The sequence below is a fragment of the Gavia stellata genome, chromosome 2, assembly GCF_030936135.1.
Source record: "Gavia stellata isolate bGavSte3 chromosome 2, bGavSte3.hap2, whole genome shotgun sequence".
Lineage (NCBI taxonomy): Eukaryota > Metazoa > Chordata > Aves > Gaviiformes > Gaviidae > Gavia > Gavia stellata.
The window spans coordinates 33755695-33816642 of record NC_082595.1 but is presented as its reverse complement, the minus strand read 5'-3'; the positions used below and the strand labels follow the sequence as shown (position 1 = coordinate 33816642).

Sequence of the window (60948 nt, the reverse complement as noted above, 5' to 3'; positions counted from 1 at the left end):
ACAAGAGAAAGGCAGGAAGATAACCTGACACAGACTTTAAATTTCATTCTAATAAATCCGTTCAGACACAACATTTGCTTTACTAGCTCAGCATCAGTTTTGGTCCACTGTTTTTGATGTTGGTTGTGTCACTGCTAATGGCCCAGGCCACTTCTGTTTTCTGCTCAGACAGACACTTCAAATGCCAACGTTAAGTGCTACACTCCAGTTGATTTGCCCTGTAGTCAGGTCTGCAGAGGTGATGTCACTTACTGATTATGGAGCTGAATAACAAAGCTGCTCACAATCTCCTGCAAGAACTAGCGTGACATCACATGTGTTAATGAGGTATATATTTCCATGATGAGCTGTTTCCTGGTATGGAAGAGCTCCAATCTCATTACACCACAAATTCCTCTGGGAGCTGGTCCTCTCCCAGAAGATCCAAGGAGAGGCAGTTCATGGATCGCTTCCCATAAAGGGCAGACTTGGTTTTGCAGTCCGCTGTGGAATAAACGCAGCCATAGATAGACAGCTTATCCTCCAGGCTGCAGCCAAACGTGTAGCTGTGGGATGTGTCCGAAGACAGCGTGGCACTTAATGGTGGGTGCCGGTGCTTGTAAAGGCGGATGTCATCCAAACTCTGGCTGTGCTGGTCCGTGCAGCTCCTGTTTTTGGACGATCTGACCTGCCAGTTCAGTAAGACACACACAAGTAAAAATTATGAGCTCAGACACAGCCTAAGGATTCTGGCTATGCATGCTACAAGTTCTCCAAAATTGTTCTTCCACTCCTTCAAAATAGCCCCACCAGCCTTCTGAAGGACATTGGCTTAATGAAGCAGCTGTGAACCATTAACAAATTACAGGCGCATTAAGCTACCCTGCCGTGTTCAGCCAGATCCTGATCTCTCTGCACTGTGTCCTCAGTGTCCAGTACAATGGATGAAACACTTGACAAGTATTGACACCTGAATGACCTGACACTTCTTGGCAGATCCATGCAGTCATCCTTAAACAGACAAAGTGCATGTAACAAAAAAATCACCCTGACTGCTTGAACACACTGAGTTAGTGAAAATCTGATGAGCTGAAATGAAGGTTCAGAAGGCAACCATGCAAACTAATAGGTTACGGTGTCCAAAATTCACTAAGTGCAACATACAGTTTCAACTACATAACATTGTTTAGCAATGAAGAAAACAGAGGCAACAAACCAGCAGTAGTTCCCAGAGGCAATGTCTTGCTACACAAGCTGTAGTGACTTGGCCTCTGTGGAGGAATTACTGACCATCCAAGATTTTCCCACCTTTTCTTACTCTGTCTCTTCATAATCAGCTTTTAAATGCTGATATTAAGGTTGATTTCAGGAATATCACTTTTAAACCAAGACACTTCTGTTGGCAACACAGAGAACCTCCTCCCAGTATCACTTCTCTCACCTCCATGGGATGGGAATTAAACAAGTACCCTGAAGAAACCTTGTGCTGGCTCAGCTGCACTCCCAGAAACAGGCACACACTGTACAGTCTGGTCAACATTAAGGAAACCCAGTCCTGCAGCATTTAGTTACATGGCCTTGGAAGGAAGGTTTTGGGTTTTTTTTATAGATGCACCAAATATTTGATGCATAGAAGTGGCAGCCAGGTCTTTACAACTGCTTAAACAGTCCTGTGTTGATCAGAAACATTCTTATATAACAGATGCTTCCGATTATAGTGTAAGCATGTGTTGGTAAAAGCATTAATGTAAAAACATTACTTTAAACAAGATGCCTACTCCCTGCTTCGCACTCTTAAGTCATTCCACTCAAATATAGGAGTAAGTTCATTATGATTTGTACTGCACAGTCTCCAGCATTGGAAAAAATAACCAAGATTTTATTTAAATCTCCTATAGCACTTTACGGACTATTTTGCTGGTAAGTGAAAATTTATCAACTTTTGACTGGGTCCAGGAAGAAGCATGAAAAGAGAAAAGGAAGTCCTAAGAAGTGATTGAAGTCCTTGTTCAGAAAAGTTTGGGGAGTAAAGAAGAAAACAATGAACAGACTTTAAAAATTCTTTTAGTGGATAAGGCTAATTTGGATTCAGAGAGAGAAGAAATGGTGGAAGACTTGTTTTTTGTCTTTTTTTTAAAACACCCAACATTTCTACCCCAGTGGGTACAGCTATACTTTGACAAAATATTGTTTGGCCTTAAAAAGACATTTTAATAATCTTTTTCCAAGCACAACTTATGATATGACATATTTTACCATATATAGTTGCCTATCAAGGGTTTGATGAAAAGAAAACATTGACAACAGACTTCAGCACACACATAATATAATCACACAAATGATAGTAATTAGAGCTTAAGCATCTGGTTTTGCTCTGATATAAGCTCCTTCTGGCTTCAGCAGCAGGAAGACGATCAAGTTTGCAACCCACATCCAAACTGCATGGATGGTCTTGGCTCTATATCGCACTGAAAATTTGCAAGTGGTTTATTTTCCATTTCCTGTTTGGAAGCCTAAGGCAGACAATAGCTGGCCTGCAAGATTTCCATGCAGATTGCTCCAAACCTCTCTATACTATTCCGGACCCAAACACTGCTCTCATCCGACTCCTGATAGCAGTAGCTGGCCAACAGCCGGTTTTGGTTACACCACTTAAAAATCAGTCAAATCCAGACCAATCAAGTTCACTTGATTTACAGCTGTCTCCATTACACTAGACCTTGGTTCAGTGCCCACACACAGACCCTCCTGATGAGCGCCCCACCTTACCTCGTGAAGGGATTCCACACTTTGACCTCTCATTTTTATTAGCGTGACTTGCACCACAGACAGCGATTCCTGATTTATAGCTGCAAAGGAGAAGGAGGAAGTGAAAAGTGTTGCAGGTTTGAGGTTTTGTGGGCTGGAGAAAAGGGAAGTTGTTCTCATAGGCCACATTCATGCAATGCTATTCTATAAATACAAGTATACGTCAGTAAGCACCCTTAATGCTCTGGGAGTTTTGCTCACAAGTACTCCTTTTTGTCCCTAAGGATCAATGTTTAAAAACTCTCAAGAAAATAGCTTCTCACCAACTTGTCCCATATTCACCCATCTTGCTTTACTATATAGGCTGTATGTCTTAAGGCCAGACAGCTCCTGCGTGACCCCATTGTCCAGCATTCCTTGTATCACAAGCCACAAAACTTTACCTATTAATTGCTGCGACTAGCCCATTAACCTGTGGTTGAACCCCTTGGCTGTTCTGTGGTATACAAGATTTTAAAGCAAATTCCTTCACTACAAAAGGTTTACCTCAGTTATCTTTTTGTCATTAACTGAGTATAAACTTGGCAAATTGGGAGAAGGGAGACCTTGAGGAGCACCGAGGAGAGCAGCACTGTACAATATAGTGTGCTGGCCTTTAACCTCTAGATGAACTGACTTCAAATCCCATTGCAGTAGGGCAGTAAGTAGCACTGGCAGTTGTTCGGAAGATAACAGCTTTCTTAGATCCCTCAGATTATGTCTGGCTTGCCAAACATATCTTCCTGTTGCTAAAGCCTAAAGACAAGCACTGAGCAGTAGCAGAAAGCCATCTCACCTTGGCAGCTAGCAGCATCTAGAGGAAGAGATTCAACAGATTCTCCCACAGTGGCCTCCTCTAACTGGTCTCCCTCTAAAGGCTCATCTACAGGCACGTCCTCTGGCTCATCTACTGCCAGCTCAAGCTCTAGGAGGAAGAAAGCGGCAGGAGAAGGGTTAGCATTACACTTCTGTTCCAAGCTGCTTCACATTCTCTTACTCCCCATTCTCCTGCAGGAGAAGACAAGAGAGGGCTTAGAAGTTGCTCTGCATCTCCAAATTCTTTACCATCGTTCTGAGAGTTGTCTTCAGCCCGCCCTTTGCTGCCACTGTCAATGCCAGAGCTACCATAGCTGATGGTTGAGCTGCAGGATTTCTCTTTCCTATGCACCCGGTCAATGCTGAAGGGCTCATCCACCGACATTTCCACCGACACCCGGTGCCTGGAGTCAGCCTCGATGCCTGACGTGTGGGAGCTGCTGTGACTCCCCGTGGACTGGCGCGAGAGACGGTTATCTCTCCGGCTGCCCCCGCTGCTCCCACTGCCGCGCGAGTTCTTATCGCATGGGTCCAGGTCCATGTCTAGTGTGTCACTGATGTAGGACTCCCGGTAGCGCTTCTTCTCTGAGGAAGACAGACAACAGAAACCAGTGGGAACTTTTAAGCAAGACCAAAGGAAGGGCAGCAAAAATAATCAGCAAGTTCTGGGACTAGCACAACCCGACAATTAAGAAATAACTGCTGCAGCTACTGAAAAAATACAATTTTGTGTTTTGTTTGCCCAACAGATATGGGATGCCCAGCTGGTTGTAAAAGACTTAGTCAGTCATACTTGCAGTAAACCCAGCATCTCCTGAATTAGAACAGGCAGGTAGAGACAGTTATGATACAGAAAATAGTAGCTTCCAAAATGAAGGAAAGATCAAAAAAGGGAATTACTTAGCTAACCTAAGTGCTCAGTCTTTAAAAAAACAGTGCATTGATTGTTTTTCAAAACAGTCACGAACATGTGGAGACAGCTATGAACAGGATCCCCACGGCTAGCATTTATTAATGATTTATTAATTATTAATTATTTCTCCCTAAAGGGAAGTATGCTGACGGTGGTCAAGAAATCCACGAGACACTAGGAGACACGAAACAACCCAGGGCCTTCTGCCCGCACACGCTTCATTAGTGACCCTTTCTACAGGTGACTGGCATGTGCCACTGGTTGTACCCACACAGCTCAAGGCCATTTCTATAACCCCACTGAAGGGAAAGACAGAAATAACCAAGCTAGATGAGACCAGGGAGAGGTAGGCTGGGAAGTTGCAGGAGACCCAGCTTGCAGAGCTGGAAGATGGAAGGAGACAAGCCAAGAGGTGATGAAATGACTGAATTCTGCCTGGAAGGATACCAGGGACTGACAACCACCGTTCCTACAGAGGGGGGACCCCATCAGAGAAGACAAATTCTGGGAATCATTATCTGCTCTTAGGCTGTTGCTGGCACCTGCAACTCTTAGCTCTTAACTGTCAGACACTATAGACTAAAATATGTGCAGTGTTTAGTAAAGGGCACTAAAAAAATTAAGACATAGGCTCATAACTTGTATTGCTCCGTGAACACAAGATCTTATCCCAGTGGAAAGCTTTTCACTCAAAATTACTTCCACTCAGAAGCATATGTCAAACATGCACAAATTGAGAGAACACCTCCTCTTACTTAAAGGGAGATATACCCCCTCTGCTATTCTCATACATGCACTTTCTGATCACAGTCTAGCAGTGTGGGAGCCATAAACACTTCCCAGTAATGGACTTGAAACACATCTAACACCTCTAATTCTCTCACCGTCTTCCTGGTAAGGTGGAAACACCATTAATTAGACAAAGAGCAGCCACCATGAAGCAACAGTAGAGCCTAACATTCTGTACTCTTCCCCTTACCAAAATCACCTGCTCAACCATCACATACCTTCAGCCTCCTCCAGTTTTCGGATTTGCTTCAACACTGGCTGGATATTCAGAAAGAGCCGGTGGCTGTTGCTAAGGAGCTGCAGCAAGTGCCGCGACCTGAAGGGGCAACCCGTGTAGTAAACCAGTTTCCGTGCAGAGGGCAAACCATCTGGCTGGATCTCAAATTTTTTCCCCTGCATAAAGAGGAGAGATGCCAGTGAAATGAGCAAGAGCATGTTTTCAGTCACGCAGCTACCAGAGACAGCTGTGGTCTTGTGCGTACGAGTGACAGGACTTGACACGGCAGTGCGGGCAGGCTGACAGCTTTGCCAGCTCCCAGGTTGGCAGCCTGCTGCCAGATGGCCTCCGCTCCATCATACTCACCAGAAACGCCAGCTTCCCGATGTGCGACCAGGGAAAGTCATAGAGGAGCTGGCGAACGTGATTCACCTCCTGCAACACATCAAACTCAGAATGACACAGGGACTGGCAGGTACAGGGTGGAGTCATCAATGTGCAAAGAATTTGCAAACAACCAAGAATTTGAGATATGCGGAGCCTGGTGCTTGCAGGGGAGGCAGAGGGACTGCGGTGGTGGGGGGAGGACAGGGGAGCTGAGCAGAGTTAATGCTACACCAGAAGGCTTTCACGGCAGTTTGTTACCTGATAGATGTGCATTCCCCTCAGGGTCAGGCCCAGGATAACCGTTGGGCGATCCTCCTTCTTATCCTAAAAGAACAGAAGAGCCCGGAGTCAAAGGTTAATCTACAAAGACCACGGTCTTGTTCTGGCACCTACTGCAGGAGAGGTAGCAGGACTGTTTATCAGGCAGATGCCATCAGCTCATTTGGTTTTTATTGTGTTTGTAAAGTGCACCTTGCCTTGTTAACCCCTGAAATATCTACACCTAAAATCCTCTCACGCTGGGCGTCTCAAGCATTTCACCAGCAAACACCTTAGCTGCCCTGGACAGGGAATCCTGTAGCTTTAGTGATTTGAGGGCATGTACAATTACTGCTCTCAGAAGTACCTTGTAACCTCTCACAGTGCCACGCGCTGTCTCTGCTGTTCCCATGAACAGGCACCACTCTTACTCTCCAGGTGACAGCGAGCCTGAAACAGAAGGGATGCCTGTCCCATTCTCCTTGCCATGACACTGCTGTTCCCATCCAGGGACTTGCTGGACCTTAGGTGTCCCTTGGCCAGGAGGGAGCTAATCGATGCCCAGAGTTACAGGGACTTTCCTTCTAACCTTTTGATCTCAGTGTTGGGAGCAGGTAGTTATAAATGTTTGTGGCTGGGCTGGAATACTGCCTTGTTTTTCCTCATGCTGTATCTTGGTATGACATACTTGGTCTCTAATAGAGATTCCTTTGCTTGAAGACCAAAAAATATCATAAACTAGTTCTTTCAGTCTCTCCTGGCATGGCAGAGTTAGGGAGGGGAACACGTACTTTTCTTGCTAGGAGGAGTAGGAGGAAGAACATGTTTGGGTAAAAATTTATGGGCTCACAGAGCTCAAACTTTACATCAAAACTTTCCCTCCTCATCTGGCTTGTCAAGATGCAAGTCTCATGCCGTCACATTACCTCAACCCTTTGCCCTCGGTACCATCCATGCCTGCAGTGTAAAGTCACTAGGAAATGCTTTCTGCCTCCTAAGGGCAAAGACCTTTGTAAATCAGTATTGGTCTGGAGGAGAGATATGGGGCTCAGTGCTATGTTTTCTTTTGGAGTTCCCAACCTCAGTAGCAGTCCTGAGGAGGGTGTAAGACAAAAGCTTTTGAAATCTCAGGGCAGCCAGCACGCCGACACCTTCAGCTGGCACCCCCGTGTGCTCGATCGGGAGCTTTGTGACCCAGGTGTCACCTAGGAGGAGGATATCTCATGACAAGATGAGATAACTGTCACATGGCAGGAAGAAGAACACATTGTGGATCAAACAACACAAGAAGCAGTTAGCAATGCATAAAATGCAAGTTCAAGTCAGACAGGAATTTAGGTATTAAAAGCAACCAATTTCACAGCCCCAGTGCTTTCGGATATAAATTGTATCATGTCCTGCCAGCTGGATTTCTTATGGCATTCAAGTGTAACAAACCCTCTTATGACTGCATCATTAACAGCATTAGAATCAAAACAGAGGACAGAGGAGAGGTAGGGCGAGCATCTATGGTTTGCAAGGAACTTAAACTATGCCTGGACTACAGACCAAACTGGAACTTATTATTTCCTCCAGAAAATGCATGTTTCTCCAGTAACTAGAGCTGCTAGATCTGGTCAAAGGACACAGATACCTCCCGGAGATAATTCCCACTGAGCACAAACCACCAAGAAGTTGTAATTATGAGTCTGACGAAGTGGAGTATCTCCATTTGGAAAAAAGGTCCAAGCCATTCCTAATTGCATGAGCAGGTTTCACTCACTTAAGTGGAAGAGAAAACTTCCCTTTAGTCCTACTTCTAGATCTAAACTCTCTTAGCATGTGAAAATGGAAGTGCATTCTGCTTAAGCAGGCTTGTGTAAGGAGTCTAAGACTCAGGAACAAGCAACAACCCAGGAATCCAAAAACTGACATACAGCTGAAAACACACCAACCACTTTGACAGGGTTGGCGTTGGATGGGGGTAAGAAAGTTCGGATGACTCAGTGTCACCTTCAGTTATTACATGGCATTTGTGTGAAAGCTGGGTGACCTCTTATCACCATTTCAAAGGACTGCAACAAAAAAAGGCTTCTCAGTTACTTACCTGGTGAGAGTCTACTGACAGGCAGGGACAAAAATTAAGTTTTGCCATTCCTGTGGCCAGTTTCTTGGATGAGGAACAAATCTAGATTCCAGCTATACCCATATGTTGGCAACAGATTTGTCTGTGGGGACAGGCCTCATCGGCTGAACATTCTAGACTTATCTGGCCTCTCTGAATCAGAGGCAACCATTCCTCAAATAAACAGAAAGTGAAAAATGCAACGGTGCACCCAGTTAACAATGGGAGAGAAGTTCAGAATAAGAAGCTCTTTGTCTAACCTTCTGCAGCCTGTAGAAGTGGACAGGCACATCTTCCAGCAGGCAGGACTCCTTAATGAACTTCAGCACCGCTTCCTTAGCACTCAGGCCTTGCTGTTCTCTGTGCATCTCTGGGGCATGTTTCAAGATGTAGTCGCTCCCCCTCTTCGCAATTATCTAAACCACAAGGAAAACAAACAGGTCAGCAACTCTTCAGCGATCCCCATGGGAAGCAGCTGTGATCAACAGCAAAGCAGAGGCTGGAGGTGGAGAAGGTTCATACGGTCCCTCAAGATGTTAGTCCACATTCACCTCTACCTCCCTGGAGGATAAGCATTTAAAGCAGCCCAGATGGTACTCATGTCTCCAAACAGAATCTCCAAAATTGTAACAGACCAAGACTACAGAAGTCACGTCAGCTCTTTTAATTTAAGTACTGGAATTAGTTTTCCTAACTCTTGGTATCTATAAATGCTTATGGGCAGATAACAAATTCTGCTCTGCATGCCAACACAATCAACAGCAACATCTCCAAACACTGCAGAAAAGCTAGGTGGTCCTTTTAAGACCAGAAACTGCACATTAGGCTTATTTAGCATTTCCATCCTCAAAGGGGTGGATAACACTATCTCAAGGTATTCTGTATCTGTCAGGGGCGGTTGGCAGGCACGTGGCTTTGCTAAGCAGTAGAAAAACCTGCACTGGGCCTTTTGCTTTTGCCCTGTGAGTGCCCAGTTCCCATGCTTGCCCACGTGCCCTCTTCATACAAGGCCACAGGGCAGCCCAGCCCCCTCCCATGCCAGACTGGCCCCTTCCAGGCTGCGAGCAGCAGTGACAGATAAGAGGGGTGTTGGCCGAATTCACTTCACAAAATCCCCCCACCATTTGGGGCACTTAAAACTAGATCCCACCAGGTACCCGAGAACATCCTGCCAGGAACAACCTGCCCTGGCTCAAAACAGCCAGACCCCATCACCACCCAGCTCCCACTTCATTTTTAATTTAAGCCCCTCATTTACTCTGTTCAGTAGCACCTCTGCCCTCCTCTGCAAGCCTCGCCAGATTAGTTGCCCTCCCACGGGGGAGGCTGGGCTCCGCAGAGGACAACATCGATGCCATCAACTGCGCAGTATCAGCAGAAAGAGACATGCGAGCTCCACAGTTCAAAGCCTGGTTGATCACCCTGGGGCAGCACCGCCTCTCCTCACTAGGAGGAGGCCTGGGGCAGCCTTCGGCCAAATGATCTCAAGCACGTGTTGGAGGAAGAGATTGTGTTGGAGGAGATCGCTCAGTATCTCCCCATGAGAGCCGGGGGGCAGGGAGAGAAGCGTCCCCGTGCCTGCCAGATTTTGCTCTTTGTAATGATGTAATAAATCACCCACATACTTGCTTGGGGTTGTGGCTCAGCGCAGGTGAGCCAGGCTTTGCCTTGGCCTTTGCAATGTTTGCCAGATGAGCAATAGTCTGTGATAAGACTTCTAACTACCCCAGAAATGGCACGCATGGCATCCACCTTTTCCAGCCCTTTGATAGCCACCTCCTGCCAGGTGCCCCGTAGCAAGGAACGGCATGGGATGAAGGCCTGCTGTCTGGGAGAAAGGTGCATTTCTGCACAGCAAGGCAGGCAGGCTGGGATCCGTGTGTAAAGGAGACATTACCAGCCTTGCCTCCCTACCGCAATCCCTGCCACTGCTCTGAGCCTTCTCCCCAAAGCAGGGGACAGCACCACCTTTCAGGGGAGACGCAACTCACTTGGGGACAAGCAGCCAACTACCAGAGGCATCTGGGCTTTTTGACAGCTATCCCAAGGTGCGAGCTGGGCTAAAATCTGCTGTCACAGCAGAGAAGGAGGCTCCAGAACTAAATCAGGTTGCAGAGGAGGGTCTATCCAGGTCCCAGGGACCATCCTGCTCCTGCTGCCATCAGACATTACAGTGATGTGTCTGTAGCAAAGCTAGCTTCCCTTTCTATTTTTATGAGCACTGAAGTGTTTATCAACAGTTTTCTTAACATTTCACCACAAGAGGAGAACTCTCTGCAGGTAACCAGCTCTGACAGAGTCTTAGCTAATTTGCCTTCATTTGACAACTAAACCAACTCTTTGCTTTAAGCCGTTTCATGTAAACTCATTTCCAGGCCCTTCCCTTTTCTCTTACTGCAGTTGAGCCAGAGATTAATGACAAAGCAAGCACCAGAGGCACTGCACAGCAGTACTAACCCTTAGGGTTTGGGTCTATCCATCCCAGAGGTAAGCATTACAGAGGTAGGAACAAAGGGCAATGGACTTGGCTTCGTGGCCCTGAGGTTTTCTGTAGAGCTTAGGTTGTACAGATCTTGCTCATGTACCAGTGCAAACACACAACCCTTTGAGCCATAGAAGAATTAAACAAAGACAGCTGCACTGTGGGAGTTATTTGTTTGACACCAACACATTCCTTCACCAAGGAAGGGTACACACCACCCACCTCACTGATGAGTGAGCCCAGGAGGAACAGGCACCTACATCCAGCAGAAAGAGAGGAGATATCTCCTGAGGAAAATTCAGGGCGACGCTCTACCACTCTGCCAGATCATTGCAGTGGGATTTGGGGAAGTTGCGTGGCTACAATTAGGTACCACCTTGACATAGCTCCTGCTAAGCGCACAATCTGTTGACAGAAAGATCCCCCCCCAAACTTACCCATTGTGGGAAATAAGCCTGAGGTTCAAAATATTTGCCAGCATGGACCTTCTCCCTGTAGTTGCCCAAGTCTGCCTGTAAGCTGTAGGCAGCCAGCAAGAAGTAGATTTCTTCTTTGTGGTTGCACCGAGACATGAGTACTTGCTCTTTGAGATGGCAGTAGTAGAGCTGCCGTGCCACCTTATCACTGCAAGACACAAAGGCAAATTTACTTGAAGAAGAAAAGAAAGTTCAGGCTCAGATAAGGCCCCTCAAACACATCTTCCTTCTGAGAAGAGGGATTAAACTTTGACATCCCTGGTGTGTGCCAATGCCACCCTGATACAGTTATGTTTGTGTAGGGAGCACCAAGCCAAGATCAACTCTTCTCCCACTAAGTGTTGTACAAACATGGGAAATGATAGCTTCTATCTTGAGGAGCGTGAGATCTAAGTTAGGGCAGAAGGTAGATGAAAGAAAAATCATGTCACACCTGTTTTGGAGACTGACTACACCAAGCACTTCTGTTTCTCTGGAAAGCCTGTAGCAGTCAGGGAAGTCAACTCCCTCGAATCCCAGTCCTGTTTCTTGCACACCTGTCCTCCTTTCCCCTCTAAACCTGGCACTGCTTTTTCATTTCACCTTGCCTTAGGCTCAAGGTACTTTTCAACAGCTAATTCCCTGCAAGGTAGATCAAAAGACACAGGAGCCTTGGGCTTGTTTTTGTCTTCTTCCTCAAGCTGCTAAACAGGGATAGTCTGATAAGGCATAACTATTGCATAGCGTTGATAACCCACACACCCCCCATTGCAAGAGCTTATGGGAAGCAGGCCGCTGACATGTACATATAGATGAGGTGCTGGACACTACAGTCTGCTCATAAAAGTGTGTGTGTATAGTTTGAAGGGGTCATGTAACTACCTCTGCATGGCTCCACAAACCTTTCCAATTAAATTACTAGTGCAAGAGAAAGTTGCTTGTGATGCTAAAGGATATGTACCTCAGGGGTGGGAGGATGATATGCAATCTCCCTTTGTACCTAAAAGCAAAACTAAGTAAAAAACACTCAACAGCTAAACAGACTCCAGAAGAAAGACTCCCCTGTATCCAAAATGAGAGACTATGGAGAGAGAAAAAACAGAAAACCACCAAGCTTTGTTCAAGACAAGAACAAATGCCAAAAATTTGGTAAAGATTTTAATCCACCTGAATGATCCCAGCTCTTGGCTTGCCCCAGGGTCACAGCCATGCCAGAAGTGCTGATGCAAATTAACTCTGTCAGTTGTTCATTTTTAACTACCTCATCCTTTGTTCTGTACCATGGGTGAGGGTGGTGTTTTGAGTGCAGCCCATATTCCATGTCAATGGACTACACTCAAATGCAAAACTCTCTAACTAATGAAGTAATTTCTTTTGTCCATTTACAAAAGTCCATTTCCAGGAGTAGACTGCACAGAGCACTGCTCAGATACAAAAAACAGAACCAAAATTATTAGCAAGTGCTCCGGAGTATAAATAGCTGTTTTTGGTATATTCCTCTGATGCTTTTCATACAACCAAAAGACGCAAGCAAAAGAGTGTTACTCGTATTTTGATACTGTCATCATTCAACCCGCTCTCTAAACACAGACAGAAAAGCAGTCACAATTTTCCTAGGGATAAGGAGTATGATTCAGGGGGAAAACATTCATGGCTGGGTGAGGAAGTCTGAAGGTCTTAAAAAGAAAAAAAAAAAAAAATCAAGCAGATTTTTTAAGCTTAATTCTGTGAGCTCACAGAGATGAGCTTAACAAAGAAACATTATTCTTCCTGCCTTTTAAGAACACAGTATCTACCACAGAAAGGAACTTACCTTATTACTCTTCCATTTTCTACGTAGTATTGTACTCTAAAGAACGCAACAAAAGGAGGGCTGAATTTCTCTGTTCCCTAGAGCAGAGACAGAAGACAAGTTAAATAAAGTTCAGCATCCAAAATTCCTCTTACCCCATCTGGTAACATCCTCTTCTGCCAAGCTTGCTCCCCGTACTGCTTTTCATTCTCTACTCTTAGCAAGTTTTAGGGGGGGATCTGACTGTCTTGGAGGCTCACAACAACAAGGCATCATAAAACATTTAAACAGGCTGAATGGCAAAACATCCTAGGGAGGGCAAAAGATTTTGGATGGGGGGGATGAGCAGGTATAAAAGAGTCCCAGCGTAGCCTGGGGATGCCCAGCCTGGCCCAGAGTTACCTAGCTCAGCACCTGGCAGCGCTGCAGACACATTAGCGCTGAACACAGCAAGTTTAACACAGCCTCCCTCAAAGCACCAGGCAAGGCGTCAGGGCCAAGGCGTCAGGGCAGTGTGCCATGCTGGCACGGCTGCGGCGTTTCCAGGGCACACCTAGGAGTAACCAGCTATCTCTGCGCCGCACCACATCACTCAGCAGGGACACACAAGCTGCTGCGTTCAGCATTTACTGCCCGAGGCTGAGGCGCACCAGCCTGATATTAACTCCTTGCCTATTGTTTGGCAGGGCTAATGTTTAGTTATTCACACCTTCCTGCAGCCACAGACCAAAAGGAGAGACATTGATGTCTGCTTCACACTGAAGATGTCTGTTAGAAGAAAGCCAGCAAGTGTTCTGTTGTTTTAACCACAACCTACCTTTCAGACTTACAGGCTTGTTTAAACAGGAGAAAAAAAAAAAGGGGGGGGGGGGGGAAGGAACATCTTATCTTACTAGCTCATTCTCTCATCTTTCCTACTTTGCCACTCACTTTTTTAGTGTTCATAGAGGTAACTTTGCTCACACAGGCAGTTCCAAGGCTTTGCTGGTCAGACCCATCTGACCACCATACGACAAGGTCCGTGGCATGCCGTGCACATCTGATGCAGACAGCAATTTCTTGATCATCATGCAAATATTTACATTATTTCTGAAACTTGCTCATAGTCACCCTATTTTATCAGCTGGACTGGGCTTTCCACCTGAAACCTCTTCATAGGAATTAAATCCCTGTCTGCTAACCCAGTCCGATAGCCTAACTCCTCTCAGTCTTCAGTACTGCCAATGGCAACTCATTCAGCCTTTTATGATTCACCTCACACCAGAGGTTCCACACTTATCCTGACTTAAGCAGTGTTGCAAGAATCCAGCCCCAAAGCAACCACAAAGCATACCCCATCCCGAGGTGACCAGAAACACCTGCCTTGGGAAACCCTCACTCGCTGGACAGACAGCCCTCTGCACAACTGACAGCTGTCTTTGAAGTAACCCTCACTTGTTTGGGAGAAGCAGTATGAGATAGAGAGATCCCCAAACCTCACTGGTCATCTGCAAACTTCTCTAAGCAGCAAAAATGGCAAGTGTGCCTACTCTGCAAAAGAAAACCCTTAAGGAAAGTAGAAAAAGCCATAACGAGCTAAGTAAGATATCTGAATGTAATCGCATACTACGCTTTGTTCTAGACTGTGGCTCCTCTAATAATGACACACACAAACAGGCATTATCATGTCTGAATGACCAGCACTAAACAATTATATAGGCTTGTCCTTATTTTACGTAGCTTTTCCCTCTCTTGACAGGGCTGGCTAGCCTTAAAGAACTAAGACTCTTCTAGAACGAAGTATCCTTCCTCTCGCTCCACTGTCCTTCTGCATGTACTCTGGAAGAGTCACAGCTCCAATGCTCTCCCTCATATCAGGTTCAAGTAAAAAAAAAGGTAATTTCAGGCTGTTCTGCTTAAGCATAACAATGAGGTCTCCAGCCTTTTCACAGGCTTGGCTAAGTTCAAAAGGAAGACTGACCAACTAACCTCCACTCCCGTAGCAGCTAAGCAGCAACCATGCGGCTACTATTGCTCAGGTAAAGTTGTGTAAGAGGCTGGTTTAGCTCTTTTAATTAATTGTACAGCCATATACAAGTCACTGCACCTTGCCACTGAACAGCATTCTGCAGACCATCTTCAAGAAATGCTTTATGGACCTTAGTTTAAGAGCTTTCATTTCACTGTGTAGTCCAATACCAAAGCAGTAGCCTTCAAAATTAAACATGTGTCTTACTTTGTTGGTCTCTTTCTTCCATTCCTTTGAAAAGTATTTGCTAAGCTTCTGCTCCAGGTCTATAAAAACATATTCATTATCTGAAAGACAGGAGGAAAAAGAATCTAATATTAAAGAATTAGAAATTCTTATTCATGAAATACTTAGATGACTATACAAGCTGTTTCCAAGCAATACACTTTAAAACAAAGCTGACCAGGGGATAGACAGGGCAGGGAAAAGAGAGGGTACCGAGTCTCTTAAATACATGTGCTACTCCAGACAGTATGGAAGGAAGGTCAGCTACGCCTTGATTCAGGAAATGCTGAGCTAAAGTTTCCCAAACGCGTTAGCCAGAAATGCAGAATTCTTGCTTTATAAGCAAGAAACTACTTACAGAAGGGAAACATCATCTTACCAAGCTAATTGTACTGTCAGTTTAGCAGATTCAGTTTTTTATTATTATTAAACAAGCAAGCCCTACCCAAACTTCCACCCTGCCATCATGTAGCACCATGGTCCAACGTGGCATAAGCACGTGGACAGAGTCAGGTATTTGACAGGTTTCATCCTCTAGATATCAATGAGATCCTCTGAAATGGTGGGAAGGAGGAGGACCAAACCCAAATGCCCTCCTCAGAAGGTCTGGCATCTCCTGCTCACACCCAAGTCCTTTCATAGAGCAAAAAGGTGAATGAAAGGAAGGGAAACCTGGCCTGCCGCAAAGGACCAGGACTTGCTCCCCACCCAGGTGAGGGTGAACAAGAGACAGCCTGAACAGCACATTGTCTTGAAAGAGCTTTGTGCTGCTTTCAAAGCCAATGTTTTGTAACACAGCTCACCAATTATCAAATCCAAACCACTCAGCCAGTGAAAGATTCTTCCCCCGAGTCTTCCCAAGTCTCTCAAAAAAGACCTGACGTGTTTCAGGCTTCAGCGGCAATGCCAGCTGAGCACATTCACCTGACCAGTCCCTCTACTCTTTGGTCTTGCCCAGGAAAGTGTTTTGACAGGTGACATAAGTGGCAAGTTGAAGAACTTGTTCCTTAGACATGAAAGGAGCAGGGAAAAAAAGGGAAAAAAGAAAAATTAGAGAAAAAGAACCTTTCACAAAACAACCTTCTGCCCCTGAAGACCAGCCCGAACTTCCAAGCTTTGGCTTTTGCTTTCTGATGTCAAACAAAAAAAAGGAAGGGGAGAATAGAGATGAAATTTTTCTAATGGAGATTTACAACCAAATGAGAGCCTGCACTCATGTCTGTACAGCAGATGAAGGACTGGCAGAGGCCAGCGTTACAGCAGGTATTCAAGGGGGCTCTAAGCTACCGCACCGCCATCCTCCCAGAGCATTCCAGTTCCTTACAGGGGCAGATACAGCAAATACTTCCTTTGCAAGCTTTTAAAAATCAAGGAAAACAACCTCCTATTGCCACCTCCTTTAGCTCCCACCTCAAGTGAGAGAAACCACACCTGGTGCTAGCCAGAATTGGTCCACACACCACACTAACAGGAAGCCTTGTGTAAAATACCAGTAACACTGGACACAAATAAAGAGGACAATTCCAGAAAAGTCCTGTTTCCATTGTCTTTCCTGCATTGTACTGACTGAAGCTGGAATTTTAATATAATTACACTTTGTTTACCACGTTGTTTCACATCACATACATATACAACACAGTATCTAACAGCGCTGTTGAAACTGCTGTACAGAAATCCTGAAAATTTTAGTGGTGAGAATTTAAGTGCTGTACCACACAAGGTGATATAGAAGTTGCTTTGCTATTTTGACAAGGAGAGGAAGAGGTTTTAGCATCACAGAGACTGCATCTTGTACCTGCCTCTTCACTTATGCCTGTAAGATAGGGCAGCTGGGGGGCTATGCTGGCCCCAACCCTTGCTTCTCTAAGTCCATTAAGATCAGATAATTCTGCCTTGAAAAGGTTGATAGAAGTCCTAATCAGTGAGAGAGATAGGTTTGGTCCATCTCTTGGACTCGTCTCTGTCACTTGTCAGCTGCTAATCTGACAAGCATCTCTCTGTAAAGCTTTTCTTAAAAAGTAAATAAAAGCTCATTTAGGAAGCAATTGCACAGCAAGTGACCAGAGTGGGATAACAGGAGCACGGCACCCAGTCCCTCCCTGGGCTTCGGCAGTCCCAGGACAGGACACTCGCTCCGCTACAGGCTCCCGCAGTGGGACTGGGGCTGCTCCTGATGGCACAGCAGTGTTGGAGAAAGCTTGTATTGGTTCTGCCAGCACCACAGTGTTTAGCTGCCATCTTGTAAAGAGGTTAGGGAACCTGCACAGCTGTAACAAGCGGTGGGGTCAGTTTTCCCTTCTCGCTCAGGAACGATCCTGTGCCCAGAGGCATTTAGGGAAATACATGAGTTATTCCTCAGCCGTGAGCAAGCAAGCATGGTGATATACCCTGAGCCATCCCATCACACACTGATACTGGGACAGAAAGGGGAAAAGGATGACAGAGCAGTTCCACGGTAGTAAAGCCATTTGTTACCCACACCCCACAGCCCCTGTGTATCTCTGTCATGTTAATTAGGTTAGAGAGATGACTCTGGGAGGCCCCAGATGCCAAGCCAGAGGACTCCAGGTCATTATCATGCCCACTGAGAGGTGCACATAAACAACAAGAATAAGCCAGGCTGAGGAGGACACCCTGATGTATCAGCTCTCCCTGGGGGTCCTGCTCCTCCCCAGCCCAGCATCCTCCCTGTCCTCCCTCCTGTGCAAGAATGCAGCGCTGCATTCCTGCCTTAATGAAGTTAATATTGCTGGAATGTCAACCTGCAGTGTAAGCCTCCATCTACAAAAACAGAGAGGTATTGCCCTCCTCAGCCCTATGTAGGTTGTGGGTTTTTTTTTTTTTCCTTAAACTGGGTTAGTGGTAAAACTTAAAGACCTTTTGCCAGATGCTAAAACTGTCTCCAGTTTGAAAACAAGCATCTCTAACAGAGATGAGGGCACCAGATTGCAGCACCTCAGAGCAGTGCTGTAAAGGACAGTACAGAAATGCACAGATGACTGCCTTTCCATGGAAGAACAAGTCCAATCTGCGGATCCAAACAGAGCTGGACAGGTACAAACCGTCAGGTACAAACCGTCATTGCTTCACTGGCCTCAGCTGATGGACAACAACTGAAAGGTACTAAGAAGCTAGCTTAGAAGCACCATGCATGCAAATACAGACCCGTCAACCTGCAGCTACTGACACTGCGTTCATGACTCTCACCTCAGCGCTGTTAGTGAGCTTAAAAGTATATCGTAGCACCTTCTCTTAAAAGGTTCCCTCATGTATGTGTGTACAGATACCAGACCTGGCATACCACACTAGTGCACTGCAATCCCAAGAAACACATATGGACAGCCAGCTAGTTTGCAGTAACACAATTTACACATTTCTCCCAATTTCAGCTTTTAAGAACCCTCAAATGAAACAGAAAGTTTATACTGTAAAAATCACAGAATCATTAAGGTTGGAAAAGGCCTGTAAGATCATCAAGTCTAACCATCAACCCAACACCACCATGCCCACTAAACTATGTCCCACAATGCCTCGTCCACACGTTCCTTGAACACCTCCAGTGAGGGTGACTCCACCACCTCCCTGGGCAGCCTGTTCCAATGCTTCACCACTCTCTCCGTAAAGAAATTTTTCCTAATATCCAGCCTAAACCTCCCCTGCTGCAACTTGAGGCCATCTCCTCTTGTGCTGTCACTAGTCACCTGGGAGAAGAGACGAACACCCACCTCTCTGCAACCCCCTTTCAGGTAATTGTAGAGAGGAAAACCTCACTTCAAATTAAGCAGTCACCAGAAATGCAAACGTTCAAGCATTTCTACTCTGCAAAATTAACTTAGTGCACTTACATATTTAAGAATATATAGGATACGCATTGTTGCAAAAAAATAATGGGCCAGGTCTCCAGTCAGAAAAAACTGACACAGTTTCAGTGAGTGATGTAGATTTACAAAAGGGATTATTTACACTGCAGAGAAGACGGGAATAGAAAATTATGGCTGTAATACATGGTCAAATCAGTTCTGAGTCATTGTTACTCTAAAAGCCATTATTTTGCATTAACCAGTCCCTCCCCATCTCATTTTTTATGAAAGGTAAGTTCCCTGCAGAAAAGGTAAGTAAAGGTGAATGCCAATAATCTGTTCTCCTCCTGTGCCTATTTTGGGCTAGGAGCAACAAGAAATTCCACAGAGGTAAGTCCTGTCCTACCAAGAGGCAGACCTCAGGCCCTGTTGGCAGCCAGGAACGTCCCACTACCTCCTTTGGTTGCGTCAAGTACATTTTAATATTAATAACTTTTTAGACAGTCCAGAAGATTAGGATTCAAATAAAATATGAACTAGTGCAAAGCTAAACTTCCACATAACAAGCATTTTCTGCATTAAAGAGAAGGGGGGAAAAATATCCTCGGCTATAGTGCTTAACTTCTCCCAGATGCTGCAAGAAGCCTCGTAGCAACACCACTGTTTCCCTTGAGAAGCAACAGGAAAGAGACTGGGAGCAGAACAGAAGGATGCTGGGGTGAGGGGAGAGCTAAAGCTTAAAAAAACCCAAACAAGAAAACACCCCAGTGCTCAAAAATACCCCACAACACATGCTGTAGACCTCACATGACCTGTTTAGCTTCCCTCAATACCAGCATGGATTTTTTTTGTTTATTGAAGAAGAGCCAGCTACACACTCCTTTTGCATGTGGGGCTCCCCAAGCTTCCAAGTGCTGGTGGCCTGGGAACATCACTATCCACATGGCATCTGCTCCCACCACCTCTACATAACCTCTCAATGCTCCTGGTGTTACCTTTCGAGCCAACAGAAAGAAACCTCGTCCACTCTTCAGTACCTGGTTGATTAGTTTACTAAGGGGTCTAGAAGAACTTGCTTCAGGATAACCCTGTGTTTTTAGCTTTAGCTGGAAAGTACACGTATCCCAAGTGAAGTGAAAAACCACAACAGAGCCTGCGAGTAAAGCCAGGGAGGTCCTGGCTGAGATTGCTTTACCTAGGATGGACAGAAGGTATATGGAGAGAAGAATGGAAGAATATCAAGGCGGCCAAGGTCGTGTGGCTGTTAGGAACTGCTGAGGTCTGAAGAACGAGATAAAGGCCCAGTCATTCCTAACAATGGATAGGGTATTGCAGGAATTTTATGTTGGCATCTTACAGTTAGCAACAAGGCATGCCCACACAAAGATCTTCAGACTGTTGACAGTGTCACAGGATTTTTCTGCACAAGAGCTGCAGAACCATTTCCAGCACTGCTCATCCAGCAGCAAACAAACCCCTTGCAATTCTCAGGCAGGAGAGCACTTGGCAGGATGTTGTACTGATGCTGAAGGAGAAACAACTGACAGCAGGTACGGGCAAAAAATGCCTTCCTAGGAAGACACTATGCAAATACTTCCAAAGAGTATTATATACTTTTTGAACACCTGAACCCCTGCAATTCCCTCTAGGTGGCACATTTCTGCATATGTTTTTCTTACATTGCATTTAACTCATCTGAGGTATCAAAGTCATTGTAATAGAGCTGTATCTTAGGTTAGAATGCAGAAAAAATTCATAAGGAAGATGCAGCTATCCAAGCAGATTTAAGGGAGGAGAGGCAGAAGCAGGGACAGTGGGGAAGGACTGGGGTGTAGAAATCAGAGGGTATTTTGGAGAACTTCTGTTGTCATTTGTCTTCTTAAGAGACACGTTGTTATAATAGATACCCACATAATATAAAGATAACCTGGTAGCATATTCCATTCATGAACTTCAGTACTGGAGGATACAGATGTAGAAGAGTTAACTGGAGACAAAGTGATCTTGGCAGAGTTAACCACCAAGCTCCTTGCTAAGCATGTGCTGGGAGGCATGGGTCTGGCAAGGTGAACAGCCACAACTGTAATAACTGCAAGATGATCCTTGAGGCAGGGGAGCTGAAGCAAAGGGATGCGGTTTTGTTAGAAAGCCAGACTGACAAACTAATAAAAGGACACTGAGAGACAGCGGCAGGGTGTAGGAGCTGCAGGCTTGCTCCTTCCCAGTTGAAGGCTTCCATCTGCTTGGGTCAAGCATGGTTTGCTCCTAGAAAGGAGAAGCCCAAGATTCAGGATGGAAGGGATCTGAGTTATAACAACAAAGGAGGCCTAGCTGTTCTTTGTCTGCTGACAATCAGTTTTGTTTTAGAAGACTGAATTGTGTTGCTGCATACACTTTCTGATAATGAGAGGGAAACCTCCCGCAGGGCAATAGATAAGGTTGACCCTGCAGGAGGAGCTGCAATATAAGACCCAGCTGCTGAAGCCTATGGAGCCAGCTTGAACCTGGCAGGGTTGCAGAGTCTTTCACTGGGCAAACCACAAGAAAAAAAAAATGCACTTCAGCAGCATACAAAGTATAGCCTGCTTGATGAACTGTGACAAAACTAGAAGAGCAACATGTCCCAAGCTTTGTGCCAGTGTGGCCTCCCATTAATATACACTCCTGAACTCAATTTTTGAAGGGATCAACTTCTTATAGACGCAAGCGTTTTTCCCCCCCAAATACAGTTGGTTGAAGTGGTCTTCATTCTGAGAATAAAAAAAAGCTCAAGAGCAGAGGGGTGAAGAATTCTGTCCTGCCACCATTACTGTTACCTTAAATCCTGAAGCTTGCCCTCAGCATCTGTAACAGTCAGAAGCAAAGGCAACAAATTTAGGCAATAAATGCTGAAAGACACGATCCAAGACCTACAGCCTAGATTTCACAGCATTCATGATTTGCAGTTTGCATGGTGCTTTGTGGTGCTGTTTTCATTTTTGCCACACTTAGGGGTTAAACTTCTGTTTATGATTAAGGACCCCAACCTCTCCCCCTCACACACATACTTACTATGAGACAAACTGAGCATTAGTGTATCTGTACAACATCTGCAGGTCAAATGGGCTCCTAATCCAGATAATCCACCCAGTGTGATTGGTTGCAGTTCTGTAGAAATCCTTTAATTTTCTTTTGCCACTGTTGACAGTCAGGGTTTTGTTGACAAATTAGCAGCAAGGTAATGGATGCAGGTGGATTAGAATACCTTGTTTTGCATGTGGCAGCATCAGACCGCCAAAAATACACATTAAGAAATCGTGAAACATACCCTTGTTAAAACAGGGCAGTTGTTTCTTAAAAAGTGACATCTTAGAGCTGCAGCACAGAAAGGTGAAATCATGATGCAGAAGAGGAATACTTTGGTCTGAAATGCAGAGGCTTCCTCTCCAGTTTTCAGAGATCTAACCTGCCCTTGCTTTGCAGACCAGCCCCACACCTTCCCTTTGCAACCTCTGCAGGACATACGCTGTTCTCCCAAGTGACAAGTGATAGGACAAGAGGAAATGGCCTCAAGTTGCGGCAGGGGAGGTTCAGACTGGATATTAGGAAAAAATTCTTTACTGAGAGAGTGGTGAGACACTGGAACAGGCTGCCCAGGGAAGTGGTGGAGTCACCATCACTGGAGGTGTTCAAGGAACATGTGGACGAGGCATTGTGGAACACGGTTTAATGGGCATGGTGGTGCTAGTTGATGGTTGGACTTGATGATCTTACAGGTCTTTTCCAACCTCAGTGATTCTGTCTTGCTGCCCAGCCAAAGCAATTGACTTAAGTACCCAGAAGACAACCCTGAGCAATGCAAAAGTTACCCAGGCCCCCCCACAACCCGACTGGACTGCTTCCCTTTCTTGAGATGAGAGCTTGCCATGAAACCAAAAATCCCTGAAAAGCAGGCAATGCCTTAAAGGCTACTTCCAAATGCCAGAACTGGAGAGTGCTACATTTGCAATATAAGCAAGACCTCACCACTGGCAGCAAGGGTGATCAGTCTGTTGGCCAAAACAAGCTGGGGGAAAAATCAAGTTGGGGAACAGAAAACAAAAGCCTTCCTTTGCTACAGCTCTACAGCCACAAACATGGAGCTACTTTAAAAACAAAATAAAGAAAACCCTAAAGCCCACCCGCAAGACTCCAGTCAGCAGCTTACTGGACTTTCACAGACTAAAGGTAGGGACCAGAGGAAGCAATAACAAACAGACCAGGTTTGCTCCCTCTCTGGAGAGTGAGTTGCAGCCTTACTCGTAGCTACGGCCATTCAGGCTGAGAAACTCACTGCTGACACTTTTCTGTTGTTCGGCCCCAACAGTTTCTTAAAAACAGAGGCAAAAAGAAAAATAAATCTCCTCCTCATCCAAAATCCTGGCAGGATTTTGCCTGGGTAGCAGAGGAAGATGGCTGTCAGGAAAAGCCAGGGTGAGCACGAGGAGTCTTCAGTTAAGCAGCTTTACAAACTGAGCTAGAGCACAGAAGAGTAAGGAATAGTCAGGAAAACAAAATCAAAAAGGAGAGGTTAGTTCAGGCTACTGGGCTCCTGCAACGTTTTTCCTTGAAATTTTTCTAAGAGCTTGGCAAAGAATTAGCTGCTCTAAAAAGGAAGAACACTTTTGTGAAGCGAGAAGATTGTTTATGTTTAAAGGTATGGGCAATATACTTTGAGGTCTACTCAGGTCTACTCAGCACAGCTTTATTATGCTGTTTGGATTGGGGTAGTTATATTGCATTTCAAACAGGCTGAAAGGCATCTGCCACAATAGGATATTTTGGGGCCAGAGCCCCTGTGCTTGACAGGGTGAAGGAAACTGCTCCACACAAAAGGTGGGAAGGAAAAAGCAGAGTGCAGAAAATATGAAACAAGATAGATATGAAGGGAAAAAAAGTGAAAGAAGCACGAGGAAAACAGAAGAAGAGCACCTAATTCAAAGAAAATGGGAATAAAATTGCCCTGTCTTACAGGGGAGGACAGGAGCCCCAATTTCACCCAAGATGTCCTGCAAGTGTAAGAGGCAAAAACTGGTGTTATAAAAAGGTGGCAGAGGGGGGGACTCACAGGAACACAGTTGATTTGTGAAAAAAAGTTAAGAGCATTCAGGACTTCCTCACATAAAAAACACCTGTGTCGGTTTAAACGCACAGATATATTTGTTAGCTACCATTTTAGTTACATTGATGGAATCTCTTGGAGACTCTACAAACCTTCCAGCAATAAACAGCTTACACCGGTCTTAGTTTGAGTGCTGTGCTCAAAAAAAGCAAAAGTTCTTAGAGAACGAGAGCAGAAAGGAAATGAGACAAGCAAACTTAAAAGAAACTATTTTATCCTACATACTCATAAGGAGACAAACCTTATTTAGAAGGACTCATAAAAGACTATTCTCGTTTCAATGAAACATTATCTAGAGTTGCAGTAGTAAATAACAACACACGAGAAAAATTTCGGAGGGAAGAAAAGTTCTTTCCACGCTTTTGGAAATGTGGGGAGGCAGGACAAGGAGGACAACAGATGCATTTCTAATTACTAAGAGTTGTGAGGGGGGTGCCAATGCACACACCACCCTAGAAATGTAATATATCAGCTCGCTCCTTTAAGGCACCATCTTACAATGTTCCCCAGTCAATACTAAGCTGTAGGACCAAGCAGACTGGACTTCAACCAACAGACTAAGAAGTTTTGTATTTCCCATGCGATATTTCAAAATCCAGTGTCCCCCACACATGCATTCAGTCCCCTCAAATCATTTTAGTTTCCTCCCCCTGGTGCCACATTCTTTGTGTGTGACTTCAGAAGATAAGTATCACTTTCAGCCCCAAAGTCCTTTTAAAATTCACCTTCTGTTCAACTACTGACAGTTTTGAATTTAGTGACAAATATGTTGGCTAGCAAGTCGGCTACAGGAGAGTAAGAAAACCCCACAAAGAGGTGGAAAGTAAGAACAAAGGAGGAGAACAAAAGCCCCCCCCTTCTCCCAATTTGTCTGCCCACATACCAAAGATCAAAAGAGCTCCAAGAAGCCTGTGCATAATCTACATACTTTGTGACCTTATTACAATCAAATTCCCCGCAGGCACGGCTGCTGTGTATATATGCACACACTGTAAATACACAAGCGGGTCTGTGGACCTTTGCCAAGTCATTTGCTCCATGCATTGAGTTTGCTTACTTTTAACAATGCTGAGGCCAAAGAAGTGAGGCTCTTTAATCTTCACTAAATCACAAACTTGCTGAAAGAGCTCCTGTCCAGTGGCTTTGACCTGAAAAAAACAACCAATCCAACATTACAGATGGCTCACACACCTGGATGGAGCAATTCTCCTTCTGTACATTGGCCAATACGTTTTTGGGTACCATAGTGCGAAAAAAACCCACAATCCACAGAACAGGCATTGTTTTCAGTATTATTGCTATTATCACAGAATAATAATCAACGTGTCTTTCTCCTTCCTTCACAATGCAAACTGGCTCAGCTCAGCAAGACATGAATTTCAAGCTTCCTATCTATTGGCATCTATGTATAAGAATTTGGAGTGCTGTTGGAGCCCTAGTTTTGAGCGGTACTGACCAGGCTATTTATAGGTGCTTTACAAAAAGTGTGTTTGTAATTACAGAAATGAAAACACTACTCTCTTGCAGATATTTATATTTTTTGAGAGGTTAAGAGAAAAAACAAAAACGAAAACTTCCATTCAGGAGAACCGAAAACAAAAGTACACAAACAAACCTAAGACTGTATGATTTGAGCAGAAATAGCTCGTGGGTTAGAGATGAGGTTGCTCTGTACCCCACACAGAAGAGCTTGTTCTCTCCCCTGCTGACTTCTGGTCACACAGCAATTAACGTCCTCTTCTGAAGCTGTCACCAATGGCCTATAAGCTCTTGCCCATTTCCATGCCACACTGAGACATTCCAGTACCCTTGCCTCCCATAACACTGTGCATGCACTAAGGAAGCACTGGGAAAGCAGAGCTGCCAGCATATGCTCCTGCAGGGGACCAGAGGCTGGGTAGTATTTGCAAGCATGGCACAGGGCAAGACAGCAGTGGCACTGTGGCACAGCTACCGAATGCACTTTTCTAGCAGGGCTGCTCGGAGCACAGGCTCCCCCAGCAAGAGTGTGATTCTGGTTACCTGCATGTGCAGACCTGCATGTGTACTACGATTGGAAAATTCCCGCACTAAATGTCCCCCCACCTATAGCCTCATTTTCCCTGGCCCCATTGCACCACCCCAGAAGAACAGACAGAAAACTACAGGCACAAACAAAAACCCCCAACCCTCAGAGGCATGGGGGAAGGAGTTCTGAGCAAGAGCATATGGGGCAAGCAGAACAATGCTGACGCAGACAGCCTCAGCTCAGCCCAGGGTGCAGCCAGCTGCAGCTGTGAAATGGGCCAAAACTTCTTAATTTCATTATGCCGCTGCTGGACGATGCAGATTAGTAGCAGCAGGAGCAGCCTTCCTGACAGGGGGACACTGCAGCACTACCTTCACAGCAGCAAAGATGACGGGGCCTAAGTCGACTACTGAGCTCTCCTACAAACTAATCACCACCATCAAACTAATCACCACCATAATTCTTCAAATGCTTTTAGGGCAGGCGTGCCAGACTCCCCAGAAACTGGCTGTGCTCCCCTCCCTGCCCCAGGATGTACCATGTCACTAGACATGGACAATGGGAAGCAGGAGGTCATTTAAGCACTCATTTTCTTCTACTTGACATGGCATCACTAGCCAGCCACTCACTACCACTTTATAGGGAGAAGAGGAGGCTGAGGCGAGACCTTATCGCTCTCTACAACTACCTGAAAGGAGGTTGCAGAGACGTGGGTGCTGGTCTCTTCTCCCAAGTGACTAGCGACAGGACAAGAAGAAATGGCCTCAAGTTGCACCAGGGGAGGTTCAGGCTGGATATTAGGAAAAAGTTCTTTACTGAAAGAGTAGTGAAACATTGGAATAGGCTGCCCAGGGAGGTGGTAGAGTCACCCTCCCTGGAGGTATTCAAGGAGCGTGTGGATGTGGCATTGTGGGATGTGGCTTGATGGGCATAGTGCTGTGTGGTGTTGGGTGGGTTGGTTTTTGGTGTGTGTGTGGGTTTTTTTTTTTTGCTTTTTTTTTGGTTGGACTTGATGATCTTACAGGTCTTTTCCAACCTTAGTGATTCTGTGAAACCTGCACTACATAAACACACACATATATATGTGCATATATGTGCTTTGGGAGGGGAGGAGGTAGTGCGCGGTTCTGATAAGACCCAAAATCACATCTGGGTCTTATTATAGGTCTCTGTGTGAGACTGCAGCCTTACAGTCTCACACCTAAATGCTGTATTTGCTCAGCCGCCAAGAACACGCAGTTGAACGGGAAAGTTGGGCACGGATCTGCCTCCTTTCTCAAGGAAGCAAGCTCTGAGCATGTTCTCCTACCTGGGAAGGCCTCACTAAGGAAGAGGTGACCTACCCCGAGCCAGAATGACTCTTGTATGCACATAACCACTGGCAGCACAGGACTCTATGTAAAAGCTATACAATTAGATTAATTTTCTAAGTGTCATGCTTTCATACCTAAGGGAAGAAAAACCTGCTTTAAGATACTTCGTTCTAGGGAACGGAGCATTTCAATGTTTTGTGACATTCAGCTCTAAAGCAATGATTTAATCAGATTTCTTGCATAGCAGGTATGTGAGCTACCACCTTGTCCATTCTCCTTTTGGCACTTCTCTTCTGCATCAAGTTTTACTCCCAGCCTTCAAGGCTATGCAATACCGATTATACTTGCAATCGCTGTTCCCTCCTCCTGCCTTTCCCTCTGCTCAAACCAACCAACATTTCCCTTTGCATTTTCCATCTGTGTGCTTCTCTTTGGCCTTTTCCCCCTTTGTGTATGGTTCTTGTGCCAAGCTCCATCCCAGACACGCCATGAATCATTCCTTCCCCTGATATTCAGCTTTGCCCCATGTCAGACTCAGGGCTTCTTTACACATGAAATCTAGTCCAAAGTGAACTTGAGTGCAAGTTTACAGAAGGTAACTGCTACTCCAGGGTCATTTTGTGTGCAAATATTCACATGTATTGGTTGCCTATATCTATTTTTCTTGGTCCATATGCTTTAAAATACCAGCTCTCCTGCTCACAGAACAACTGAAAGGCTTCAGACCTACGCTTGCCATTCGTCACACAGGACCTCATCAGACTTCCTCCCCTCCAAAAATTTCTGCTCATGCTTCTACCCTTTCTCCAGCAGCTAGGCAAGCAGCAACATCTGCTGTGGCTGCTTCTGAACTACCCAAACACAGGTAGGGTGGCTGCCTGCTCTGCTCCCCTCGTTGGCAGCCAGACCTTCGCTAGCATAGGTCTCTCTCCTTTATTCAGCTGCTACCACCCCAGAAAATTTTCAGAAACCTAGTCATAAAACTAGGTGATACTGATCAACAGGTTCAAAACTATCAGGGAGATAAGCCACAGTGCTGGCAGATAAACAAAACTGAACAAACTCGATACTACTCCAAGATCTTTGGTGCAACTGATACAATTTTTAATTGCAGCATTCTCACTCACAGCCTGCTTAAGCTCCCTGGTGCTCATACTCCATCTCCCCACCGGGGCTGCCTTGAGCAAGGCAGACTGCTTTGTTCTGTGCTCTGATGTCCGTTGTCCCCAGCAGAAACCTCCCACTTTGCCTCGTCGTCCTTGCTGGTGAGCTGCAGCACACACTAGTTCTCCTCACTGCTCTACTTCTCCTCATGTTCACAGTTGGTCCTGGGAATACAGTTTTCCTCCTCACCATGCCCTCAAATTCATCTATACATCCAGAAAGGTGGACACCAAAGTTAATTAAGAGATACCCAATTATGGGGGAAGACACTTTAAAACAGCTCCTGCTCCTCTCTCTTCAACAGCACTATGTGTGAAGGGCATAAGAGAGAAGGGCATTTTAAAGAGCGGGCTTCAATCTACATGTTACCACATAAAACACATATAAGTAAACTCTTATCTGAAAGGGTGGAATTTATATGGGAGGGGGGAGAAGGAATTACCTGCATAAACACTGTGCTTATCACAGGAAGGATCTATAATTTATTCTGTTGGAAGGATAACCATGCCTACCTACCTCACCGAGCTGCGAGCTTGCTTAGTATTTGCATTCCACACTGAAAAGGTTAAAGGACTTTGGAAATCTTAAGTAGTGGCATTATTATTCTAATAAATGCACAAAGTATCATCTGTGGTTGTGCTAATTAAATTTGGGTTCTACCAACATCACTAGAAAATTGCCTTGATGTTCCTTTAAAAAGAGAGATCTCTCCAGCTGCAAAATTTTAATTTTTGTTGTTGTTTTGAAGGGGTGTTGTGGTAAAGACGTGAAATGAAAAACTGGTTTTGGTGATTTGCCCAGCTGTATCAGGTCATGTTTCACTCTCTATGCAATTAGGACACAACTGTGCATTGAGGTCTCATGTTTTGGCCCAGGCAGCTATTCCCTTTCACATGCAGGCATCTCCATGTACGTATTTTCCCAACTTCCCAGCTGACAAAGCAAGGGGCAGCAGAAGCAAGGAAGGAAAAATGTCTTTAAAAGGGCTACTGAGGGGTGCTGTGGCAGGGACCCCTCCACAGGACAAGGTGGCGATGCTCAAGGTGCCCTGACTCTTTTGAGGGGCAGCAGGCAGGAATGGTGGGGGGGACATGGCAACTTCCCTCCATCCCTGCCAGAGCTCAATGCAAAAGACCATCTCTTATGCTTATTAAATACCCTGGAGGTATTTAAAAGACATGTGGATGTGGCACTTAGGGACATGGTTTAGTGGTGGACTTGGCAGTGTTAGGTTTGTGGTTGAACTTGATCTCAAGAGTCTTTTCCAACCTGAATGATCCTATGATTTTACGATAAACTGCAGGTATCCAGGATTTACCATATAGTCTAAGTGCTGCCTAAACTTCATGCGGTGGAGCACGACCCAGTGGTGGAGGAACAACCGTGTACCCAGCTCAGGCATGGGTACAGCAAGGAGCAGTGATGGCATCAGCCCTCCTGCACCCCCATCCACACCTTCCCCACAGCAGGGCGGGCTCTGCTATCTCTAATCTTTAGCCTCCCTGATAAAAGCTATAAGGAGGTGAGATTTAGGGTCAGCCGCAACAGACCATTACCCAGGCCCGCGCACCTGCCTCCAAGAGCTTAATTAAATCATCATCATTTTGTGGCTTGTACAAAAGCTAGCAGATTGCAAAAGCCTTCTGGGGTGGTAGATGGGCTGGGACTGAACCAGTAACCTAGAAGCAGAGCACCCCAGATTTTACTGTTAAAGCGTTGTTTCATCCAGCCTTGCGGCTGTTTCAGTTATCGATGCCACACTTAAGCAGGCAGGAAAATTCCTACATGGATTTTGAAGATTAGCATGCGTAGTTTCAAAGGCCACCGTTTCAAGCAAGTGCTTAAAAATAACAGTTCACCTCAACTGTTTTCTCCCCCTCCCCATCCCAGAGGGGGGAAAAACCCCACCCAAAACAAAGAAAAACCTCCCCAGCCCACACATGAGGGCACACATATGCTCACAAGAGAGCACTTATCTTTGAGGCTAGCTTGTCATCTGAACCTGAAGTGCCTCTGTCAGCTCAGTTTCTCAGAAGTTCAAGGAGCAGCCAGCGTTGCACAAAGCAGCACTGCGCCGTGGTGGACACTGTGCCGCGCTGCTGTCACTTGTGTACACACACTTAGGCATTTGAAGCGGTGATCAAAGAAATGAAGTGACTTACCTCTGTTTTTTGTGTGTACAAGTACTCAAAGGAGGGAGAAAAACCCTCAGTGGTTGTTTACTCTGCCTTAGAGTCTTTGAAGAGATGTGTAGACTATCAAAATGAGAAACAGCTGAAATGCCAGAGAAATGGTCATGTGTTGGGCATGCTTGCTAAGTCATCAAGGCATTTCAGGTTCGATTTTATAAAAAATTGATGGATTATTATTAGTGGCAAAAACACTGAGAAAGAATAAAAAAAGGAATAACAACAGAAAAAGAGCAGAGGGGACCCCCCATGCAAAACCACAACCAGGACTTTTAAGGAACTCTGCAAATGAGTTGAAGCTGCCCAGTTGGAAAATGGAGCACCAATTACCCTAAGCTGGCTAATACCCTTTTGGTCAGGAGACCGGCACCAGGCTTTTGGGAGAACAACAGGAGCTAACAAAACTGAACCGCAGCCGCAGTGCCGCAACCTCCTGGCCACTCACCCCGACGGCTAGGCTGAGCTGCTCCCGGGTGGGCAGGAAGACGCAGACGCTCCGGCTCTCCGGCTGCATCCTGCTGGCCAGCAGCACCCTGCTCATGGTGGGCAGCTCCGTGGGGGCCAGGGTCTCTTCTCTGGGCAGGCGTCAGGCTCCCTTCATCCCACGCACCTGCCGAGAAGGTGAGAGCATCAGTGCCACGCTCCTGACGGTGCTGGGAGCAGCCCGTGGCACATGTTTGATGGGATGATTTCCACCTCGCTGTTTAAAAAAAACCAAACTCATCCATTTTATGGCACCACCGTCAACATTTCCACCAGCATCACAGCACAAACCAGGCAGAGTTGACCTTTAAATAGCTCGTGAGTCCCAGGAGAGTGCCATAAAGCAATCAGGTCTCCTTAGAATAACAAACCAGACTCAAGGTTTCGAGACACACATAAGCGATAAGGCAGATGACACCAAGGACTGCTTCCTGAAAATGCCCACGAGAGAGGGGAGCGCGCCCTGTCCTTCAACCAGGCACCTTGCTCCTGCCCAAAGCGGAGGTTTCAATGAGCTGTCAGCAGGCACGTGTCAGCGCAGCAGACTTCTGAGCTGCTCTGCTCCTAGTCCCTGGGAAACTGCTGAACTCAAATCCTCTACACCTCAACTCAAAGGAGGAGATAGAAAGACAAACTTGCAAGGCTGAGCTGCTGTTGTGCACTTTTTGCAAGACAAGCACTGCCAGCCTCCGCCCAAGGGCTGAGCCCAAGCTGCCTGAGCATCTTAGCACTGAAGTTACGATCATAACAGAAATAAGAGACAGAAATTGAATTTACGCCCAAAAGCACAGTAGCCAACATCATCTTCACGTTACAGCCAGGTTAGACACACTTTGCTTAGCAATTTGTGACATTTTATTTACAGCCCTCTGCTCCGACACTTCAGGGCAAGGAAGCATCCCATGGCACCTGACCAATCTGGAAGGAAGGGGAGAGGCTCTTTAAGGGTAGGTTAGGGACGAACGCCGGCAGAGACCTGAACCAGCAGGATACCAAGTGGTTATGGGGTCTGTTCCATCCCTGCACAAGAGCTGATACAAGCCAGCAAACTCTGGCTGCCCCGAAGTCACCCCAGAATGACTCCCTTCAGCCAGCAACACCCAGACACCCATCACCAGCACAGCAACAGAGGTGCTGCTGGCTGACGCCTGCCCGCAAAGACCCCCGCACCCTGGGGACGGCCATGTACCCCAGTAAGGGCAGTCAAATGCACCAGCTCCACCAGTGCTGCCTCTCCTACCACCTGCTCACTGCCGGCGGCATAGCCCGCCTTCGGGAGACAAGCTGTGAAGGGATGCAAGGGCTTTACCTTGATCCTCCAAAATGGATTCAAGGACAAGGGATTGTAAGCAGCAAGGAAGCAGGTCATTTTGTGCTAACACATAACATTACATATATATGTATGTACACGTGCATGCATGCATTACATAAGTTAAAAGCATTTGGTATTTAAAATCTTGTTCGTCCTGTTTCAGGGCAAAATATGGTGGAATCAAACTCTTGGGTAGGAGATGGGAAAAGCAAACTGTCAGGCGAAAGCAAAGTACAGTACAGAAAAAAGAACTCAGATTTACCCCTCTCCCTTCAATTCTGTGCTCAAACATATTTTTTTTTTTTTAAATCAAATACAAGAAAAATATCTATAAGTGTCCTTTTGGAAGTACAAAAGCTGTTCATGCATCTCTTTCCCTGAGCCAGCATATACAATGCTTCTTAATAAAGCATTTTTTGATACAAGTTCTTTACGTAAAGCCTCTCTTACAAGACAGAAATACACAAAAATTGCATTTATTGTATTAATGAAGAAAGGGTTATTAAAGGCTACTATTATTACTTTTTTTTCAAAAACAGAATTTAATTAAACAAGAACCAGGAGTTTTAAAAAGGAGATTGCTCTAAATTATAAGCAAGCAGGAAAGACACATTTGACTCCCTGGGACAGGTGAAAACTTCTATTAAATGAAATATTAAGAGAAAAAATATCTGATTTATCCTCTCTCATCAATATAATTATACTGATGAGCTCTCTTAGGCTCCAGGCTACACACTACTAACAGCTGTATATAAGTTACAGATGTCTACAGAATGACTCGAGGGCAACAGGTCACCATTATTATTGCCTGCTGATGTCATATGCTCCATAAACTTTACCAACAGCACAAAGACCTCGAACTATGAGCTCAGGCTTTCCAACATAAGGAGGTTTGTCTTAATTGTCAAACCGCTGCACTGGCTGGTACACTCCCACTCGCAACGGGAGATCACGTCCAACAAAGACGTCCACACGGCTCGTAACAGAACTGAATGAAAATAGGACAAAGAAGCGACCGTAAAAACACGTGTACACAGTTTTCTGTGGATAAATGAAGAAACTGAATCCCACTTCCCCAGACCCTCTATAAAACAAAGCTTCTGGAGAGCTTTTCCTCTGGTCTCACACCTGCTTTGTCCATTTGAATTTTTGAGAGAACAACTGTGGACCCCAGGAACAAGGAAGTGAGAAAGGACAGGGAGAAGGTGTTTTTCATTTTATGCTTTAAAACAAATGAGTTTGTCAATCCCACCACAGCAGGTAAGAGGTTAAAGAAGAAACGTCCTTAATCTGAAGGGGGAGGTCAAACACAAGCCCAGCTCAGCCTTCTCTTCTTTAGAGGTATGTTAGGATGTGATAAAACATAACGAATCATTAACTTGCTAGCACTGCATGTTTACACCTATTTGAAAAAAAAAAAAAAAAACAAAGAAAAGTTGTGAGCCAAGAGTAACTGCCCAATGAAAACAACTGGCCAGAAGGAATGCTCTTAAACACGCACAATTTCAGACTGCCCATATGCCATTCTTTTGTTTACCACAGATTCCAACCTCTTAACCTCAATTAAACCCTAAAAGCTCCAGCAAATGCACTGCAGATGAATTAATAAAAGCTGAAGTCAATCATCAGCTTCTGGGACACCCTACAGGTTGTTTGGTTTTGGTGGTTTGTTTTGGTTTTGTTTTGTTTTTAAATACATCACTTCATGTTTGAGCTCCTGGAAAAGTGCATTCTGAGATGTAATTGTTTGGTCAAAGGCCCTGCAGTCTATCAATGAAACAGTCAAAGGCACTATTTATTTGTATGCTTCCGGTATCAGTCAGGAGGCTTATTAGTGCCCAGAGTGATGGCACAGCTTATTTAGCACACTGTTTATTTTACCTAAACACACGTGCAGCGGAGCTTTGGAAAACATGCCTGTAATGAATTTCAAGACTCCTCTGATTAAACAGCCCAAACATGGCCATAAAAACTCATTAAGAAAAACCCTAATCCTCCCCTCCTCTCTCCATTGTCCCTCGAGCTGCCTCCCAGCACTGAAGCAGAACCTCAGCATTTGCTCGGTAAATGCGGGAATGGCTGAGAGGGATGAGAGCAGCGGAGCCCTCCAAGGGAGGAAGAGGATGAGGAGGAAGGAGACTGTTCGCTTCTGATATCAGCAGGACAGCTAGCTGAACCACCTCACATAGCCCACATACACAACAGCACAAGGATGACTTACCACCGCTGAATTTGGGGCCACGCCACGGCCAGTCTGTCTGGAAGCAGGTCTCATCCAAACAGCATGTGGGTTCAAGTAGCCTTATAAGCACTGCTGTATTTTACACATCAGTCTACGGGACCACTGCGAATTGGGTCCTAATCCTGATTTCAGCCTCTAGGTACTGCCACAACCACATCTCAAGGGGATAAAGAAAATAGATGAATGAGCCATCACCTACCAACTCAAAGCAGCAAAACAGAACAAAGTCCTCCTCTATCGAGGAAAAAACCACAGGTAATTCTGTGCTTCTTTCAAAAACACCTGGAAACCTGCTTTGTAAGGCTTATTACAGTAAAACATCCTGGGAAAGCTGGTTTTGCTACAGCTGACAGACACCAAACATTGAGCATCTTCCTGATGAAACTTTACCGGAGTGGCCCTACAGAGTCCCATCAAAAACTGTCCAGAAATGATAAGACTCTTCTTAATGTCTTAGGCTCCTAAGACAACTAGACTCTTAGGCTGCAGTTTCACAATCAGCTTAAGCAGCTTTTAATCTAGGCAGCCCTGCAGCAAGACAGACAGACAACCACCTGGAAACAAACCTGCCTTTAGCAGCAACCCACACATGGGCTGCCTCATACTGATGAAACACGACCTTAAAACTGAGGAACCCCCCCCACCTACCAGGTGTTTTGTCCCCTCAGAGGCATACTGTAGAGCACCAGTACTATCTGCAAAACAGAGTAATAAAGAACCTGAGCGAGTAAAAGAGGTAATGATGGCATATATTAGCCTTACTCAGCAACTTTAAAACCCTACCCACCTCCTTTGACTACCCCCAAGATGATGAAAATTTCTCTGGAAAGATGCATCAGGAGGGGGGGAAAAAGTTGCTTGTCAGGGTAGAAAACAAGACTGAAGGTAGATGGCTTTATGTCATGGCTGCAGCAGGTGTGAAAAAACACCACCTGCAACCAACAGCCAGGACAACTAGGTCATGCCCTGCAGTTAATTCCCAGAAGTACATTGACTTGTCAAACACACCTGCCTCGGCATCACACCAGGACTAGCATGACCCATCCAAAGACAAGGATGCCACAAGGAAGTAAGGTACTGAATTGGTGTCCACACGCTGCTTTTAAGGTAGAATACACACCTGCCTTCAAACACTGAGCACTACTTAGTAGGAAGCGTCTACGCAAAGCCATTGAACAAGGAATACGAAGACACCTCCCAGTCGCTCGGGTGCTCTGAAGGACTGGATCCCAGAACCGATGCAGCCCGGGCACAGGACACGTGCAACACGGGCAGCAAAGACGACTGGCTTTCAGTCCACAGATGTGGGAGATTCAACCTCAGCAGGCCTTCTGCATCTGCTAGCAACACCTGTTCGATCCAAGTGCAGTCCTCTCACAGGGATGGGATGTGGGCCTGACTCCAGCCTTCCCTTTGGGATCTTCAAAAGGTATAATGGGAGATGCCTCCAAAATCTCCAGGGCTGTGGAGCCCTAGCAGACCTAGTCATCACCATGCACCTTTTGGGACAGATGGGGAAATTGCCAAGCATTGGTCTTAGATGCCAACCAACATCCTTTTTCTTTTCTTCCTGTACAAGCAGCACTCCCTGGTGACACCAAGCTTTAACAACAGAGAAGAAAATGCTTTCTTATTAGTCTTCATCGCAGGATTAGACACAGCTCTTAGTTAACCATCACTGCCCACACTCCACCTTCATGCTGCGAAGTTTTCCTGCCTCAAGTCAACAGCACGAGCGAGTGCTAGAACATGAAACGTGCTCTTGAGTTCGAAACTCTTCTGCTCTGCACCCACAACGTGGCCGGTGTGCTCAGGAAGAATGGCTCTGCGAAAATTCCCGAGGACACCCATTTCTAACCTGGGACCACACTGCTATGCTACTCTCTCTGTAGGCTGCCCTAGTCTTTATGCTCAAAGATGGGGGACAACTCTCCTACGCAGGGACGATGCAGCATTCTCTGGTAGCCAACTGAAAGTAACACACATTTCTGGGCACACATCAGACCTGACTGCTGCAAACTAGTCCTCAAGGAGAGGAAAAAAGCTTAGCCGAGGACAGAGCACCAAAGGAGGTGCTCCTGCAGCACATGGAAGTGCAAGGGCAGGGCAGTGGTGGCAGGACCATGCAGGGTGGCTGCCATGCTTCCATCCAGTTCTCCCATGGGATGAAAAAAGCTCCTCAGCAGTTTGCTCCCTGTGAGGACAGCCCAGCATGAATCATCTGGGCTTATATTTTTTCCTTGCAACCAAAACTGGATTCAGGAGCCTTTTGAGAGAAACAGGCAATGAGTATTAAAGGCTCCAGGCAAAAAGGGATGAATTAGGATCTCACAGGGACTATGTTTTTCCATCACTTTCAAGTGATGGAAAGTGCCTTTGAATTTTTGTACACAAAAACATGCAGCCTTTTAAAATACATTATTTTATTAGATGCATATGCAAAACTTAGCAATGTACATGCTTTAAACAACACCCGAACAGTAGAGTCTGCAGCTACAGCATGCAATTCCTTTCCAGCATGCCTTTTTCTTGGGGGGACAAACATTCTCCTGCCAACACGGGACAAGCAATGGATCAACTTATCCTGACTTTTCATTGATTGGTAAAAGTAGTAGCACGTACCCTATCACATCTGACTACCAACATGAAGTTTCTCGTCATAATGGATTTGTTTACTTCTGCATAATCTATTAATGGACTTGTTTATTGATTACCAATCACTACTAGGGCTTCCTCATACTTCATAAATCAAGCACATTAATTAAAGTTTATGAGTAAGCAGCAACTGAAGCTATCGATTGGCCTAGGTAAAAGCAGAAGCATAAGAAAGAACCAGCAAAATATGGGACAAGGCATGAGGCAGCCTCAGTGTCCATTACACCTCACATAAAGCAGCTGCAAAGGAAGCCTGCTCAGAAGTGCAAAGCTCTGTTTTCTCAGCTGCATGACCAAGACAGCATCACAAGAGATCTTGCAAAGATTAAAGGAAGTGAATTGCTTGAACAGCCATTCAGCAACAGCAAGCTTGCCTCCATGCAAACACATGGACGCATCCCTTTAGAGATGGACCCTTACAGAAAGCTTATTCATGGGCACACATATGCAGAGCCGGGAGTGCAGTAAAGAAAATGCCAGTCTGGTATCTGAATGTGAAGGACAGCAACAGAAGGTGTTTCAGTATGGCGCTCCAGCACTCGCCCTGCGCACTTCTGCCAAGTAGTGCAATCTTTACTGAAGACTGTTCATCTTCTGTATCTAAGGGAAACAGGAGAGGCAAAGTACAGATGGAGAGCTGCAGCAAGGTCTTTAAAATAAGGGAGAATGAGGCTTCCTTCCTGGCCACTGTAACTGTCAGGAAGCTTAGGAAGTGCAGGGAAAGCCGCAGCAAGAACTGGTGTCTCTACTAGCAACTCAGGAGAGAAGCATCTTTCTATATCGTGCAAACTGCAGATGCATGAGGTCTCATGACCCAAAAACCTATCGGTTAATTCTCCAACTGGAAATGTATTTTTTTTTTCAAGTCTACCCAGGCTATAAACAGGATTTCTCCCAAGCAGATCTATTATACTCTTGCCTTAAGCACAACAGCTGAGAGACACTCTTCTACAAGACTGTCTTTGCAGAAATTGTTCCATTGTGATGGTATTTTTTGTATTTGACCTGGGCTGGACTGAATTGGAACAGATCACCAAGCCTTCTGAAATATTTTGCTGAGCTGACAAAAAAGTGTGAATAAACTCTTCCTTCATTTTCTATTCTCACCAAGCTCTTGTAACAGTTGTAGAAGTAAGCAGATTATGAAATCTTTATTAAAAAAAGTGTCATTGTAACTTCACAGGCAATACCTGGAGTTGCAGGACAAGTAAGAACAATATATTTACCAATATATCATGTAAAGAAGTCTTCTGAGCAGGAATAGCTTTGCTACCAGTAATAACCAGGTAAAAAAAAAAATTGGCTTACTTCCCCAGAGGAAGGAGAAAGTCCACTGCTGATCTCATGGCATTTGAATCACCGTCTAAATATTCAGACCAACTAGCCAGCTTCTGTATCAGCTGGCTTCTAACTGTCTCTCCCTAAAGTGTACAGATAGTCTTGAACATATTCAGAGCAGAGAGGAATATTGATTTATGTAAAGTGGATGGACTTCCAGAACAAACAGATAAAACTCCACCTGGAACAGTGCTTGCCTCTATTACAAGTGTGAAAACACCAATCTGCCAATACCTTGATGAAATTATCAAAAACAGCAGGATCTTTATGATTAGATGCAGCTTCAGAGACTGCACACTGTACTGCCTGACATCAACTTCGGCAAAGCAGTGGGGAAAATGGGATGACATGGCCCAGAAAAGAAACAGAACAAAAAAGGAGCTTTACAGAGAGTGCTGCATTTTTGAGGTGATGCCGAATTTTGCAAAAAGAGGAAATAGAGCAAAAAAAGAAAAAGCAATCATAAGAAATGGTTTAACAAGAAGCAAATTATTTTCTCCTGGGATTCTCTAAGGAGTAGCTTCTCCTTGTCAGAGGACTTTTGAGCTAAGACCACCATTTGTCCATGCTTGGTTACTAACCACACACTAAGAATCAAGATACCACTGCTAAATGCCACCAAGATAATCAAGGACCACAGGGCTTTCTGCAAGAAAAAGTGTAACCCTGGAGCACAGTAAGCATGCAAGTAATTTACATTGTCTTGCATTGGATGAACAGTAGGGCAACAACTTTACTACACAAGCTAACTGATACAGAGTTAACCACTGCATTCATGTACTTTTTACCTGCAGTGTTGGAAACAGAAAAAAGTGCTGTAGCTTTAAAGCACTATCAGCTTTGCTTTTTTTTTAAAAAAAAAAAACCCAAAACAAACCCAAACCAAACGAAATTATGTGGCCCTTACCTGCTGTCAAAAAACTTCCTCCATCAAAAAAGACTTAAATCAGAAAAACACACATAAATACAACTTTTTTTGTTTGTTCTAGGATTTTTTGTTTCAGGAAAAAAGGTAACACAAATTTATTAGTCACTGGTGTTTATACTAGTTTATCACGTTCATATAAAAATGTAGTTAACAACAACAAAAATCCCTAGAGAAAAGACCTGCCCAAAGATCACAGACAGTATTTTTTGGTAAACCACTGAAAAGAATCACTACAACTCATGTTCTGCAATAGCATTTTGTAGACATATTTTTGCTTTTACTTGTCTCACCCCTTTTTGTCCCACCCCCCCCCCCTTTTTTTCCTTAAGGTGATCTCTGCAAGAAAACATTTTTTTTCCCCCCTTTTGGATTCCATTTTCTTCTGATTTGGCATTCCTCGTCTGAAGCCAAAACAATGGTTACTACACAGACTCTCAACATTGCCAGTGCTGAACACTTTGATTAAGAGTGCACAACAATTAAATGGGAGGAATAAACAACAGAGCAAGGCCAAGGCATTCTGTTGTCATTCCAAGTTTTCCAAGAACAAAATAAAATTTAAGAAAAAAGATAAAAGATAAACAAATGAATGTGAAACTAACATCCAAGAAGTTGTTTTGTTTTTTTTCTGTTTTTAAACATTACTCCAGAGATCATCAGTGCTAGAAATACATCCTCATTATTTTCTCTGGGAAAGCGCCCTATGCTTTTGAAGTATTTATTGCCAGGACCTCGGCATCACGGCAGTTCTCTGAAGAAGGGACAAGGTTCAGACAGCACGTTAGTTTTCCTGGTGTGGTGGAAAAAAACAGATGTGCATTTTAAATGCCACCTGGGAGTTAACCTGAGAGCCTGTCACTGCGGAGCAGCAGGAGAAACACCTCTCTATGCAGAGGATGATGATTTTTCAGCACAGGAAACCCACAGCCTTTTGCTGTAAATTGGTATCAAGAAAGAATTCAAGAGCTGGAGAAACAATGATGTATGGAGACCTTTTCCTTTTTGATGCCCACCCCTTCTCCCATGCATATATACCTGCTGGGACACTCATCTCCTTCCCTGTCCTGTCCTGTGTGGGCACATAAAAGGCTGTCACTGTGGTCAGACCACCCGGACCAGCCCCGCAGGACGCCTCCATCCAGCCTCTCACTCCTGAGACTGCCTCCAAGGAGGTGGTGGGCACTGGAGGAGGTCCAGGTGCTCGGCTACCTGCCCCGCACGGCTCACCCTGCCTGAGGTGCTACAGCGCGCAGGGACCTGCACCCCTCTGGGCAGCGCTGGCCCCAAAGCCGTCCTGCACCGCCCAGCCGCGGCCATGTCACTCTCCCTCAGCACCTGCAAGACAGGTGGCAGCCAACCAAGTGCCCACTGGGAAGCATCCCAGACCTGTGCCATCCTCTGTCCCAAAGAAGCCCTTTGGGAGCTGGCCAACCGCCCTGGGGCGTGCCGGAGGTCTCTCTCCTTGCGCAGCCGGTGGTATTGCTGAGACGGGGAACAGGCCCTGGCATCACCTCACCTTCTAGCGCTGGTGAGACCCACCAGTGGCAGAGGATGACGGCGAGGGATGAAGGAGTTGCCACAACTCCAGAACTCTTCCAGAGCCCCATTCCCTCCCGTTTCCAGCCGGTGCCTGCCCACCCTCGGGGCTCCCGGGAGCCGCAGCTCCGCACTCGCAGGGACACCCACGGCCTCAGTCCTGCGCTCAACCCCACTCTGATGGCAGAATTCCCTGACGACGTAGTGAAACTAGAAATCGCTACGGCACTCCAGCCGAAATTCAGCCCTCTCTTCACCGACAAAGTTGTGAACCTATTTCGCAGCCACTGACGCGCCAACAGACGCACACGAACGAAACCCTCCCGCAGCTCCGCGGGCGGCAGACGCCTTTCCGCGGGCCTTCGCGTCCGCGGCGGGAAGGGCTCGTTCCTCACCCTGCCCGGGCGGCGGGCGCAGCCGGGCGCTTCGCGGGTCTCCGTTCAAAGCGCCGCCTGCAGCCGCACCGTCCCCAGGGGCTCCCGAGGGGACCGCTCCCCCCAGCCGGCCGGGGCCGGGGCCGGGGCCGGCGGGGACAGGTGCTGTTCCCGCCCCGCGCCCGCCCCGCACTCGGGACCCGGCACCCGTCCTTTGTCCTCCGGCAACTCACCGGGGCCGGGGCCGCGCCCGCCCCCCCGCTGCCAGAGGAGCCCCGGAGGGACGCGGGAGCCCCGGGAGCTCCCCGCACCACTGCCCCAGCGGCCCGCTGGCAGCGCGGCACCACCCGCGCACTTACCGCGCGGTGGCCCCGGTCGCGGGGCTGCGCCGTCCTCGCCGGGGCGGCATCCAGCGCCCGCCGAGCCGAGCGAGGCAGCGTCCCGAGCGGGGCGGGCGGCGGGCGCACGCCGGTGCCCTGAAGGAGGAGCGGCGGCAGGGGCGGGGCCGGGCGGGGTGGGCTCCGCCCCCCGAGCCCGCCCTGCCCCGCCCGTCCCCGGGACTGCACGCCGGCACCCGCAGCAGGCCCCCGCGGGGTTGTCCTTCCCATCCACACGCACCGCGCCGCCGCCTCAGCGGATTGGCGGAGCAGGGCAGGGAGTGGGCGGGGCGGGCCCGCGGCGCGGCCTCGGGTTGGCGAGCGCGGCCGTCAATCCACGCCGCGGCCGGTGGGCGGGCCTGAGGGGAGCGGAGCGTGAGGGGTAGCGGGTCGGTGTGTTGTTACGGGCCGTCCCGGCCGCTGAGGGGAAAGGCGGTGTGTGTAGGGGGGATCCCAACGGAGTGCCGCGGGGGGAGCCCGCCTGTGGGCGGGTGAGGAGGGACTGCCGGCCGGGGTGGCGGGGGTTTTGTCCCCGTCCGGAGGCGGTTTTGTTCTTGGCAGGGTACTCTGTGCTCTGCACTGACAGCAATAAAGTCTGCGCAGGTGAAATTTTAATGGTCACAGAGAGGCGCGAGAGTTCGGCCTGGGTCGGCTGGGCAGTGCTGGCGGGGCGGGAAACGGTAAAAGGTGTAAAAAGATGGAGTCGAAGAGTCGGGGTCAGGTTTGGAAATACTGAGCGCCCTGCCGGGTCTGGGAGCCTGCGCGTGCAGCCAGTGTACTTGGGAAGGAGGTGCTGTGTTGCATGCATGTTCTTGCCTCCCTCCCTCTTTTATATAATAATTCGCTTTTTAATGTAGTAAATTTCCCAAAGAAGGCAGACATCGTCTCAAGTTCTGTAGTGTTGCTCTCGTTCCCTCACAAGTAGGCTGCTGCTTAATTTCCCCACATATTTTTGAGGCTGCAGCCTGCGTGTCAGCTGGGGTGGCAACAAGCTGTAAGGGGAGCAGGTGGGAAGGCTCTCGGACAGTGTTGCACTACTCTGCAGGAAAAGAGTTGGGATTTGCCCAGGAGGGAGCACAAGAGCAAGCCTGACTTGCCGGTGTGACGTGACCACCTGATAGGGTGAGGGAAGCAGGGCATCAGGTCACCTGTCCTTGCTCCCAGGTTTTTCTCCTTGCTTTAGGTTGGACACAAGACTGGATAAAATCTCAGCCTTGCCATTGTGGATGACAACTTACCTCTGCCTCTTCCCAGCTGGATTGTAATAGGCTGCTCTGTGAGCGCAGAGGACATCTCATTGCCAACCCTTTCTCCTCCCACAACGGTCTTCTGAGAGAAAATATTTGCATCTCACTCATTATCTGAGCAAATGTGTAGGCACCTCATTTCAGGAATGGTTCCAGGGCTGTGGGTCCTAGGTGAACAGAGGTGACCCCCAGTGACCAAGGTTAGGTCATTCATGGCTTGTCCTTTTCGTTAAGCCTAGGCTGATTTATACAGTTACCCTCTCAGCATGCCAGCTGTTTCTAATGCTGTTCTGAGGTGCCTAACATGTCTTTTCACGGGCAGCTGATCTGGCATGACAGCTCCCCTCTGCCCATAAAAAGATGTCTCACTGTCCTCTCGTTTTTACTCCTTCCCATCATCAGTCTTCTGTCTCCTTCACTCCCTTTGCTCGTGGCTGTAGCACCTTCTTTGTCCCAGTGCTGGAGCACTTCAGACTGCTAAGCTGGTCAAACTCACTGAAGGGACAGCAAATTCCAGCTTTTTTTGCTGGAAGAGTGGTCAGTCATGTTGGTGAATTAGACTGTCTCAGGGAATGGTCCAGCCAGTGTTGGAGTCAGCATCTTGTAGTATCATCACCTATGTCTCCTCACTTCCTTTCCAGCATGGATTGCAGGATTGAATGCAAGGGCAGGGAATCTAGTGCCCAAGTGTAGGCTCTATTGTTGAACTTGTTCTTATTTAACCTGCCTCATACCGCGCATGAAGCCTGCAGCAGAGCCAGCGCAGTGCTCTGATCACAGTAGGACTTTCTGTCATGCCCTGACAGCTAGTGGAGAACTTAAGATGTTAGCAAACAGCTCTGAACAGTTGCCGCATGCTTCTGGGTTTTGATCATTTGAAAAAGAAAATGTTACAGTTGCTTACTAACTCATAGCTTGGCTTTCTGTGACAGGGTCCTTTAGCTATCACAGGAGCAAAGGACCACGTCTAGGCTGTTGAGAAGGGGGTGTGCTTCATGGCACACCACGTTAGCCTGCTGTTCTTCTCATTCCCACCAGAGACCTTAGGGCTTTCACCTTAGGTCTGTGTTCATTCCCACAGAACCTGAGTAGGAGGGTGAGGAAAGTGTGGGTTGTGTGCAGCCAAGGCTCCCTGTCTAGCCATGGTCAGAACGGAATATAGTACAGCGTTGTCAGGTATGGTTACCTTAATTAGAAGTATAGTAATTATCCTGCATAGCTGGTCTCCTAGGATTGGCAGACCTCGTGTGTCACCCTAGAGAAAACAAGCTGCGTTTTGAGAAACATCAGAACTGCAGGAAAATGGAGATAGCGTTAGCCTGTTTGTTTTTGAAGGAGACATCAAAGTGTTGGAGACTGAAGATATCTGTGTTCCAAGGAAATACCACTGAATGTTTTCAAAGCATCAACTCCAGCTCTCCTTGCAGTGCAGATAAGCAATTTCATCCAGCTTGCTCTGGAAAGTGGAAGCTGGAGAGGGGGATTTGTGGATGGTTTCTTATAAACCAGTGTCTCGATTCAGAAAATTCAGAAAATAGAGTCCCTTTTGTAAGCCTGTGTCTCGTGCAGAGTCATGCTGAAGTCAGAGGGACCCCATGCAAAAGTAAAAGTTTGCATAAGCAGATGTCTTTGCTCATGGTCTTGTCTGCATTGCATGCAGACAAAAAGATTTCCCACTGCAAAAGGGAAAGCTGGGTTTTGCCTTCACAGTCTTGGAAAAGTATCCCTTTCCTTTTCTTACAATAATTTTAACAATGCATATAGGAGATAATTTTGTTGCTACTATTTATTATCTAGTTCACAAGCAGCACCTAAGCTTGGAGAGAAATGGGTTGTTTCTAGAGTCTAGAAACAAAAGGAGTTTTCACTAATGATCTTAGGGAGCTGAAGCTGGCTTCAAGCTGTTCAAGTCATGAGAGGATGACTCAGAAGTCAGAAATTTGAGGCATTCTCATGTCTAGCATTTAATCAACAGGCGAAGCTTGGGAGGTAAGCGGAGGAAATCAATGGCAAATCAAAGAAGAATAGGTCAGCTATTCATTAGAGAAAGGATTGATCTCGGGGATATTAACAGAAAGGAGGGCATGAAATGAATCTTAAAAAAAGTTTCAACTAGCTGTGGCTGCAGTGAGCTGACAGTCAGAGAGCCTTAAAAAAAAATTACTGTCTTGCATGAAAAGTTATTTGCAGTACTCTGCATTCTCTCTTTAAATTGGTCAGATTTAACCAGCTGCACATGTTACGGAGACCTTCCAACCATAATGCAGCTCTTGCAGGAGTAATAATTATTTGTGTATATTTGTCATTGTGTGTACAATCATCATAGGTATTACACATGAAATTGTAATACTACACATGAAATTGTAATAATCTTCTTTCTGTTAGCATACATGCTGAAGCAAAATCTTATTTTGTGATGTTTTCAGTGCATGTTAGAGCTTGATTTTGCTGGCTTTTGCCTTATTCCTAGAAAATCATTGACAGCTTCAGTGGGACTATTCATCATACTAGAGCTTTCATGATTAGCATGTTGCAAAGTCAGGTTTAATTCTGAGCTCTGGGGCAGGGATTTTCTTTTTCACCTGTAAAATATCAAATTTATCTACAATAGCATGCAAACAATAAAAAATACTTACGAAGTCGCAGGGTGGCTTATATGCTAATAACAGTATTCGTTACATTGTTAGTAATAATTAGTCATTATTATACCAAAAGCTGTGTACAAGGTGTAGATATAATTGGTGAGGTTTGAGACACCAGTTTACATTAGATAAAAATCAGATGCTTGTTGTGATGATCATCAACCACATTGCGCTGCAAGTGAGGCCAAGGTACAGCTCTGGAGCTGTAAACTGCTGTGGGCAATTGAGGTATGGCTCTGGTGCTAGGGATGTGCCATGTGACTGCGAGGACATAGGAGACATTGCATTATACCCTATTGTGTCTGGTGCCTTAATACGCGCTGCGTGTTGCATCTTTCATCCCAGAGGATTGTGATGTGCTTCCTCAGTAAGTTTTTTCATTTGCCATTGAAACAGAGACACCTTCAGGTAGTAAGGGAGCAGCTGCTTAACATTGCTCCATCAACAGCCTTTGGAAAACATGTGGGGAATCTGGGTAGGGAGAATGGATTCATAAATCAAATTTGGCCCTAGAGCACAGAGGCTGTAACTCTTACCCTTGGCACAGTCTCTGTGGGACTGGCGTTTACTAAAATGGTCATAAGCTTCATTTTACTTCTAAAGTGAAACAGACAAATGGAGTCTTTCAGTAACACTAAATCATTTAACATCATTATAGGCTCATGATTTTATTCTAACTCTGACCAAATTCCCAGGGCCCTTGGTTTCAAGATTTCCTAACCCACGCTCTAATCAAGCCCAAACCTGTATTCATTACACAGCCTCCTGAGATCCCAGCTAGTGGTGGCATGGCCGCTGGCCATGAGGAGTTCAAATCGCATTGTCTCTGATAGAACCCATTTGCCATATATTTGCCTGTACAGGTGCTCTGGCAAGTTGGTATCTGTAGCTAAATACACACAAAGTGTATACGCTGCTGGTATGAGTCCCTTTCTGAGGTCTCAGTAATGCCACTTCCATGTACTTCATCAAATAAAACATAATAGATCTAGAACAGCTCTTCCCTGATGTGGTTTGTTGTGTTTAATACTATAATGACATAGGAGTTGTCTACTTACTTAGCCATATGCTGCAGTTTGAACTGTGAAATTTTGGTGACTTTCAGACGACTTTGAAACAATGCCAGAGCTGTTAAATCCCTGCCCAGGGTTTCTCAGTGCTTATCATGTCTGTGCTAGGCTTCGATCACAATGCTAAAATAATTATATGTCCTCTGCATGGCAAACATATACACGCGTTGTCATTCACTGCTTAATAAAAAATTCTTTCAGGCTGTCTGTTCCGTGCAAGTTTTCCTCTCTCAGCCCCTAAGGACAACAGCGAACCTGCCAAAGCCATACCTCCCAAAGGAGTAAATGGCCTCTGCCATCTCTGAAGATGGGTTTCACAAGGGATTTTCTCTTGATTTTACTTTCTTTCAGGTGTATATTTTTGCTCTGATTAGAATTACTTTTTTTAATATTGTTTTCCTGTTTTTTTTTCCTTTTTCTCTCTAGCTTACTCAAATATTTTTAATCCAAAAGGAAGAATAACAACAGTAGATGACGGGGAAGGGTAGGTTTTGGTTGCAAGAACTAATCAACTTTTGAAATATTTGGAACGCTATTCCCTGGTTAAGCTTTTTTTTTTATAGCAAATGCCGATTTTATTTTTCCTCTGAATTTCAGTGTTCTTCCCTCGATCAAATAATGGCAGTGTCTGCAATTACAAAGCTTCAGAGTATTATTAAAGAAGCAGTACAGAGTATTATTAAAGAAGCAGTAGAATTAGGAAAGATTCTTCTGCAAAATCACTGATTTTTTTCATGCCAAAAGCATTGCCCTTTCCTGTTTTCTGAAAATGCTGTATGTGTTCCCTCTGATCCACCTCCCAGCAAATTGGGATGTGGAAGAAATGTAATTGTGGCTGCTGGGGTCCTGCCTGCAGCCTCCTGCCTGGGGAGTGCCTTGCACCTTCACACAAAAGAGAGCTGGTGTTTCTGGTGGGGGAATGGGGAGGGGGTCTGGAGTGCAAGGGGAGGGAAACGTGCCTGGGAGCAGCTCCACAAGCGCCAAAATCCTACGTGCAGGAAACAATTGGCTGAACAGAGGCCACCGCTTGCAAATGCCCCAGCCCTTTCTCTACCTCCTGCTACGAGGCAGCGTTGCAGATTCCCCCGCTTCCGGAAATCTTGCGCCTAGATGGAAAAAGTGGGTAGAAAGCCAAAAATGAGGATACAATGCTGCAAGTTTCAGGGAAGAGAATAAAGATCCTTATGTGCTGTGTCATCGTGCTTCTTAAATAAGAAATGGGGTATTAAAGGGGAAGAAAAGGCCACATTTAGGCTGAACGCTTCCATGAAGTAATGGCACTAAGGTGATTTGAATTACCCCCAGGATGAATTTAGCCTAATGTGTAAAATCTATTTCTACCATTATCACTGCTAACCTAAGCCTATTCACAGATAATTATAGTCAAGTGCTTACCCTGCTCTTGCTTGTCTGTTTTTCCCTCCTGCCCATTTAGTAAATGCATGAGTTAGTTATGTGTTAACACTGGATGCTGTGTCCAAGCAGCAAGGGCTTTGAAACTAGGCAGCAGGAGTGGAATATAATATGGCAGCAAAGAACCAGTGAAATCTGTAAACAAAGGGTTGTAAAAATGATAATTAGAAGTCAGCTAATCTTTTGGTCTAGCAAATTAAGATCTTAGAGTGAAATAATTTGAATTTACAACAACGTCAATGCAAATGGAGGTCAAATGTAGTAGCTTTGGCTAAAGCACATTTCTAATTTTTGCATTGCTTGGGGCAAAACAGTTCCAAACATGAAGAAAAGGCATTGCCTGTACCTGACTTAAAAAGCTATTTGAAATTCACAAAAAGTTCTCTTCTGCTGTACTGTGTGCATCTCCCGCACAGCTAAATGCCATAAATATTATTCTTCTCTCCACCGTGTTTTGGATAAAATTACTAAGGTATGTAGGTCCCGTCCGCTTCCTTCCTCATCACATCACCTGGGCCCTGAGCAAGGGGTTCGGATGAATTCCCAGCTCCTGCGCAAAGCTGAGAGAGATCACTGGGAAGAGTGCTCTGATACCTGCACGTACAGGAAATGATGTTAGGAAAAGTGCCTGAAATACGGGGTTTATTCCACCCAGACAGCATGATTTGAAGTAAATGAATAGAAGAGGCAACTAGGCCTCCCCTCATTGCTGGCAAATGCTTTCTGAGCGGCTGGGTGGGTGGAGTTAGGCTTTGCTCTCACCTCTGAAAATGGGGGTCAGGGCTAAAGGTGCTCCACAAGCTCCACACAGCCCTGCTCTGACATACAGATAGGGCTCTGCCCCTACCCATCACAAGTAGCACCGCTCTGGTCAGAGGCTCAGTTGCCTGTAATAATAGCTCCTGCCTATTTGTCTTTTTGCCTTGGCTCTGGAGGGGATGGTGGGTCTTTTAGTGCCTGAACAAAACAATTTACTTGGAATTGAATGTTTCAACCTGTCATTCTCCAGGAAGAAAGCATGACTTTTTCCTGAAAAAAATCAGAGCTGATTTGAAAGCTTGTATCAAGAAATATAATCACATTTCTCCAAACTGCAATAGTTTTAGAGGCTGCCTAGAGGTGTTAAAATGTCTGCTGTAACTCTCCTCATTAAAGTATTTCTGAATTGAAAGCTATTTCATCACATTATAAACATTTCCTCAAGTTATAAAAACAACTGAAGTATCTTATAAGTATAAAAAGTCTTGAGCACTGAAAACCCCTTGTAAATAAAGAATGTGGCTGTGAAATATAATCCTTGGTGGGATTGGTTTCTGTCCGTTAGAAAGGACATTACTTTGAGACAGGCAAAGACAAAGTAAAAGTTAGAGATGAAGGGTGGGAAGTGGAGAAAAGCCTGAAGTAATAAAAAATCTACACACAGGGTTTACTAATCTGCAATGACTGCAAGCTGTCTCGCTGTCTTCAGTTCTGAATAAATCATGCTACCTATACCAAGGTTATCTCCTTTTGTCATCATACATCAAGTAAAGATGAGAAACACAAGTCAGCCTGGTTCACTTAAAGTTGCTTTCAAAATGTATTTAAAAACTTTAAAAGGTAAGAAGTGTTCTCTAATTCTTTGTATATATCAATTATGTCCCATAAAAACTGCTACTGCTATTGATTATTTTTAATCTTCTAGTTCAAAGTTGAGGGTTGAGTTTTGGGGAAGATGTCCACAGCCTCTTCGAAATGATCTGATAAAGAACTGAGTCCTACTATGTAAAAATAGCTGGTTCCTTCCACTAAAATGACAGAGGAAATACTCATCTCATAGCAGTGAAAGCAATATTTAGAGTTATCCCTTGCCATCTCCAGTGGTAAAGCTGAGCTCCATCAGAGGGAAGCTCTGCTAGCGTGGAAGAGAGTTCCTTGGCGGGGGGGAGTGTCTCATTCTCAGGGGGTGCAGTGGGCTCTGGACACTGCCCCAGACATAGCACTTGGTCCGGTAGATAAGAGCAAGTAAGCAAGATGCTGGAAGAGGTAATTTCAGCAAAGGTCACAGGACGTGCAACCAGGCGTCTTAGGCTGCAGGCTCTCCCTTTTCAGGCCATTGAGAAGTAAGATACATAGCACATTATAATGCCCACCCTATATTTTCTTCAGTTGTTTGGCTTGCTTTTAGATGACGAATACTTTTTTTTATCAGTTTTTGTGCTGAAAGAATTAAAAGTAGAAATAGGTATTGATTTCCAATTACCATGCATATGCCAGTTGTGTGCATCTGTGCTCATTAGGTTTTTGATTTACTGTATTGTGACTGTACAGGGGTAAAAATGAGTAGGGTAAGTACTTCTAAGTAAATAGACGTACCTTTGTCACCCCCCTCCATCATATGTCAGGTGTAGAAAGCCAGTCTAGAGTCCCTGCACTAACAGGTATAAAGTACTTTCAGATACCTACACTATTTTTGCTGTCTAGCTATTTAGCTCTTCCCCCTGCAAGCTCACCTCTCTGAAACAGAAAATAGTATTCCCAAAATAATTTGGACTTGATCACCTCATTTTACTTCATGCATAAATACCTATGTGCATGCATCCAGGCATGTCCTACATCTCAAAGGAGGACGGGAGCATCACAACACGAATGTACTGGGGATGCCTGTGGCAAAGACTGCTCTTCCGTGTTGCCCACACATGACCTGAAAGCAGGGATGTCATGACCTGCTGAGGAGGCAGACAGATAGCATGGCTCACTGCTGACCGTGTCGCTGCCATGTGGTCTAAGCATTGCTCCTGGGTGGCAAGGGGGCAAATTCCTGCTATCTGTGTTTAAGGCACCTAATTTATGGTATGGTTTCAGGTTACAGATAAGCTGGTCCAGCCAAAAGGAATGCTCTGCTCCTCTTCCTCTCTCTGCCATACGCTTCTTCTGCTTCTTCAGTGTGCAGCCTAGTGATCATACAGCTGCAGGGTGAATCGATCCAGTTAGCCAACCCCAGAAGACTAATCTTGTGGAAATAGTTAACTGTTTTTATCACCCTGAGCCAGCCGAATTTAAGCACCTTGCTCCCATAGGCTATGGGAGGGATGGCAGGGACACTGCAGTTGGAGACACCGCAGCGGCAAACCACCTTTTCAGCAGAAACCCACTGTTGTAATTAGATTTACTAAAACATCAAGTAGCACCTAACCCGCAGAAAGAAAAGGCTTAAATCTCTGGGCAATTGCATGCTTGCTAGATCTGATGTGAAGCAGGAGAGTGGGAGTGGATAGCCAGGGTAGCTGCAGCTGGGAAGTTAGTCCGTGTTCCTAACAGAGGCCACAGAGATGCTACTTAGGAGACAGGATTTTCAAAATTTTCGTACCATGCCTCTTCTCTTCTGGAAGAGTTTTGGGGCTCCATATATATCCAGCTTTCCCAGAGTACATTCTCTTTCCCCCTCCCCTGGATGGGGCACGTCAGCCAGTACGAGAAGAAAACCAAAACCCCTACCTCTGAAGGCTCTCTCCCTTCTGTGACTATACAGGTTGCCTCAACTAAAATTAGACAGCATAAATAGCTCTCGATAGTCCAGGTCTGCATTACTATGTACACACCTGACTTCAATGATTTGAATGAATTTGGGCATGTAAATAAGACCTCAGTGTTTGTAGATCTGGACCTGAAGTATTCGGTCTGCACTGCTAACAAGGAAAATCTGGAGTTTCTTGGTTAATTGTAGGTGGGATGAGAGAGACGTTTGGATATGAAACCCTTGCCATGACATCTTCAAGTTCATAACAGGAATACAGAGGACAAAAAGAAGTTTGTCTGAGTCCAAGCAAGTATGCTAAGCCACATGTACATTTGGATAAGACTTGGGGCTGTAGATAGCACTTGCAGTTGATTGCAAGGACTAAGGTTAGGGGTCTCACTATTGAGTCTGCATACTTGGATTTACAGAATTCCCCCTGCATGGGGCACAAGTCTTCATTAGGACATGTAGATCCCTTACTGAAATTGTCAGTAACTGGTTGTTGATGCTAATTTACCAAAGGTAAATACTGCACCGTCACTGTAGGTGCTCAAGCAAAGTGCAACCTCTTCTTTGTTGGGACATAAGCTAAATGGCATCATGCATCCTGTATTAACCTACCCTTAGTCTTACATGAGGATAAACTGATGAATGAAGCCAAATACGATGAGATAGTGAACAAAAAACAATGTCAAGATTTATTTGCGTTTAGTCAGTAGCCCAGGAATGAGAGCTGTAGTGGTTGTGGTGATGAGCCGGAGGAATGCTGCTAGTATTGAGAGCTCTTTGCTGTGTCACACATTCCTGTATTTTGCAGTCACATTAGGATCTGAAGGAATTAGCCTCAGGAAAGCTCAGAGTTTATTTCAGGTGGGTAAACTCTGTTTTCTGGTCTTTTGGTCAGCGGTGGGAAACATTCGTAGCGATTGAAGGAAAAGATCAAGGGGCTAGATAAGAATTTGTTATCTTCCAGATGGCAGGTTATGAAAGCAGAGAAGAGGGCTGCGTCTGTCAGGTGTAGGCTAGGAATGACAAAGAAATTTAACTCCGTTCCAAAAATGTTAACCATATTGTTCACGCTCAGCAGTAAGGGGGCCTGTGGCTGCTGTGAGATTAACCTTGTGACCCCGACAAGAGTTTAGACCAGCCTGTCAAAAGCATTACGCTTGAAGGCAGTAATCGTTCTTTATTAGAAGAACAGTTACTTTGCCTGGTTTCTGCTGCCCACCTATGGACTGCATTTTGACTGCAGCACCACCTTTAGGAAATGGTGTGTAGTTTAATCATTAACAACAGCAGATTCCTAAAGGCTGTGCACAGCCTCTTCAGTGGGGTTCAATTCACCCTTAAAAAGTAGCCCGACGTAAAAATGTACTTACCCGGTCTAACAATGATTTTCCACAGGGCTCTTACAGGGATGGTAGTAGTCTGTAAATTATTTCAGAGCAGGTAAGTATTTTTATTAAAGGAATCTGGGGAAGTTTGAGCTTATATTTTCAAGCAGACTTTAGAGCTAAGATTTTAAAATGGCTGTGCTTCTATTTATGGCTATCAGTTTTGGATCAGGCTGTTAATACATCCTGTGGAAGACACCGGTCCGAAGAGTTGCAGCATTGAAATCGTTGCAGCCTCGGTGGTCCAGAGAAGTGCTATTAGGGGGCAGAAACAGCTCATGCAGCTGTAAAACGTAAGCAAGCTTTTGGGCCCAGAGGCTCTTCAATAGGTTTGCAGAGAGTCATCAGCTGCTCCCGAGTGCTCAGCTTCCATCACTTCGTGGAGCTGTGGCTGCTCTGCCAAGTCTCCCAACAAAAGTTACAATTGTAATCGTTTCCCAGAGTTGTGGGTTTTTCACATTCTCTGTTGACAAGTTGTCTGCAAGATAAAGTGTGAAGCAATTTAGTATCTCTTTCAGTAGGCTGATTCACTACAGTATTGCTCTGTAGTGGTTCAGATATTCTTTCATGACCGTATCACAGCAGGTACTTGTAATAAATATGCACTGAACACTTGCGAACAAGAAGATAACTAGTATATGCAATAGGTTATATGCATTGTGGTCATAAAAAACCAGTATCAAAACAGATGACAAGCATTTTTTTTTTAACATGAAACACTTCTTTAATAATATTATTTCATGTGGAAATTCCTGCAGAAACTTTGTAGCCACAGCAGACTACTTACACAGTTTCCTGCAAACATCTGAATTCTTATTGCATCCACTTGTCTGATTTTTAGTCTTTCTGTCGCCACATGCTGTGTGGATGCTGAAAGTGACATTTGGGAACATCGTGATCAAACACACCTCATGCTTCTTTTTTTTTATGACACAAGGAGAAAGACAAAGGATGTAATTTCTACTTCTCAGGAGCACTGTCGCTGTTCATACTAGTAAAGCAGTCTGGAAGTACGAACTCCTACTGTTGCTGACTACTTAGAGCCTAGGAGAAGCTAAAACAGTGGTATTCCTCTAAGTTGCCCTTTCCCAGTTTCCATGCCGGCCACTTTGAGGTGCTTGATGTATCCCTGTGTTTATTTTGATGGGGATACTGTCACCTGCTTTTTGCAATCAATAGATGCTGCCAGCGTGATCATAATAGGGCGCGTTCAGCTGGAATCTCCCTTGGGACTGGGGTGTATATCTCTCCTAGCCCTTCAGGACAAAAAGCTGCAGTGAAGCCATTCATCTCAGGGCACAGGCATTACACCGCAGGGGGAGGTGCGGAGTTTTTAATGCATGAAGTCACTGCCATTCACAGTGAACTAATGAAAACACTGTCTTTAGCTATGTTTAAAATCCCTTGGATGCCTCTGTGTGTGCGTGTGCACTGAGGGACGGATGAATGATACTGTGAGGTCTTTGATACCTTTTTCAATGAGGCTAATTGTCTCTGCATAATTTTTGGACAAGTTGCAATAATGATGTTTGGTTGCTGTGCGGGATTAGCATGTTTTAGCAATAGGAGAAGGAGAAAAAGGGAGAGATGGCATCCAGTATCTAGGTGATGGGCCTGGCTCAGTGACATGCATCTGAATGAGACATGCCTATTTAACCCTAGAATCATTTTTCTAGCTAATCATGGAATGTGCATGACATTTGTTATTACTGACATTATAATGCATCCATTCACACTACAAGAACTGCTAAGCTGTTCCCACTGAAAGTAATGGGAGCTTTGTATAACCTGAAGGGAAGCAGGATTGGGTCTCACTGGAGCAGGTCAGGAAGTTTCTTTACTCAGCTTCATTTTTAGGGAGTTGGATAACTGAAGCAGAAGCCCTCCTGCTGCAGTTTTGGTAGGGACACATGGGCAGACTTAAGGTTATATGCTTTATATTCATCTCTATTTCCACATCATTAGGTTGTTTTAGGAGTATCTTTGAATTTCTTGGCTTTCAAGCATGGATTTGCCTGTTGTTTTATTTGATTTTGCTTTATCTTTATTATGGAGAACACTGTAATTCAGTTTTCATTCCTGTCAGAAGCACTGTGTGATCATGAAATCACCTTCCTGCATGGCAGGTGAGCTCGGAGGCTGGGGGAGAAGCCTTGGCCCTGGTCCTCCTGAAATCAAGAGGCGTTCTTCCATCTGCGTCCATTGGCTTCTTGTCCCAGTTTTGTCACCGCCAGTGATGTATGACCAGAATACTAGCCCTTTTTCATACTGATTTTGCACTGGGTAAAAACATCATCGCTGCACTTGACTTGCCTGCCTCAAGGTAGTGCTACAGGAAATGTCTGAGCTTATTTGACAAGGTCCCAGTACCGAAAGATGAAAAGAACCATGCCCCAAATTGTTAGACACTTAACTCACTGATGCCTATATGCATCTTCAGGCGCCCTATGTATCTTTGAAAAACTGGGCCAATATGTACTAGGACAAGATGTCTGTGTCAAAGCACTCTGCAGTCTGCAAGTAGGTATGGAACTGGGATGCCTTTGGTTGTCAGGCAGGCGTTTTCTCAGTTCTAGTTGGAGTTACATATTGGTTTGCTGTTGCACAACCAAAGTGCACTGTAAAGATTGTTTTGAACACTGTGTATTTTCCACTTGCCTTTTTTTTAATATCCTTTGAAAAACCTCCCCCAATTTCTTGTTGAGAACAGAAACTAGGCTCACAGAACAGGCACATTTCGGTTGTTTCTCAATCAATCTGGCATGTGAGTGGTCTGCCGCTGAGATTTTCATTAAACTCAAGGTGATGTTAAGGAATTGATTAGTCCCCAGAATGCCCTGATGTGTTCTCTTTCTGCACTTTATATAACTGAATTTAGACAGCCATCTAATAAATGGATTTAAAATGTAACAATAACATTGCTCTTTCTTTTTGGAGCTGGTGGCAAACCTCCAATTCCCCTCTCGGTATTCATTACCTGTAGAACCCAGCAAAGCTTCAGGGACAAGAATAATATATTTTTAATATTTACACAGTGTTAGGTCTACATCAAGTCATGGCTCCCTGGAGCCTAAGCCTTTAATCGTTATGAAGCCGTATCTCTCGAGGATACAGTGCCGTAGAATTACTTGCATTATTGAAGAGGGTGGGTAAGAATTCAGCTGTGTCCACAGCCGGGATATGGGTCTGAGAGGACAATTCCTCTTTCTTACTGTGCAGCACTCTCTTCAGTCTCCTACTCCATTATCAAGAACGAAAAATATTCCGAAAAGGCTGACTGTACCCCAGAGGTCCAGGTAGGGATGCACGGGTGAGCGAGTTAGGCTGACATACTGACAGCAACACCTGGGTCCTGAGCACCGCAGAGCTCCTGCCACGCTTCTGCCAGGGCTGTCACCGCGGTCGGGGTAATGGCAGGGTGGGAGAGCAGGTGAAATACGGCAGTGACGGTGCCGAGCGGGAGTCAGGCAGCCCGCCCTTTGAAGTCAGGGAACAGTTTCCAAGTGCCATTTGTGCCCCTGGCTTAGTTTGCATACACGGCATTACATCACCCCACAAAGCAGCCTTCAGCCGAAGCCCGCACAATGGCGGGGGCTGGCTGCGCTCGCCGGGGGGCTAACAGTTGCCCTGGGAACGGCGCATTCCAGCATCAGCTGCTAATGTGCAAAGCATGCTGCTGGGGGCTGGCCCGAGCAGAGCATGGGAACATTCTTGCATACTTTATGAGACAGAAACAAACCGACTTTCAGCAGAACAACAGCCAGGAATAATCCCCCCACCAACCCCTCACCCCACCGCCTTCGCCCACCCCTCTGAAACCAAAACCCTCCAGACCTTTGTGTGAGGGCCGGGAGGGTATTTTGCCAATAAAACAAACCAAAGATATGTTCTGATCCAAGAGTGAATTTTCCACATCTCGGGAGATGAATGGCCTTAGTGTTGAATGTCTTAAGTGTAATTTCATACCGTCTTTTAGGCCGGTGCATCCAGCCAGTCCTGGCTGGGCCCTCGCGTGGAAGGTTAACGCCTGGGACAAGCGGAGCACGAGCTGACCTAGCATCACGAAACAACCGTCTGTCTTTCTCAAGCCCTCTTCCTCCTTTTCTGCACTGACAGTTTACTGCTCGGAGTAATAGCACCACAACATTACTCTGTTGCCCCCAAAGCCCCTGTTCACGCTGAAGCAGCCCGCTATTTAGCACGAGGTGGTAGTTCTGGATACCACCACAAGTCTTCTGTGGGAAAAAAGCGAGACCAAGGAAGGCAAAATGGTGCCAAGGACAACTTCTTACTGCAGGGTTCAGTAAGTGTGAGTGCATCAGTATGTGCGTGCGTGGGGTTCTCACCTTAACCCCTCTTATGGGTAGAGCTGGCTTCAACATGGCAAAAGTGGTTCATTTGATTAAGAAGAGGCTAAACAGTAACTTTACCAAGTAAGTAATTCAAGGCACAGCCTCCATATCTCTGTAGCATGTTGATGTAGCAGAAGGCTCAGTGGTGTGGAGATCCTGTTGGCGGGATGCGTTAGTGAGTCCAGTTTTAACACTGTTCATGGTCCTCTAATCACACAAGGTGTCCACATGCAGCAGAGTTACTTGTGTTTCTTCTACACACAGGAAAACGTACGGCATCAGCTGCGTAAGGCAAGCTGCGGTTGCACAAGGCAGCTCGCATCCTTTCGCAGGTGCTTTTGGTGAGGATTGCAGCACTGAAGTACTCCAAACCCTCACTGCGTTTGTTTTGTAATGCATCTTTTGGAGAAACTGATGGGCAGGATTTGTGTAGCTGGTTTGCTGTTGTTGACCATTGAGGCTGCAGGTCCAGTTTGCCAGTGACAATGGTTCTCAGGTGCTGCAACTCAGTGCCCCTTGATGTGACTACTGGAAGTGAACTTGGTGACAGGCCTTTGCTTGCTGGTAATCTAGTAAATAGCATTTGTTCCTAAACCAGGACTTTAAGAGATAGCTACTGCTGCAGCAGCACATGGCAAACTCTTTAAAGGAACATCAGTTTCAAATCTCTCTGTCTCATCTGTGCTATGCTGGTGCTAATAGCTGCATGCTGTACACAAGGCTCTTTTAACTAAAGATTTGAGAGAAGGTTTGCTTTTGTCTCCCCAGTTTGTTTACTTTGTAAACATGATGTTACGCATTGTCAGTTCAGCTATTCCCCCCCCCCCCCAACCCGCAGTCTTGTTCTGGAGATTCTTTATATCTTGCTTTCACACAGCATCTGAGGAGAGAAATTACTGTGTCATATGCCTGTGAAACTTACAGTTAATAAGTGGGCTGGATAGTAGATACACACTTACTGCTACATTAAACTTTTTTTTTTTTTAAAACTCCTGTGGCATGAGGATGCGGCATTTTTGATCTACTGAGAGCCCTAAAGCTGGATTTACAACATTATCAAACTATGGCCTGGATTCTTCTTGGGGCCCTAAACAACCTGGGAAACATCTCTATTAAGTCCCTTCAATCTCTAGTCCGGTGCTTTCAAAACATGTTGGTCATGACTGAATACTGCTATTGCTCCTCGCCTTCTGACACATCTCTTCATCCAGTTGCCTCGCAGTTGAGTGGTTGCACATGTCTTTGCAGGCTGCCTTCCCCATGAAGAAAGGATTCCTGAGCTGTGAGAGACCAAGCCTGGCCATTTGCAGCAGTACACAGATGTCCTACAAGAAGTCTGGAAGCAGTCCAGCGATGTTTATGCTGTACTGAATTTGAGTTAACAGTTTCAGATGTCTCTGCATCGTGTTCCCCACCATGTCTGATTCTGTTCCCACGGTTGAAAACAGACCCAAAATCTGTCTTGTGGTGTTCACAGCACTCCCCAAAGGAACAGGCCAAGTAGCATGCAAGGTGAGCCTGTCCTCCAGGACCCTCTGCCCACAAGCACCTGCAGCCTCAAGGATTTATCCTGCTCAAAGTGCAGGCAGAGAGCAAAGTCTCCAGCTGCCAGTCCCACTCCCTGCCTCCTTAAGATGTCTCCACACCACCACCTAAGCGCAATCAGAAAAAACATGGTGTCTTTCAAAGAATCAGCATATGTTTGCATTAAGCAAAAGGAATGCCTGGAGGCATCTGCCTGAGTGTTACCATCAGGCAAAAATCTGCTTCTAAGCCAAACAAGAGGGAAACATACTGAAGAACACATTTTCTCCACAAAACGCCTTCCTGGTGAGCACCCTTCCCCAGTGACTGAGAAAGCACACTAGAATTTGCAGTTGGAAGTCCTTCTGTTCACCGCGGACTTTTTGACTGTCCGTTGCTCAAGATCAGCTACTGCTGTTCAGAGCTGACCAAACTGTGCAGCCCACCCCAGCGCTGGAGCTGATGGCTGTGATGGCTGTTGCATTTGTGAGGTCCAGCTTTGGCTGCAGTGCTGCAGGGAGTAGTGACAGACAGCCCAGATAAAGCCCACCAAAATTTAGAAGCAAAATTTAGAAGCTGCTTTGCTTAACCATGTAAATGAACTGCTCCAGTCCCAGCATTTCTCTGTATCGAGAGATTGGGCTGGGCCATCGCTGAGCTGTTTGCTTTATGGGAAAGTTATTACCAGGGGACTCCACAGTAGGCTGAAGGGCTGAGTAAAGGAGGCAATCCCACCGGTTCTGGGAGAAATACCACTCCACTCCATCAGTGAGGGTAAATGCACCATTGCTGTGAACATTGCACAAGTACATCCCCTCTTGACAAATAAAAGTCTATCTTTATCATGCTCTCTGGAATTTTGTACTATTTAAATCTCCGGTTCACGTAGCAGAGTCTCTGATATTCCTGTGCCGCTGACTAAAGTAAATCCAAAACATTTTGTTTGGCTTTCCCATGCCTTGGTAGTCCCCAAAAGGTGTTTTTATTATTTTAAGTATTAGGCATGTGCATGGGAAAGAATTTTGTTAGTTCAGCTCGACCACTCCCTAGGAGTTTTCTTGGCTCTCCCAGCATCTCCTTACCCTCAGGCTGCTCATATCTTTCAGCAGATCTCACTACTGGACTCAGCAGCTCTCCTCTTCCTTCCCTGCCTCCCAGTGCAGATCCAGGCAGGGCTGGGCACCCACCGCCCGCACAAGGCAGGGAAAACCTGTGGCCTTTCACAGGGAGGGGTTTGCACATTTCAAGGGCAGAGACTGTAAGGGTGAAACTCTTGGTAGAGTGTAAAAGCCAGTACAAAGTTTGTACACAGATTTCAGACTCGATCTCAACCAGTATGTAATTAATATATAAGACTTGTGCTGGCTTTCTGCATACTAGTGAAATCCATCACTTGCCCTTTATTCAAATACACTGTTTCTTGCTTGTTCTGTGTCTTGTCTGAATAACAACAGTGCAGTGTAGTGCTTTTCTCTGGCTAAACAGCAAGGTGACCACGCTGCATTTTACACCATGTGATTTTTTTTCCCTCAGTTTCTGAATACTGAGTGGTAGGTGAGCCGCAATGGAAGGGGCAGGCAGATAAATTCAAATAGGAAATAAAGAGCATATTTGAACATTCAAGCACGTTCAGGGTAAAGCTATCAAATACTTTTGGAACAGAAGGGCCAAAATGTTGTTCAGTAGTTTCTTATGGTCTGCATGAGTCTAATATACTGAAATTGGTTGTGAATAAT

The 60948-nt window shown here is 45.7% G+C and overlaps 1 protein-coding gene across 1 annotated transcript; it reads right to left on the bottom strand.

Annotated features, from left to right (window-relative positions):
- Positions 1 to 379: 379 nt before the first annotated feature.
- FRMD1 (FERM domain containing 1) lies at positions 380 to 31367 on the bottom strand. The gene is made up of 13 exons (XM_009812741.2): positions 31272 to 31367; positions 25210 to 25300; positions 15195 to 15274; positions 13001 to 13077; positions 11170 to 11356; positions 8511 to 8666; positions 6147 to 6212; positions 5868 to 5936; positions 5503 to 5677; positions 3832 to 4167; positions 3563 to 3691; positions 2749 to 2828; positions 380 to 667 (listed from the first exon to the last, which is right to left on the bottom strand). The coding sequence occupies exons 1-13, from the start codon at positions 31365 to 31367 to the stop codon at positions 380 to 382; spliced, it is 1830 nt and encodes a 609-aa protein (XP_009811043.2).
- Positions 31368 to 60948: the final 29581 nt, after the last annotated feature.

Coding starts and splice junctions, on each gene's coding strand:
- FRMD1 (XM_009812741.2), bottom strand. CDS start 31,367: ATGAGCAGGGTGCTGCTGGCCAGCAGGATGCAGCCGGAGAGCCGGAGC. Junction 4,168..5,502: donor AAAACTGGAGGAGGCTGAAG/GTATGTGATGGT, acceptor TGTCTTCCTCAG/AGAAGAAGCGCTACCGGGAG. Junction 2,829..3,562: donor AGATGCTGCTAGCTGCCAAG/GTGAGATGGCTT, acceptor TCTCCTTTGCAG/CTATAAATCAGGAATCGCTG.